At 36.7% G+C, this 72089-nt stretch overlaps 2 protein-coding genes across 2 annotated transcripts; one reads left to right on the plus strand and one right to left on the minus strand.

Annotated features, from left to right (window-relative positions):
- Positions 1 to 2521: 2521 nt before the first annotated feature.
- On the minus strand, positions 2522 to 17303 carry LOC134824524 (neurogenic locus notch homolog protein 1-like). The gene is made up of 27 exons (XM_063836432.1): positions 17247 to 17303; positions 16764 to 16912; positions 16469 to 16595; positions 16082 to 16186; positions 14788 to 14880; positions 13994 to 14059; positions 13599 to 13721; positions 13275 to 13438; positions 12965 to 13084; positions 10873 to 11022; positions 10651 to 10766; positions 10337 to 10418; positions 10023 to 10134; positions 9797 to 9873; positions 9406 to 9490; positions 7040 to 7188; positions 6529 to 6671; positions 6411 to 6433; positions 6161 to 6312; positions 5809 to 5915; positions 5368 to 5513; positions 4674 to 4832; positions 4390 to 4508; positions 4012 to 4115; positions 3559 to 3659; positions 3080 to 3191; positions 2522 to 2825 (listed from the first exon to the last, which is right to left on the minus strand). Exons 1-27 carry the CDS (start codon positions 17301 to 17303, stop codon positions 2710 to 2712), a joined length of 3057 nt encoding a protein of 1018 aa, XP_063692502.1. The 3' UTR covers positions 2522 to 2709.
- Positions 17304 to 31796: 14493 nt separating this feature from the next.
- On the plus strand, positions 31797 to 45448 carry LOC134824525 (uncharacterized). Its single transcript, XM_063836433.1, has 2 exons — positions 31797 to 33429; positions 45375 to 45448. The coding sequence occupies exons 1-2, from the start codon at positions 31797 to 31799 to the stop codon at positions 45446 to 45448; spliced, it is 1707 nt and encodes a 568-aa protein (XP_063692503.1).
- Positions 45449 to 72089: the final 26641 nt, after the last annotated feature.

The raw sequence follows: 72089 nt of genomic DNA on the forward strand, positions 1-72089 counted from the left end.
GCAACATCTTCGCCACAACTTTGTTTCCCAAAATCTTGTACCGCTTCAGATAGCCAATAGAGCGTTCCACGTGGATGCGGGCGATGCTGACTTTCCTGCTGGCTGCTACTTCTTCCGGCGTGAACTGAGTCTGGCCCCACATCCCCGCTGGGATGTTTAGTGTAACTCCTGAAATTTAATTCGCTTTTTATTCCGCTTATTCTTAACTAACCGGACGATGATTAATCACTCTACACACAAATAGACTGTTACGTGACGTTTCAACACGTTTTCTAGCTGGCTCTGAAACCTTAACCACCCAGAATGACCCTAACCCTAACACAAACCCGATTTCTAACTATTATTCTGTTCCTGACTGGAAGATAAGCACAGCAGTCAGTTGGAGGAGAGACCTTGATACACTATCAAGATTGTTTGACTATCGTAAACAACCCCCAACCCACCCCCCCCCCCCCCCCCCCCAACAGTTAGCATTGTACATGGGCACTGGGCACGGTTACATTGTAATGATCACGGTTCACACAATTTCTAGTTCTGTATGACGTAATCATGGCGTGTGTACCGAGGTGCAGTCTGCAGATAAGAGCACCTTGAAATTGCCAACCTGTGGCAGAGATAACAATGTGAACAAAGGGTCAAATACAGATAAGAAATGTAAACATACGATATAATGTCCCTCTGCTCACTCTTCCTGTTGTGATTGGACGGATCAGCGTCACGTGACAGAACACCTTTAATACAATTGGTCGAAATCACGGACGCGGAGCACATCAGGGCTGCCCGTTGTCCGAATAAATATAATTCAGTTGTTATTATGATTGTTATATACCTTTATTGTGTTTCTTTTGACTTTTGCTATATCGTGCTCTGCTCTGAAAATTGTGATAGAACCTGTTTGAGTTGTTAATGAGACGATCTCCTTGTTCTTTCGTTGCAGAATCAACATGTTCTTTGTTTGAGTAACACAACAATTTTGAGGAAAAAGGAAGCGTTATTGGGCTGTAAAACCAACTTTAATCGATTTCTCGTGCAACGTTGTACAGGTGAGGAACAGTCACAAAAATGAGATGCTTACCTGCTGTGTTTTGTCGTACTCTGCTCTTCGCTCAAGTTCGATCAGTTAAGGTTAGGATTGCCTCGATCTTTCGGTTTCAGCCCTAGGTCAAGAGCTGTAGAACCGAAGGATCAAAATATATGTTGCTTGTTGCTTGCATTCTAAACTATAAAACATCGATTTTGAGGGATAAGGAAGTGTTTATAGGTTTTGAAACCTAGCTAAATCGATTTTTCGTGCAATTTTAGGTTAGAAACGGTCATCAAAATGAGTTAATAAGAAGGTCGATTTCTCGGTTATTTTTGAGCTTTCGTTCAGAAAATAATTCGGGGTCCTCAAAGGGGGGTAACAAGAAGGCGTTACATGTGTTACAAGCCTTCTATATATGTAACACCTCCTCAGCCTCCTGAACATGTGTTCCACCTAAAATGTAAACAAACAATGATCACCTCCTCAGCCTCCTGAACATGTGTTCCCTATTAATGTAAACAAACAATGATCACCTCCCCGCCAGTATCCACATCTAGTATCTAGAACATTAATAAAAGCACGTCTTTTAAGTGTTGTTTAAAATAATTATGTGACGTATTGACAAACGCGGCAGATTGGTTAAACAATAAAAATTACAATTGTGCAGTGGTGACTGGTGAGAACAGTTCCGATTATCATTGAGTAATTGGGCTCCAATATTAGCATGGATAAGTGCTAACCCCACACTTTTTAATGCTTTGTCGTATAACATTTTATTTCTGCAAATGAGCTTTGTGTCTAATTTATGGTTGAAACTGGATCAGGAAGAGCCATTTTAAAGTGAATTCAAATATTTTCAACGGGATTCTGTCAAGCAGAAGATCCTACAGCCCCTGGAGATCCTCAATTATCTGTAATTTCAAAAACGGTTAGCTGGAGGTCAACTATAGGATCCTATCAAGCAAAAGATTCTACAACCATGTACAGGTATAATAACGCTATTAGCCTGGGGTCCCCTGGTAACACGGCGACTGGAGAGGTAAGTCTAGCTCGGAGTCTTAACGATTTGGTAGTTCTGATAGTTGGATAATATCCGGTTGGAAGAGACAAGGACAAATGAAACAGGAAGTTAGGAATGTAGGCTGCTTCATTTGTCCTTGTCTCTTCCAACCGGATATTATCCAACTATCAGTATTCCAATCATGAGACTAATAAACAGCGAACTATTCCATCATTTGATTTGGTAGTAGTAATGGTATTTTTGTGGACAAATACAACACACAACATCTTGATAATATACTATTATTATAGTAAATAGTGTTCCTTCCTGCTTTTCTGGTAGTGTTCCTTCCCGGGCTTACACTTTGAAGTATAAACAGTGTCCCTCTTTCTTGGGGCGGCCAAATATTTCTGCTTTCCAGATGAATTGGATGAATCTCTAATTTAAGTTATTTCTTGTTTTTATTTTTTATACATAACAAAAATTAAAACAATATGTTTTGAATGCATGTGTGATAAAAATTGTACAACAAAAATATCACTTCAGATCGTAGTCAAGTCGCAAATCAAATATCAACTTACTAAAAATTTAAAAATCAGTTCAGTCCATTTCCATAAAAATGTATTTCCATAATAAAAAACCTGTACATGTCCTTATACATGTGCCCTGCAATCTTGCGAGTAATCTACTTGAACTCAATAGTGACGTCTGTAGATGTGTCCACTCCTTGTTGATCAAACTCACATCTGTAGGTGCCGCTGTCTTCGGGGCTCGGGTTCTTGAGGATCATTTGGTAGGTTCCTGAAATAAACACAGGTTAAGATTTATACACTAATAATTACATTAATTGTACTAATTATTTAGGTAAAGATTGATATTCCTGTTACTTATTGCATTGAATTATGAGTGGTATGTCAGAATAAACCCAGATTAAAAACAGTATATATAAAAAATTAACTTTTGGCAATCGATTTTTAGACTAACATTACAATATTTTACAAAATATTATTATTCAAGATAATATGATTAAAGGATAAAGTATCCAAAAAAATAACCTTTTCCTCGTTCGATACTGATAGTATCACTATCATCAAGAAGTTCATCACCGTCATCAGTTACTCTGTACCAGTTAATGTTATCTGGACTCTTAGGGTCTTTCAGTTTCAGCTGAGAATATATAAAATGTTAGCTTTCGTGGTATAATGATCAATACCTGAGTTTCAAATACGCGATTCAACTAAACGCTGGTCTGCACTCTGCTTGAAGCCTCTCGACGTGTATTCCTTGTCCTCGACCAATGACGAAAATACGAGGATCCTGGGAGTCTCACCCTAATCACACTTACTGTTGCATTACTATCGGCGAAGCACCGCCGGCTCACAATTGACCTACTTTACTTACTCGTGCTCTCCAAAAACTAGGCCTCCAAAATTAGTTTTGTCATTGAGTCATTGGGTCTTGTCGATATCAAAATCTACCATAACCAAGTAGTCGAGACATTTGACAATTTTACATCGTTAAACAGTAAACTTACGTTGTCAATATCAACGTCACACTTGATAGTGAGAGGTTGTCCAGACTTCTGCTTTTTAGACAGTTGTTTAGCATTGGCAATGTTCAGTTTCACAGATCCCTCTGAAAAAGAAAAAGTATGTTAAAAAGTAAGTTTTTTAATCTTTTCCGTCCTGGATTACAGAGTGGAAACGTATTTTTGGTAATGAATGTTGCTTTATAGAATCAGGAACAAGTTGTTTTGTATGAGAATCAGAAAAAGCAAGTTTAGTGGATTATATAGTGTTGAACCACCAATAGCAAATATTAGCGAGAACTATTAAGCTATTGATAGTGTTGAACGACATCAATCGAAAGTAATGATCATTAAAGAAAAGCAAAAAATCTGAAAATAGTCGAGAAGCCTCGGTATTCAAATATCCGCAAATCTGCGACAAGAAATAAATCCTTGTGTTTGAAAACAGCCTGATCTTACCTAGAAGGACAAGTTTGACCTCGACCTCACATTTGAAGCTTTCTCCATCCTTCTCAATGAAGATGGAAGCTACATAAATACCCGCATCTTCGGCATCAAACTTCCTGCGTGATGAGAGTTTAAATGGTGATGATGAAAATCTTGTAGGGTCATTCATGATTATTCAAGATAATTAAAAAATCATAATAGATTAGTTAAGGTAATCTTTGCAGTCCTACTTTTAATGTTTCACACGAACGATTTAAAAAAGTAGAATGGAGAAATTTGATTTAGATAATAGTTAAATTCCGTTTGTAAATACAAACGATTTGTTCTATCTTTGATTTGAATAAAGTTATAAGATAATAATAAATAAGGAGTACCGAAACAAGATGTTACCTGATGGTGAATCCGTTGAATTTAGATTTGCCGTCGGATTTAGGATCCCAGGGTTCGTTGTTCTTTTCCCACTTGATTGTGGCGTATTTCTTGAAGGTCTTCTTAACTTCACCGGCCAACTGAAGTTGTGTTTGTTAGTTAAATCTGTCATATACATCAATATAAGTAATGTTTTGGCTTCAAAGTTAACCAAATATCAAGTGTTTCTACAGGTATCAAACCTATTCTAAGTATGCTTCATTCCACTATTAAGGCATGATTCTATAAAAATTGCCAGTTCTTACCTTGACATTGACATTGGTTCCCTTGATTCCCTTAACAATTGGCTTCTTTGCCTTAACATCACATTCCAGCGGAAGGAACTCCTTGCACACTCCATCAGATCCCTTCTCTGTCCCCTCCTTGCATTCACATTGGTAGTTTCCGACTGAGTTTGTGCAGACCTGCAGAAGTAATGTAAATTTAACTTTTTGTTAACAAAATCAAATTAAGAAACACAATGTAATATAATTTTGGTAAACTATTACATATTTATTATGTATTATAACAAAATCAAATTAAGAAACACAGTGTAATATAAGTTTGGTAAACTATTGCATATTTATTATCTTCAGTAAGACAATTAAATGGTTGATTGCAAATTATTCATTAACGATTGATAACCCATTTTCATGTATCCAGCATGTATTTATGAAATTGGTACAATTCTTCATGTTACCATTTTTAACGTATGTATTAATCACTCGAAATATCTCCTATAATAACTGAGCTCGTCTACATTGAATAGCAAAAATGAACGCCACCAAAGACAAACAGTAACCCCGTCCTTTTCATTTATTTGGTTGGGCACACAGTAAGTAAACACACAAGGTTCCGGTTGAAATTTTCATAGAAAAACTACATCATGAGACCTGAATATACGTAAGTCAAAAAAACTTTTATGAACTAAAACAGACCAATGTCTGAAAAACCCCGTACCTGATTTTCTCCACAGCTATCAGGTAAAGCACACTCGTCAATATCAGCACAGGACCCATCCTGGTTCTCGAACCCGTCAGCGCAGAGACATTCCTTAGATTTCTTTACTCTGATGAAAGTATCCAGACAATCGCAGATGAAGCTTCCTGAATGTTTTATTTGTTGGAGCAAGTGGGCTTGAAAATATCAAAAATGACTGTTATGTTAATTGGTTTCTAATACTGGTTTCTTAGTGCACAAAAATAGCTGGTCATCTGTCGCTTTTATTAACTTAGTTAGTAGTTTACATTTATTACACTAATTACCCTGTAATTACCCTGTAATTACCCTGTAATAACTCTCTTATTACCCTGTAATTACCCTGTAATTACCCTGTAATAACTCTCTTATTACCCTGTAATTACCCTCTAATCACCCTCTAATTACCCTCTTATTACACACCTTCAATGTTGGAACACCTCTCAGTTTCAGAGCAAGGACTATCAGCACACTCGTCAACATCCTCACATGTTCCCTTTACAGCTTCGTATCCCTTCTTGCAGTCACAACTGTGAATTATTTTATAATTGACAAGCGGATTCAGATTTATATTAGTTATAGTAATCGAAATAGCAGATATTAAGAATAGAAATGTGGGCTATAACAACAAAATGTCATAAAATCAAATGCGAGATCAGTGAACGTTTGTAGCTGAAAATCAGCTGTGTCATTCCTGGTGGTACAATTAGTAAAATTGGTAAATTGGCAGCTCTAAAAATCAGGCAATCAACAGCTCTCAACCGCATTTCCTTACGTGTAAGATCCGGCAGTGTTGGTACAGTCCCCGTTACCACATGGTTCCTCAGCACACTCGTCGATATCGATACACGTGACACTGTCGAACTTGTATCCGGTCTTACAAAGGCATTCGTAGTCGGTTCCGTAATCCGTCTTCCTTACACTCGCCTGAGAGCCGTGGGGTTTGTCAAAACTTTATTCAAGGGGTGCTGAATATTATGGATACTTATTATTTAATGGGTGAGTGTGGATTTGGATTTTGAAACACCATTTCGAGTCGAAATGGGTCCTATGAGAGCAAAACATATATTCCCTAGCTAAGTTGGATTAAATTGTAACCATTTAATGAATATCTAAAACCGGAACCAAAACCAAAAAAAATACCGTTCTCTCCACACTTGTCTGCATCGCAACCTCCAGGTACTCTCGGGAGACAGAGTGGCAGATCTTCTACCATTCCGCATTCCTGACCATCTGGACATCTGACATCGTCACAGGTTGGGCATGCTGCCTTCATGTACTCAGAACTGAAAACAGGTAGATATTAGTTAACTTGATAATATGGTGTCAGGTTGGGCATGCTGCCTTCATGTACTCAGAACTGAAAACAGGTAGATATTAGTTAACTTAATAATATGGAACTGAAAACAAGTAGATATTAGTTAACTTAATAATATGGTGTCTTGATCACCCTGTTTTCTTTCGAGTTGATATGAGAAAAATATAATTATGAAATTACTTCTTCGCCTGCATTCTTCACTAATATTCAGTGACATTTACAATAATCGAGAACTATCCAGCTGAATATAAACTTTGAAGCTTGATAAGTCGTGTTATTTTGTGGTTAGCTTTGTAACTAAATTAAACTTAAGAATTGATAGGAGAGTTTTCTTACCCGGTCAGTTTTTTGCAGACAGCAGTAAGTTTGCACCATTGGTGACCGTGAGGATTCTTCAAACAATCAGTCATGGAGCATGAACCGTCATCGTTGATACCGACAGCGCCGATACTGTTGATCCGAGCTCTGTTTACATCAGTAAGCGCCTGAGAGGTGTTGTAATTAATTAATTAATTAATTATATAATCATCAAGAGTTTAAATTCCCAAATAGTCAGACTGAGCAGGTTGAGCTGTAGTAAAACACAGTACTGAGGCGTTAAAACATTTTCATTACTATCTTCAGTAACATCCTGAATCAGAAACTCGGTTAATATCAGTTCCTACAAAGTGTAACATTGGAAATGAAATGGCACAACTAAAAACGATATGGATATTTTTTAAAAACACAACTCTTGTGCCCCAATGCAATAGAAAACATTTAAGATAAATCCAATAATGGAATCCCAAACGGGTCCATGGCATTGAGCCCCAATGGACGTATAGTTCTAAGTTTCTGAATATAACGGTGTTCATCCACTTCTAGAGTTCTTGGGCTACTATTACTGAGAATTGACACTTTATAAGCCTGGTTAAAATTGTCACGTTGTTTCATGTTATGAACTTCTACAAGGTGTTTACCCAAGCTGAATCCGTCGTCGTTTTCTTCAGGGACAAACGTATTGTCCGAAATGAGTTTGTAGTAATGGGCGCGATGTTCGTTTACTCGTGCCCTGAGGGGCTGCACCGTTCTTCCTACATAACACATGTTACAAAGTTGGCAACTGAAGAGGTATACAACATTGTAGCTGACACATGTACCAGTCACTGCTTTGGCTCGCTGTCCATTGACTGTTATTGATGGATGTGGAGATATGATGTTACAGGTACCGCAGTGCCTGCCCCCACATGGTCTTGTGTGAGGTTGGGTTAAGTCATCCGCAAACTGTTTTGCTTTGACTAACTTCCTTCTAAATGATGTTCCAGTACGTCTGACGAATTTGAAGATAGGGCGTGATGTACCGGCTCTAGATGATATTGGGGAGCCTGGGGTGTTTCCACTTGTATGGGAACCAGATAATCCTGAGAAGCTCCTGGTTCTACTGAGTTCTGGTTCCAATCTTTGCACCGATTCTACTAACTCTTGATCACTGCCAAATGTTGAAATAACGCGGACTGCTGGTTCTGGAGACTTTGGTACCAGGACATTGCTGTTTGAGTTGTCCAGTGGTTTGAGACATCTTTCGAAGCCTTTGACCTTTTCACTGATGTTATCTACCATAGTTTTAGGGTAGTTGGATTGGAAGAAAAAGGTTTTTAATTCATCAATTTGTTTTCGGAGTCTGTCGTTATCATTGATGATTCGCCGGAGTCTCAGACATGCACTATAGACTATGCTGCTGAATGTATGGTTCGGGTGGTGGGAACCGAAGTACAGGTAGGAGCGGGCATCAGTCTCTTTAACATGGAGGTCTGTCTGAAGATCACCTGCGGTGTCGAAACAAAATTTGATGTCTAAGAACGACACATAAACATTGTTATCTTCTATGATGTTCTCATCAATGTGGAGGCCAAGTTCTGCTAGCCTTGAGTTGACAGTCGCGATGAATTTTGAAAACTGTCTTTTCGTACCATGGAATACTCCACAGCCGTCGTCTATGTATCTCTTGACCGATTTTACAGGTTCCATTAGTTCCGTGTCTGTATAGACTTGCTCACGCATGACATGGTATACTGCTATGTTTGCAAGTTGTACACAGATACTGCCTCCTGTCGGTACTCCTCGTTTCTGTCTGTACCACTCTCCGTTAAATTTGCCTATAGACGACTCAAAGCTGAGTTCAACACTTCTTATCAACCACTCCTTGAATTTGGCGGACCATTCTGGTCTCTTTTCTTCCATGGCCACCTTCAAAGCTTGGATTGTAAGGTGGGGGCTCAATGAATCATATAAAGCTTTGTAATCAAATGTGAATGCTTTAATGTTGCTTTTGAGTTCTGTGTCCAGGGTATTGTTGATGTTGTCGAGCCAAACTAAGGCGTCTCTATTATCAATAAGAAGGTCTTCGCAAAAATCCCTTTCTAGTTGACGTAGGTATTTATCAGCTAGGAAGACAATTATATAATCATATTAATATATCTATAGCCTGAGAGGTGTTACCATTAGTTACCATTTATAGTTACCATTAGTTACCATTAGTTACCATGAGTTACAGATATATAGACTTATAGAGGTGTTGTAATTAATTATTTAATTAATATCAGTAAGTTTATGTAAGGTTTATCTTTAGATTGTATTTGTTCGAAACGTGGTCAACACATGGTCAACACATGGTGAACACGTGGTCACGTTATATATTACGTCTTTATGAGTCAATTTATTACCTGTGTCCAGGGGCTGTGGAAGATACAGCTTTCCATCAAGTATCCATCAGGACAGCTGATTGAGGGAGAAAGGCCAGCATCAATCCTGTTGAGGAGTTACCATTAGTTACCATTAGTTACCATTAGTTACCATTAGTTACCATGAGTTACCATGAGTTATCATTAATTACCATGAGTTAATATTAGAGTATTAGCTATCATTAGTTACTATTTTTATTATAAGTGACCTTCAGTTATTATCAGTATATTAATTATAATTCCCTACTCTAAATAATGACGCGCTTATACCTCATATCAACACTAAAATTAAGTTTTAAAAGATACGCTAATATTCAGAGATTTGTGTTCAGTTCAACATAGCTGTTAAAGTAAAGTAAAGTAAAGTAAGTACCTGTATTCGATCTGGTGAATGTCTTCCTGGGTACATGGGTCAGTGAAAATGTTATCTTCACCACAGTATCCAACAGCCTGGCGATAAAAGAGTTTCAATAAGTACAACTAACTTAATTAATAATAATAAATAAATAAATAAAAGTAACTTAATTAAGTAAAAACTAATAAATAAATAAAAGTAACATAATTAATAAAAACTAATAAATAAATCAACACTAACTTACCCTGACAGGGAACTTCTTGCTATGGGAAGCTCTAGCTTCACATCGTACCAGTCCGTTAGTGTTGGCAATGGTGACTCCATCAGCTGCACTTGGGGCTCCAAAGGTGTGACACCTGGTAATTTATAATAACTATTAATTAGTGATTTAAGACTATTGTTATTAATAATATTAATTTATCAGCATCATAATCAGCAATTTAAGAAAACAACAAATCAAGAAAATTGTGCTGCTAATAATATATGACGTCACATCTATGAAAACCAAAAAATAATTTTGTTATTAATTACTTAAATAAAGAATATTCGAATAATAACCTGTAAACTCGTTCTCCTTCTGAGCAGGTAGCGAAACTGTGAGCATCATCACCGATAGCTTCATCTCCGTAAACTGTTCGGTCTGAAAGTTGGCAGAGATCAGCAACACGTGATAAAGGTAACACGTGACAAAAGTAACACGTGATAAAGGTACTCGATTTAGGTCACTACAAATCGGTCACATTGAAAACATAACTGATGCTAAAATTGTAACTGTCTCTGAACCGCCAATATACAATAAATTAATTAACTAATTAATTGAATGATTAATTAATAAACTAATTAATTAACTAATTAATTAATTAATTGCTTACATTTAGTGTGTACTGGCATGCAAGTTCCGGCAATCTCATCAAATTCGTATCCGTCACTGCAGATACAGATGTAATCATCTGCTCCTTTAGGTTCGCAAGCACCGTTATCTCCGCATCTGCAGGGACATTATTAATTAATTAATTAATTAATTAATTAATAAATGGGAATTTATTTGGGATTTATAGTCGGTATTTAGTTAGTTTAGTGTATATAACACAGACCTATCGACATCACAACCGGTCTGCTTCTCAACACAAGTGGGGAACTTCTTGTCACTGTCATCTCCATCATCATCTATCATTTGGCACTCGAAACCTTCCTCGCAGCTGTATCCGTCACAGGTTGGGCACACTGCTTCTGCGTAGGCATCCCTGCGGGTTATACGTTAGACTATTTACACATGAAACTTATTAAGGTATTTAATAAAGTTATTTAATGAAATTTGAGCTACTCATGAGACTAAAGTGCAAATGAGTGTAACATTTAATAAGTTATTATATTCCGTGAGAAAAACGTCTCAATTTCTTAATTAAACCAAGACACAGTTAACAGGTTTTATACAGCTCATTAGGTTTGGTCACATATAATGTGGGGTGCTCACACCGCATAGAGCACGAGAAACGAGTGACTATGTGGATTGTATGCGGAGGGAAAAGTATTCAGAGTGAAAAGAACTGTGGAAATATTGAATTTATGAATTTAGCAACATATTTCATTAGTCATATTTGTACGCATAAATGTAATATATAGTATTTTATATATTTTAATGCAACATTTTGCTGATATAAGGATCTTGAAAATGCCTCTTCTAAATGAGGGTTCACACCGCATAGAGCACGAGAAACGAGTGACTATGTGGATTCAGGATTGTATGCGGAGGGAAAAGTATGCGGAGTGAAAAGAACTGTGGAAATGTTAAATTTATGAATTTAGCAACATATTTCATTAACAAATTGAATTATTCAACGAGAGTCGAGACGAGATGTGGGAGAGTAAGTTTTATTAGCTTTAATAAAAGTTGAATACCGTAGATCAACGACTCTGAACAAAAGAGAATGTGAGCGGCTTCAAGCCAAACGAGGCAACCGACGGTAATAGTGGTGGTAATAGTGGCAATAGTGGCAATAGTGGGGTATAATTTAATTTTTTACGGATCGATCTAACAATATCAATGATAAATAAATCAGTGGAGGCTTGAGGAGGTTTCAAGCGTTAAAGGATACTACTTATCGTAATTTTGAGAGCGACCTGTGCTTGAAAATGAAAGCAGCTGGTGAATACATAAAGACGGGCATTATAGAACTTCCCCTACAAACGTTTAGCAGTTAGTTTGAGGCCTAATCACGTTACACGTACCAAGTTGTGTAGCGTTATTTGATTTGATTAAATAGTGCAATCGACACTAATTATGTCTTTCAAACAAGGTGAAAAATCTCCAAACATTAGTAGTTCTACATAAGCAACAACATAATATGCAGAAGAACTCACATATCCTCCATGAGTTTGCAAACATTAAAGCTGTAGTTCTACATAAACAACAACATAATATGCAAAAGAACTCACATATCCTCCATGAGTTTGCAAACATTAAAGCTGTAGTTCTGCATAAACAACAACATAATATGCAGAATAACTCACATATCCTCCATGAGTTTGCAAACATTAAAGCTGTAGTTCTACATAAACAACATCGTAATATGCAGAATAACTCACATATCCTCCATGAGTTTGCAAACATTAAAGCTGTAGTTCTACATAAACAACAACATAATATGCAGAAGAACTCACATATCCTCCATGAGTTTGCAAACATTAAAGCTGTAGTTCTACACAAACAACAACATAATATGCAGAATAACTCACATATCCTCCATGAGTTTGCAAACATTAAAGCTGTAGTTCTGCATAAACAACAACATAATATGCAGAATAACTCACATATCCTCCACGAGTTTGCAAACATTAAAGCTGTAGTTCTGCATAAACAACAACATAATATGCAGAATAACTCACATATCCTCCACGAGTTTGCAAACATTAAAGCTGTAGTTCTGCATAAACAACAACATAATATGCAGAATAACTCACATATCCTCCATGAGTTTGCAAACATTAAAGCTGTAGTTCTGCATAAACAACAACATAATATGCAAAATAACTCACATATCGTCCATGAGTTTGCAAACATTAAAGCTGTAGTTCTACATAAACAACAACATAATATGCTGAATAACTCACATATCCTCCATGAGTTTGCAAACATTAAAGCTGTAGTTCTACACAAACAACATCGTAATATGCAGAATAACTCACATATCCTCCATGAGTTTGCACACGAGGGTAATATCACACCAGTTGTTGGCGTTGCAGCTTGGTACAACACAGTCCTTGTCGTTAGAGATGATACCCTTAGCATCAACTTTGTTTACCAGCCTGGTTAGGGTGGAATTTAGGTTATTATATACTTATATAGGAGTGGAAGTTTGTTTTAAGGAACAAGATCACACTACTCAATTAACTACACAATTACTCAAACTAGGTTATTTACTAACAAAATCGCTCAATTGCTATCAGCTATAAACTTTCAAAAATATCACTTAAAACCATTCACAAAACCACTCACATGTTCCACCAAAAGGAGTGAGCATTACAAATGATAGCTTCATAACCAGCAGGACACTTCAAGCTAGGGTCGGTACCTCTAGCGTACAGTTTCTTGTACAGGTTCAGTTTGGGGCCGTTGCAAGGGCTTGCTATTTGTACTTGTTCTGAGCAGATGGCTCGGGCCTGTTTTTAGATTTGTTAGTGAATTATAATGCTGCAAATCAGGGTCAATGCATATACTTGGTCGGAAAAGCGAATCAATACTTATTGTGTGATAATTAAATTATGTAATTATGCAAATATGTAATTATGCAATTATGAATTTAACAGTGTAAATACTTACAATAACTCCCTGACCACCCCATCCGTTGTGAGCTACAGAGATCTCACCACCATCACCCTTTACAAGAGCACCGTCAGCGTTAACAGCAGTATTTCCAGTAGCAACCTCACAGAAGGACACAACCTGGTGAAAATAATGAGTTGTTAAAAAGTTAAAACAAGGACTCGATAGAAACCAAGCGTTAAAATGTCAAAGAATTGGAAAAAACCAAGGTTAGTAAAAGTATAACCTTATGACAAAGGTTTGATATTATTCTGATTTTGATAAATTAATTGGAGAGTATGTAGGTTGGAAAATATCAGGGATGGATTTATTAATTTGGAGAGTATCTATATCTCAATTCATTAATTATTTAAATAATTACTTGATTAAATAATTAAGAAGTAGATTCCCACCTTTCCACTTGGGCACTTGGCCTGTGAAACGGCATCATCTACAGCTGCACTCTTGTCTCCAACAACCTGTTGTAAAATTGGGTTCATATCAAGAAGTCGTTGGGTTAATATCAAGAAGTTACAATTATCAAAAAGCTTCAAGTAATTTGCTTTAAGATTGGAACTACACTTAGATCAGGGTTAAATTAGAAACAGAATGTTAGAATGTATTCAGCGTTTATATATGCTTATATATATTGTTTTCTTAAAATTTGTGTTTTCTTAAGTTCTTATAATCATGCAATACTGAACATAAAACTATATACTTTTAAATACTTACAGGCTGTTCCAAGACCCGTGTCTAAATTTGAAATTACAATCTTTTATTTCATGAAAATGTAATAACTTATCTACAATTTAAAACAAAAATCGAACTGTTCGTCTCATTTGTTAGGTTTTGAGAGCCATTCAAAATTTGGACACGAGTCTTGTAAAATTTGGACACGAGTCTTGTAAAATTTGGACACGAGTCTTGTAAAATTTGGACACGAGTCTTGTAAAATTTGGACACAAGTCTTGTAAAATTTGGACACGAGTCTTGTAAAATTTGGACACAAGTCTTGTAAAATTTGGACACAAGTCTTGTAAAATTTGGACACGAGTCTTGTAAAATTTGGACACAAGTCTTGTAAAATTTGGACACAAGTCTTGTAAAATTTGGACACGAGTCTTGTAAAATTTGGACACAAGTCTTGTAAAATTTGGATACGAGTCTTGTAGCACCCTGTAAAGTGAGGCACTGTAAAACTACATACCTCTTCATCAGTAGTCTCTTCGATAACAATAGGTTCAGCAGGTCCCCAGACCTTGACCTCACACAGGGTGAGATAAGTAGTTGGGTTTACAACCTGATAAAATATATGGTTAATAAAAAGAGGCTTGATAAAAACCAAGGGTTAGATATTATTCTGACACAGGGTTAGATATTATTCTGGCACAGGGTTAGATATTATTCTGACACAGGGTTAGATAAGTGGTTGGGTTTATACTTTATAAGTTTTATAAGTTTTATAAGTTTTATAAGTTTTATAAGTTTTATAAGTTTTATAAGTTTTATAAGTTTTATAAGTTTTATAAGTTTTATAAGTTTTATAAGTTTTATAAGTTTTATAAGTTTTATAAGTTTTATAAGTTTTATAAGTTTTATAAGTTTTATAAGTTTTATAAGTTTTATAAGTTTTATAAGTTTTATAAGTTTTATAAGTTTTATAAGTTTTATAAGTTTTATAAGTTTTATAAGTTTTATAAGTTTTATAAGTTTTATAAGTTTTATAAGTTTTATAAGTTTTATAAGTTTTATAAGTTTTATAAGTTTTATAAGTTTTATAAGTTTTATAAGTTTTATAAGTTTTATAAGTTTTATAAGTTTTATAAGTTTTATAAGTTTTATAAGTTTTATAAGTTTTATAAGTTTTATAAGTTTTATAAGTTTTATAAGTTTTATAAGTTTTATAAGTTTTATAAGTTTTATAAGTTTTATAAGTTTTATAAGTTTTATAAGTTTTATAAGTTTTATAAGTTTTATAAGTTTTATAAGTTTTATAAGTTTTATAAGTTTTATAAGTTTTATAAGTTTTATAAGTTTTATAAGTTTTATAAGTTTTATAAGTTTTATAAGTTTTATAAGTTTTATAAGTTTTATAAGTTTTATAAGTTTTATAAGTTTTATAAGTTTTATAAGTTTTATAAGTTTTATAAGTTTTATAAGTTTTATAAGTTTTATAAGTTTTATAAGTTTTATAAGTTTTATAAGTTTTATAAGTTTTATAAGTTTTATAAGTTTTATAAGTTTTATAAGTTTTATAAGTTTTATAAGTTTTATAAGTTTTATAAGTTTTATAAGTTTTATAAGTTTTATAAGTTTTATAAGTTTTATAAGTTTTATAAGTTTTATAAGTTTTATAAGTTTTATAAGTTTTATAAGTTTTATAAGTTTTATAAGTTTTATAAGTTTTATAAGTTTTATAAGTTTTATAAGTTTTATAAGTTTTATAAGTTTTATAAGTTTTATAAGTTTTATAAGTTTTATAAGTTTTATAAGTTTATAACCTTTACTGAAGATCCGACAATTCCGTTCTCTCCACAGTTAACTGAGTAGCTGTACTTTATTGGGTTGTACTCGATAGTACCGCACAGAGCGTCTCCTACGAATACCTGAGGGTTGTGTTAAATTTAAATAATTTTATTTCATAAAAAAATACATGAAAAAACATTTTAATAATTAACTAGGGGAAGTTATTGATTGGTAGAGAATCTCTTCAAAGAAAAGCTCTCGTGTGCCAAAACTGGAAGGTTGGTGCCTGATCGTATACAGTTTGAATGAATCGATGACTTGTTTGAAATTTTTTCACTTTTATTGTAGAAAAAAGCCTCATTTCATTAAATAACAGCCACTGCACTGATAATGATATGTGTAATCACGGTTCAAATCCATACCTGAACCCCATTAATACGGTTACTGCAGCAATCTACTCGGTTCTTGATCCACACACTCTTGATCACGTAGTTGTCCTGAAGATTAACTTGCCACGAGCCTGCACCGTTAGTGTGAGTGCAACTTCCACTGGGAAGGAAATATTTATATTACTTTATATATATACAAATTATATATAATATGTTCTTTGACCTTTCAATCCTAAACGAAGAGACTAAAATCGATGTGATCGATCATTTGCATTACTTTTTTTACATACACCTAAGCAACTCAATATTTAAATTGATCTCTACTAACGCAGTCCATTGACCAGCCTCTTTGCCATCAACAGCACGGCTAGAGACACCTCCCCATCCAGTTGAAGTCTGTGAAGTTGGTTTACCGAAGGCAAGGTTAGCGAGATGTTCATCTCCGGACTCTACTCGGGGATCTGCCAGTACTTTCACCTATAATTTAATGGTTAACATTACAGTTAAAATACTTACATTTATAAAAGTATAAAGATTTATGAACAAACATTTATATACTGTCTGAAAAAATTAATCAAGACATTACTTTTTAGTTAAAAAGATATAACTATTCTAAATGGTGATAAGGTATACGCATAGTTATAGTTATAAAAGCATACATTTTTACCTCACAAAGAGTCAAGCAAGACGTATTGGTTAGGTACATGCTGCCTTGATGGTAACACTAATTATGACTAATTATGACTAATTATGACTAATTATGTCTTGCTAATTATGACTTGCTAATTATGACTTGATAATTATGACTTACCTCGCAGAGAGTCAAGTATTGGTTAGGTGCTGCCTTGATGGTAACACTTTCAAACATTTTCACTGTATCACTATTACAACCAACTTTGTAAGCTTTCTGTCCCTCCACATAGATAATCGTACCACAAAGTGTGTCTCCAGCGAATACCTTGGAGAAAAGACAATTTTATTATTTATCACCAATTCAATACACAATCAATCAATAAATATATATCTGAATTTACTTGATATCAAAGTAAATGATACAAGTATGCTAGCAGCTAGCGCGCTTGTATTTAATAATAATACACGCTGTTAAAGTGGGTCTGACCACACATTGGGAATGTTGTGTTGAATTAAATAACTTTGTGATGGAGCTGAAAGAGCTTGCAAAGGAGACCTGACTTGTAGTCAGAAAATTTATTTGAATAGCAAGCTTAGAATGGTCGAAGATAAACCCTGGTATTGATCAGTGTATGGCAAAACCTGCCGTCATTCCTTTCAAACTATGTTGGTCAAATTAATCAATATTATACAATTATTTATCAAATAATATACAATTATTTAACAAATAATTAACATACGGTGACTCCGTTCAAGGTTGTTAAATACGTATTAGGAGGGAATACGTATTGGAATACGAATACGTATTAATCCTCGAAAATTGACGTATTACGAAAAGGTGCGGCTTGAAGTTGAAATTGATCGCGGACGGTCTTTAAATTCTGAACATCAAAATCATTAAATATGTATTAATATGTAATAGATAATTTCGCAAAAAATGTTTGCTTATCGGATTATCCATGAAATTTGATTACAAATTTAAGTTATCATGTATAACTGCACTCCTTTAATGCATGATCAATGATGAGGGTGCGGCGCGCAGCTGTAATGTTTAATTTTGACAAATCAGCGTATTACGGCGTATTATGACGTATTCGTGGACGTATTTAACAATCCATAGAAATTACCGTATTACGGCGTATTACGACGTATATTCTTTATTAGAACCGAATACGTCGTATTATTTCACGAAAATTTGACGTATTTAACAACCTTGACTCCGTTGATTCGGTCAGCACAACAATCCTCTCTGTTGTAGATGACAACTTGTTTCACAGCAACAGCATCATCAAAGTCAAGTTTCCAGTATCCGTCAACTGTGTTTCCAGTGTGAGAGCAACTAGCACCACTGGAGATAAGTTACATGGTAATTAAAAATAAGTTATTAATGAAAAATAAGTGCATTTATTGAGCAAATTTGTAAAAATATTGCATATACCTGCTTTTAATCAGTCTAAATTCTATTTACATATCATATTAAGTTTTCCCATTGAACATAAATCTTTTTCAAAATGATAGCTCCCAGTGTGGTTTGATCACATTAACTTACTCGAAATAGTCTCCAGCAATGTTGCCATCGATAGCTCGGTCAGCAACTCCGTTCCATCCAGTGTTGGACTGGCTTGCTACTCCGTCGGCAGCTACGTTAAGGAATGTTCCTAGATCGTCACTTGGCGTGGCTGAGATGGAGGGGTTGATACAAATAATGTTAGGAATTAAGAGCCGAGACAAATTCTAATTTTGCTAAAAAAGATACCGTAAACTGAATTTTACAGACTGACAACCATATGCTTACTCAGAATAACTTTAAATTATACTTCTATCCAAGATAATTTCCATCGAAACCTTTTCAAAGACTTACCAAGAACTTGGACTTCGTACTTAATTGCTACACGTACTTAATTGCTACTCGTACTTAATTGCTACCGTACTTAATTGCTACGCGTACTTAATTGCTACGCGTACTTAATTGCTACACGTACTTAATTGCTACACTGAGTGGACGTACTTAATTGCTACACTGAGTGGAAGATTAGTTCGGCTAATGCAGCCTTGGGTTCTATTGATCACTGTGTGTGGTCCAACCCAGCAATAACCGACATCGGGGCCAAACTTTGGAACAACCATCTTATTGATAAGGGAATATTTTACATCTCAGATTTCCTTTCTATAGATCAAAGTACACTCCTTAACTACGATATGTTCATGAACAAGTGGGAGCTGTCTCCGAATACGATTTCCAAAATTGACTACTGTAACATTATCATGGGGATACGGAGATATAACTGTCCCACGATTAACTCAAGGAATATCGAATTTGTTGACCCGAATATAAAACTTCAATTTTTACATTCTGCAACTGGGCAGGTGAAGGGAAGCAAAATTCGGGATAAAATGTACGATTCTATTTGTCCAAACGAGCTGACTCCTTTACGTCAATGGGTTATCGACTTGAACAGTCATTCCATCGATTGGGCAGTCGTTCTAAGCAACCTGTTTTTCTTAGTATCTAAAAACTTTAAGTTGATTCAATTTCAGTACAAACTTTTAATGAGGATCACAACGTGTAGATACATGAGACATAAGATGAAAATTGTTACAGATACTCCCATGTGTAGCCTGTGTAAAACATATTTAGAAACTATTCCTCATATTTACCTCCATTGTATTCACACAAATAGCTTCATCACAATACTTGAAGACTTTATTAAAAGGAAAATCGATAGAAATTACGAAGATCCCACTAAAATTAATTTTATAGTCTGTAATCACACTTCACAAATTATAAATTATTTTAATATCGTTGCGAAATGGTACATTAGCAAAAAATTCCAGGCAGGAGACTTGCCGATCTGGCAGGGGTATATCAAACTTCTTAAACTTTCGCTTACAGGAGATAAAATAGGTCACAAAAGTTCTATTGTATCGATCTTGGCCGATTAGGGTCTAGGGTAATTTGTCCACTCCATTTTTATTGCTGTCTATGTTATTTAATTTTTACCGGTTATTGTTACAATCTTACAGTACTACTAGTAGCTGTCTTTTGTAGCACATGCCCTGCTTCCTTCCTTTCCTAAATTTCTTACAAGCTCCTACAGCCTCCTCTCTTACACCCTTTTCACTCAATTCATTTCACTCATTCACTTCATATTTTTTACCACAGTATCTGCCAAAGCCAACATGGCCTAAGTAGAAAGGGGCCTTGACGTTGTTTCCCGCTTGGCCCTGCATCCCATGCTGACGGTTGGCCTCCACTCTAAAAAACTTACCTTCAGTGAAGGCCGATGGTCAACAATTAGCGATGTAAGAGCTTGGCGGTAACAAATCCTGACCTCCTTTTACACCTTTGGGACGACTTTCGCAAATGCGAGAGGAATGACCCCGAGGAGGGCTCCATTGGTTTTAGTAGGTTGCATTTTATTTAAAAAATTAAAAAAAAAAAAAAAAAAAAAAAAAAAAGAACTTGGACTTCACAGAGTGTCAGGTACTGTCGATCCTGGGTGATCTGAATCGGTGACAACCGACAACTAGGAACCTCTCATTCCGGCCTCCTACAGGTATCACATCACATGGCCCAATCAGTGACGTATCATTTGTGATGTGATCCATATTATAACCATCCTAACAGCAGGACAACCAAGAACCTGGGTAGGGTTCACATGACAGTTTAGTAAGTGCCATGGGAGCGATACGAGGGGTGGCAGACAACTGAACCCAATTGAACCTAGTTCCCACGCAGTTAACAGGCACCCAATCAGCTTAATTGGTTGACCAATCAGCTTAAATCCCAAAACGACAACTGAACCCAGGTCATATCACAACTGCACCCAAATTGAAAATACGACAACTGAACCCAAGGAAATACGACAACTGAACCCAACGATCGGATTTTCAGTGATATGACTGTGGTCATTATCACTATAGGATAGATCATGACTGCACTGTAATTTAGAGCATTGGAGCCCTGTGCTTACCCCGGTAAAATATTAATACATACATGCTACATGAAGATTGAAGAGGTCTCCTCCTAGTCGTTGGAGTGGCCTGCATCACACACATCTCTTCTACGGTGTTCCACTAGTTTTAGAGCTAACTGTTTTACTGCGTCTCTGCTGATGTTATCGACACCTGTCAGCCGCATCCTCAGAACACAGGCCATCCAGCCCTTACGGAGTCGTCCTCTCAGTCTCTTCCCATAGTTTGGTTTCTAATCCAGTAAAAAATTGGGAAACTGTGTCTCTGGCATTCTGACAACGTGTCCGTCTAGCTTTGAAAGTTAGCCTTGTAGATACGGATCTTGATGGGCGTTCTTATAGTTCCACTGTTTCATGTCTTCCAAAGCTGATGGAACGCACCATTAGCACGCTGGATACTTGGCTCAGGTTACTTGACTCAGATCTCGTGACTCCTGATGCTTTGGGAGGGCCTGCCATGGTTCAGATCTCGAGCCCTGGGTCGGATCTCGATGCTTGAGGAGCAGTGGATCGTATCCTTTTCGGCACGCTTCGTGAACACGTAAGCTTGTTAGATCAGATCTCACGATCGAAAGGCACCTGAGACCTTGTCATCTATTATAATAGTACGCTTGTTATACAGATCGGATCAATACATAAGGAAGAGAGATGGTGGTCACAGTATCGGATCATGGTTGTCTTCATCAAGTACATCAGCGGACAAATAAAAGAGGAGCTCAACTACTTCTGGACACAGACGGTTTCCTCTACACCCGGAGAAAGGATCGAGATACCCTACTACCTCTACTTGGAGATGCCAGAATTACAGAATCAAGAAATGTCCTGCTCATGTATTCCTTGACCATGGAGATCAGTCCTTGGCCAGCGGTGCCAAACCTCATTCCCACGACCCTGACAACTTAATAGCTGAGAAAGCAGAGTTCAGAGCAGAATTGAAACGGAAAGCTGCCGACCAACACCTCCCAGCAACACAAAACCTCCTCACCGAAACCTTATCTACATGCCCATCCGAAATCAACGTGGTACTACCTAATCCCTCGCCAGAATTGTCCAACGATCACGAGCAGATAAGTTCGGATCTGCCAACCACTCCGAAGCACCAACCTCAACAGACCGAAATTATAGCACTAGAAACCAGGCAGCAGCTAAACTAGAACGGTATTTGGAAACCTGTTAAACTGTTAGTGATTTCTAGTGACGATTGGGTTCAGTTGTCGTTTCAAAGTTAATTAGGTAGTCTGATTGAGTTTATCATTATTTTCCCAAGCTACCCTGTCTAGGAAAACTCCAAATTGGGTTCAGTTGTCCGGTAGCCAAAGAACCGAAGTTTGGTTTTCTTAACAGGGTCATAAACGAAAAAATGAAGAATTTTTTAGGATTAAGAAGAGGAAAAAAAGGAAACGAGGAGCAGATCTTGTTACTTCTGAGACTGAACACGAAAACAGTTTCTGGAGGTACGTTTTTGAGGTAAACTGACACAAGAAAAATTTAATATATTCTAAGCTATATCAGCAGCATCAAAATCCTTCGATTGTGTCCACAAAGAAACCTAATACGTTCATCGAGTCGACCCGTCAATAGTTAAAACAAATAGTACCTTTACTTGGCTGTTTCGTGCCGCGCGTTCACTCCAGCAGCAAGCTGTCGGGAATTATCGCGCGTAGCACTCAAAAGCCAAGGTATTATTAGCAGGAACCCGTTTAACCCTAAAGTGGTGTCAAGACTCAAGAGACTAAAATAATTATTACCTATTTAATTTGCGTTTTTGACACCACTTGGGCGCGCCTGGGGGTCCAAATTTTGGGCACTAAAATTCTTATTCCCTGGCCAATTTTTTATTTTTTCAACAGGTCAAAAAAGTTTAAGTTGTATATCTTTTACGGTTTTTGCGGAAACTCGTGTTAAAGTTGATGCCGTGGTACTGTCAGTAAAATGGTATAGTAGGGATATATACACATATAACTGAATCGCGACTTTACCTTACAGGAGATCAAAGATGCGACTAAAAAACTCCAAAACAATAAGAGTGTGTCCGATGACCTGATATCGAACGAGATGTTGAAAAACTCCAATGAGACACTTCAACTCGTCGTGGTAAAACTCTTTAATGCCTGCCTCCAGCATGGAACTTACCCCTGGAACAACTCGATCACAACTCCCCTCCATAAAAAGGGTGACCGGCAAAACCCTGATAACTATCGGGCTATTACTATTGGGAGCTGTCTCGGCAAACTCTTCTCGAACCTTCTCCTTAAACGGCTGATCGAATTTAGAGAAACAGCCTGTCCGGACCGACCGTATCAACTTGGATTCAGGAGGGGAGCCCAATGTAACGACCACTTACTCACCTTGAATACCGTTATTGAGAAATACACCAAGAAAGAGAAGACGCGACTTTTCGCCTGCTTTGTCGACTACCGCAAGGCTTTCGATAGCGTATGCAGGGAAGCACTCCTGTTCAAGCTGGGAAACATGGGCATAACAGGCAAATTCTTCGACTGCATCAGCCACATGTACAAGAACTCTTCAACCCGAGTCAAGCTGATTCAAAAGCTATCCGCAGCCATTGACGTCACCATCGGCACAGAACAAGGACACCCAATGTCTCCCGAGCTCTTCAAACTCTATATCCACGAGCTCTCGATCAGACTTGAACAAATCGAGGAATTGGATGTACCTTTATTAAACGGTGTAAAAGTAAGTCACCTCCTATGGGCAGATGACCTGGTACTCTTAGCGCTGGATGCGGGCAGCTTACAGAAACTGCTCAATTGCTTGCATGACTATGCTGAAAAGTGGGAGCTGTCTGTGAATATCAACAAAACCAGCGTGATGGTCTTTAACACAAGCTCACGAATACTGAAATGTGCTTACGGCTTCAAACTAGGCAACTTGGACATCGCACCCGTCAGAAAATACTGCTATCTAGGAATCCAGTTCTCCCTGAACGGTTCCTTCAAGCAAGCAATCGATGAACTTAGGAAGAAAGCTCTTCGCTCATTCTTCTCTCTGAGACGAACTATTGACACGAGAGCCCTTACCACTAGCACGATGCTAAAACTCATTGATAGCTTAGTCAAGCCAGTGGCCACATATGGATGCCCTATTTGGCTGCCATCAACCAACATCGTGAAAGCCATCCTCTCAAAAAATCAAGAAGCGAGTCTTCCCAAAGCAGCAGCAAAAGATGCTCTTGAAACTACTCACTTGAAAATTCTTAAATGGATATTGGGTGTCCACAAAAAGGCAAATAACAACTTCTGCTACGGAGATACAGGTAGAACCCCCTGGACAGTAACCGTCCTCCCTCAATGTATTGCCTACTTCTGTAGAGCATCACAAGCGGTTGTAGGTAACGTGAACACCCTCTTGCACCATACATTTCAGGAACAGAAACAACTGAACCTTACCTGGTATGATGCATGGTCTACTATCATCAAGACGAGCACTGTCGCTAAGCCACACCTACCCCACACCCTTGCGGCTCGTGAACACATACACGAAACATTTGTCAACCACTGGAAGAAGGATCTTCACAACCAGCCTAAAATGTCATTCTACACTGCGGTCAAAGCTGGGTTTGGTGAAGAACTGTACTTACAGCTCCCATGCAGGGTCAAAAGAGCTAACATTGCAAAACTTCGATCTAGCAGTCACGATCTGAGGATTGAGAAAGGTCGCTACACTGGAGATCGCTACAACACAGCACTGAAAACATGTCGCTTTTGCTGCTCCTCAGACACCGACGTCATGCGGTTCTTCGAAGAACTACCATTCTTTGAAACACCTATCCTTGAAACCGAGGACCACGTTATAAATGAATGCCCCAGCTACAACTCCCTCCGGTCCAACCTCTCAGACAACCTTAAAAGCCTCATAATGCTCAAAGAATATGGGGCCATCATGAACTCATTCCATGCTACTGAATTTGGAAAGTACCTCACAGAATCCTTTCACCTTCGACATCCTCCTGAAAAGAAGTCCTAGTTATCACCTCCTATGAAGTCCTAGCAATCACCACCTAACAGACTCTTCAAACCTTCGAAATCCTATGATTAAGTCCTAATCCTCGCTTCACGTCCCCTACTCATCTCCTTCAACGTCCCATCACCTTATGTAGTCTAACATATCTCCTTGGACTTGCTTTTATGCACACATCCAGAATTTCTATTAGCATTTAAATTATTATATTTGATTTTATTTCCACTTCGTGATATTGTAACGCGGTTAAATTTTAAGATTTTTATTTTCATACTTTTATTCGGCTTTTGTTTTATATATGAACTTATTTATGAATTGATGTATAGCCAAAACGAGTCCGTTAGTGTTCTCCTTGGTAATTTCAAGTTTAATTCCAGTTTAATTCCATATATCGTCTCGCTTTATATATAGTAAGATAATAAGCTGACGTTGAGTTAAAAATTGACAAGCCAGTATAAACATTGGGGTTAACGCGCGCTCCAAGATAATCTGGGGTAGTAATTTTTTTTTATTTGTGGAGAGTTTGGTAAAGCAAGCATATGGATTCCTTGCCTACCTCTGGGGTATAGCAGTCCTATGGGAGAACAGCCGACCGGAGGATGCCGGAAGTATCAGAATGTATAATGGAGGATGATGGTAAGTGTTATGACTTTGTGAGGGGAGATATGTCATAAATGGACGCTTAAGACTTACCCCAGATTATTTTGGTGCGTTTACCCCAGTATTTACTGGCTGTCAACGTCAGCTTAATTGTAACATATAAACGATCGTAATCGTGGGGAAACTCGTTCCAGATCGACCTAGGCAGGCAGGCAGGTACACATTTCATGTAATTTTCATGATTTCGCAAGAATTGATTATTATAAATTCTGGTATATTAGTCGCAGCATGAGCGACAGTTATATTTGAAAAAAACCACTCTGATTGGTCCTCTTACAACATGAAGGCAAATTGATTGAGTAATGTATTCTGTATGTGATTATTATGTTGAGTTTTAACCATCATTATCTTTAAAAAAATCTTTGTCTTAATTAATTAGTGTAGAAATATATACAGCACAGCTGTGAAATCAGTGGACACCTGAATGTTTAAAGTATCTCCAGAGGTTCCTAGTTGTCGGGATATGTAATGATTGGTTCCTAGTTGTCGGAGCTGATTGGATTTCCCAAGCTTGCATGTTAATTAGTTAACTAGGTAAAATTGACAGTTAAAGAGTATCCAGATGATTTCTGCTATTAATTGTGGGAAGTGAGATTCCTTTTACAACATAAAGACATAACAAATTTGTTGCTGGTAGCTAATCTAATCAGTATGATTGGCTACTGATCGGTGCTCAAGTTACAGTTGCTTAAGAGTTTCTGATGAGCTCCAGAATAATAAAGTAATAATAGCAATTAGCATGCGTCCAATATTTAAGCTTACAATGGCCGGCAGTGATGCAATGGCGTAACGTTGCATTTTGCGCCCCCGAAAAAGTGCCCCCTGCTATAGGCGCCCGGCCTCCCCCTCTTAAAATAGAAACGTAAAATTGGACCAATTAGGTGAATTTAGAGGATACGCTGGAAAAATCTCTAAAAAAGTGTGTTTCTAGGTAGTAATCTCGGGTACTTAATAACTCATCTGACAAGAGGAAGCAGGTTTTGTGATTTGGATTCTGGTAAGGGTTTCAGCCGAGTAGCATCATCAGATGTTTAAATCGATCATTATAAGAAGTCACGCGTGGAAGGTTTTTGCTCGATCTCAGCTATTTCATGTTATAAAACTCATGTGATAAACTACAGTTGACGGTGGTCATGTCGAGCAGAGGTACTGATACTGTCTGAGTGTCTGATATGAAGAATTAAAGATAGTATCTGGTGAGTGAGAGACCGCGAACTTGATAATTTAGTGAAACTTAGGATACGAGAACTGTGATTGGGTGAGCGGGAGCCGGGGATATAATATAACATTGTAAACCGAGACGGTGCCTGGTGGTTCTAATGACCCATTCTAATCTTAACAAATATAAACAATTAAAAATAGTAATAATCCCTCACAATGGCACTGCACTCTTAATAGGAAAATGCCACACTGTGTAGATCAGCACTTAACGATGGAATTTAAACCTCATCTGACTAATAATAAGCCTGCTGGATATTAGATTTAAAACAGGCAAACCGATTTTTCAAACTGTTCGACTCACTGAATTTATAAGTGGTACACTATAGGAGGCGAGACATTTATGGCATTTACCGTTTAAGAGAGTTGTTTTTTGGCCGCTGATTCCGAGTTTCCTACATACTTACATAGGGATCATGTCTGTGAGTTGTAATTAGTTTACGCAATAAGCACCATCAGGACTGCCTTACCCCAGAGGTAGGCAAAGCATCCATATGCTATCCTCTCGTGGGCCCAGCCTCTATTTTTAAAAAATTTAAAAAATAAAAAACCATCAGTAATTGGCAGGATGATGATTAATCACTCTACACTCGACTGTCACGTGACTTTTTCAACCCGTTCTCTAGCTGGTCCTGAACGACTATTCTAGACCCTAACCCTCTAATCTGATCCCAAGCCTGACCCTAACCCAAACCTTAGCAAAAGCATATACTGAAACCCTAACCCTAACGATAAATTAGACTAACTTCCTTATACGGTCATATCGCGTGATCAAGACAGTTTTTCGCCGATATCTCGTCAGGGGAGCATTTTACCCCTATGTCATAGGGGGTGATTCTGAATCAGCGTCCGAAAATACATCGATAGAAGTTGGTTTCAACTGTCGGGGGCCCTTTTAGAACAATCTCGAAGATCGACTGTAGAGTGATTTAGCACGCTCGTAATTGGCATAAAACGTTTTGTCTCCAAACAACTTTTGGTACCAAAATTATAATATTTGAAGGACCAAAGAGTTGTTTTTTGGCCGCTGATTCCTACATAGGGTAAACGATTCCCTGAACTCTGAATTCAATGCATGAGGAGAGTTGTTATAAACAGGTTATGATATTTAAAATTCAAATGCCTTGTTATGAGGGGAAATGAAAATTGATGATATGAAGGTATTAGACCAGGATAATCTTAAGATATTATAGTTAAATATCAAAATCAATCTAGGTAAACTATAGGTAAAAATATAATATTAATCATAAGCTAAAATGTACTAATCTTTGTATTCTAAATGGGGAAAAAGAAGAAACATTGTCAGTCAGTCGAGAAAATTGTCAGTCAGGCTATATGGCAGCTTTGTCGATGTTGTGACTATGCTAGTAGTGGTCCCAGGCTTGCGACTGGAATTGCGGTGTTAAATCGATTTAATGGTATACCAACGATCCACCTCCCACTTGTTGTTTGGTACTTAGCATTAATAGTGTTACTGTTAGCTGTAGCCATTTATAGCAAGAATCTTAAAACTAAAGGGGATGACAAGGAAAAGTGGAAGGAAAAAGAATAACGGAACAAACAATTAATTAAAGTATTTATAGGAGCAAGACAGTTTATGATATTTAATGGATTTGTTATTTTGAACCCTACTACATAGGGTTGATTGAAGACAACGTGGGTAAACGTGGCGGTATATTATTATTATATTATCATACTATAGCATTATAAGCACATGTCTACAGCTATAACAACTGTAGCTGCACATGTTAATAGGGTCGGTCAGGACAGGCTCTTTCTCTAAATTCGATCAGCCATTTAAGGAGTAGATTTTCCGAGACAGCTCCCAATAGTAATAGCTCGATAGTTATCAGAGTTTTTCCGGTTACCCTTCTTATGGAGGGGAGTTGTGATTGAGTTGTTCCAGGGGTAAGTTCCATGCTGGAGGCAGGCATTGAAGAGTTTTACCGCGACGAGTTGAAGTGTCTCATTTGAGTTTTTCAACATCTCGTTGGATATTAGATCATCGGACACACTTTTATTGTTTTGGAGTTTTTTAGTCGCATCTTTGATCTCCTGTAAGGTAAAGTGGCGATTCAGTTCGTCGACCAATTTCTTGATAGGCTGCTAATCGTTGGACATAGGAGTAGAAGTGACATCATCCTTTGAGTGATTGTTCACGCCACACTTTCGGTTGTAGAGATCATTGGAAAATTTGTGAAAGAGGAGGAGATCGTAGATGTTAAATGATTCCTTATCTTTGTACTGATCCACATTGTACCTCTCCACATTCGTATATCTTCTGGTTCATCTCGTACAGAAATTTCCCCTTTTTCGTTACTCCTTTTTTCTGAGAAAGTGCTGGTCACGAAGGAAGTTGCTGTGTGGGCTACTGTTGGCATTTCTGTCAGCTCTGTCAGTTTCCCTTTCAGCATGTCTGAAGCTTTGGTCAAACCACTTTTGACGTAAGATTGTGGTATGTTGCGACTAAGTCTTCATTATAAAGCTGTGCAGCTCCGTTTGCCGTGTTCACTGGTTGATTAAGTAGGCAGTCCATTAATTTGTCTTTGAATAACTGATCACTCTGTGCCAGCCGGAACTTAGTTGCTGTATCGGCAGAGAGGTTCTCTGATCTGTTCCATTTAAAATATATAGGTGCATCTTGGATATCTAGTGATTCAAGACTGGTAGAAATCCTTCTTGAGGGATTAGTGGATATTGACATTGATAGTAATGTGATCGGAGTATTGAGAGATGCTCTCGATTTTGAAGGATCCATTAGTGGGTGAGTCATAGACATTGATTAGATAGGTGTTTCGGTCTAGGTCGAAGTAGTTAGCTTTCAGCTTAACTACAATGATATCTTCCGTGGAGTTCATACGATCACATTGGTTACACCGGCTTTTAAGCTTTTGTGTACTCTCACTACTCCTATGCATACCCCTTCCTGTTAGAATTAAAGCAACAGTAGTAATTTATGTTAATCTCCCCTCTTGTTTCTTGCAGAGCAAAAATATCGTGGTTGTCGAAGAGCTTACGAATTTCGGGAATGTCAACCTTGGCTCCTTCAACTTTGTCCCGAGTGTGGTTGATATTCCAGCACAGGAACTTAAGGGAGTGGCGGGACCTCGTTGGTGTTTTATTTTACCCCAAATATTTAATCTTGATTTATAAAACTAGACAAACTTGTCGCGCAATGCAGCTAACTTAAATCCTTGCCCAACCGATGATTTATGATATTTAACGGATTTGTTATTTTGAACCCTACTACTGCATAGGGTTGATTGAAGTCAACGTGGGTAAACGTGGGTGGTATATTATTATTATACTTATACTAACATACTGTAGCAGTATAGCACATGTCTACAGCTGTCAGCTATGGCAAATGTCTGTGAGTTGTAATGAAGCTGTCTGATAACAGGTTGGTTATGTAAGTGATTCGATATCTGGTTAAATCTATAATTAGAAACAGCTCCGGATTTATCCATATACCATTACCAACACGTAATAATAAAACAATCATTTGTTGACAAACCCAGGAAACCTTACTGGCTGTGGCTGGGTCTATCTCCAAAAGTAAAAGAGATATAAGCAAAATATATGGCAAAATTTTCGTCTCGTAAAAGTAACGTTTCCTTCCCAGCTAAGATGAAAGTTGGGGATACTGTAGATTTTAAGTCATTCCAAAAAGTCTTATTTCGAGCCAAATTAAATTTTCAGAAAATATACTTTGCTGCAGAATTATTGTCATCCAATCAGAAACATTTAAAAATAAAATAAATAAAATGATAAATACATAAATCAGTGGAGGGTTGAGCTTTGCCCTGTGGTATCGTTGCTTCGTTAAATTTGAGAGCAACCTGTGTCATGCTTGAAACCAGCTCAACTCTATATACGTTAACATGAAAATACAGGGTGGGCCAAAAGTAAGTACCCATTATACGTTGGGTCTTATACCTCTGCCGTCTTTTATACTTGAGAGTTGTTGCTTTGCAGATGGCATACTGTACCTACTTGTTCGAGGATTCCGTCGCCAAAATTTGAAAATTCAAATATTTTAGACCACGCTCATTCAATATTAAAACACCTATATTGTTCTCTCTGAACAGTGAACATGTTGGACGCCTAATTTTGTCTGAGACGGTAGATTTGAGATTTTTACATTTTGCATCTGATCTGAAAAAAATTATGTGAAACGGATTAGAAATGACGAATTTATCAAGCGATTTGTGTATCTCGTTAGCAAAATTGATAGGGTGATTATGTGACACCGTGACACGACACTTTAATTGGACAGCTTTAACACTTCCCATAATGTTTAATGGGGTAGTTAACGGGGTCACCTTATCACGTGATTAGGTAAGCCAATCACCTGATCACATGTAATTAATAAACTCGTTATGCTTCGTATCTCGGTCATCTGAGAAGCTATAACTCTAATTTTTTTCAGGACAAACGTAATTCGAATGGCCAAACACAATTCAATAAAATTTAGCTCGATCCGACTATCCAAATTATCAAATAAATGCGAAAATGAATCTTCATTTGAAAAAAAAATGAACACGAATATTTTTCGAGTTGACAAATTCCTCGAACCAGTGGTGGTACTAAGTTATACCAGAAAGAATTATTTCAATTGGGCACTTAGTGACTGAGCTATAAAGGTCAACGTATGGGTACTGACTGTTAGCCCACCCTATAAAACACATAATATAAAAGACAAGATATAAGAATCTAAAATATGAAAATATTTAGTTGACTCTGTCAAAGATGATTAAAAGTAGCTCAAGCTGCGAAGCTGGATTTATTGAACGCACGATGCACATCGATTAAAAGACATGGACATAACTCATTAGTAGTAACTTCTGGACAAATTTTGGAGAGGTCAAGATAAAACATTATTATATATATAAGATATGCAACACAAATATCACTTGGCCCTTGAAGGCAAGTTCTCAAATTTTGTGACCAGCAACGATCCAAATGCCGACCTTCAAAATCTTATGTCTCATATTCGTGATGCTGCCAATGTTTCCATCGGCCCAAAACCTAAAGCTCGCTTGAAACATCACAGCAGTGATGACACTCTCAAAGAGCTTGTTGAAAAGCGTCACGATCTCCGACAGCTACTTAACAATAATCAATCTCTTGATCGAACTACATTGAGGTCATCCATCAACCACCTCACTAATAGTATCCAGAAAAGATTAGTTGAAGTGAGGTCTGCTCAAGCTGATCAGACTAATAGTGATATTACTAACACAAACGATTCAAGGAAAATGTTTGAAGCAGTAAGACATCTTCAGAAAAGTAAACCACCTAATAACTCGATTGGTGTTCATGATGAAAATGGCTGTTTGATTGCATCTGACGACATGAAAGCTTCTGTTGTTAGAGACTATCTCGAAAAACAGCTGACTCGCAATGAGCAACCTCTCGAGCCTTTTGAGGGTCTACCACGTGCTCTCAATGTCCCTTTTACTGGAGTTGAAATACATGCAGCCACCTCTAGCTTGAAAAATGGGAGGGCAAATGGTCCCGATGGAATACCCAACGAGCTAATTAAGTACTCTAATAGTACAGTCCATGAACATTATGCTGGAATCATAAACAGTTGTTTCGAGACACATACTTTCCCTATTTCCATTGGAGAGGCTACTATAACACCCTTACAGAAGCCAAAAAAACCTATTGGTCCTCTGAAGAATTTACGTCCACTCACCTTGTCCAATGCAGCCAGAAAAATTCTGTCTATGGCTACTCTTAAAAGGATAGAAGAAAAAGTGAACGCCTTCACTGGTCCATGGCAGTGTGCATATAAACGCGCTCGTTCTTGTGCTGATATTGTTTGGTGTCAGCGAGTTCTACTGTCAGTTGTCCAAAGGAAGAAATGGGAGTATCATCGCATGGGCATTGATATGTCTAGTGCGTTTGACACGATCAAACGCACTACGATTCTTGAACTCCTGAAACTGTGTGGCTGTACTGAGGATGAGCTGAGGATTGTCCGGTTGTTGTTGTCCAACACAAAGCTACGGGTGAAGGTAAATGGAGTTCTTTCAGCTGAGTTTTTAAGTCTCCTTGGAGCTTTCCAAGGTGACTGTCTATCCGGCTGTCTGTTCACCCTTGTCTTGGCTGGTGCTTTGAATGAACTTAGATGGACTATAACAATCAGTTTAGATAGGCCGATCCCCCCGATTACTATTGCTGGCCTTCCACTTGACACTGAATATGCTGATGATGTTGACTTCAATGATGAAGAGGAAGACAACTTGAGAGCTATTTTGCCCCAGGCAACAGCTATACTCGAGAAATGGAACCTCTTTGTCAATGAAGACAAAACGGACTTCACTCATGTTTATTTAGCTAGTACGGGTGAAGTCGACAGTGATGGAAAATTAGTGTCGGGGAATGAAGCATGGAGGAAAAGTATTACTCTAGGGTCCGTCTTGTGTAGCAAAGCTGATATTCAGCGTCGCATAAACCTGGGATATGCTGCCTTTAACAATTACAAGAAGGCCTGGAGTGATAAACTGCCCCTAAACAAACGTCTAACACTGTATAATGCTTTAGTCGTATCGGTTCTTATGTACAACTCATCCTGTTGGGCCGTCCCCAAAATATTCCTTGAAAAACTAGATGTTGTTCACCGCAGACATCTTCGCACTATTTTGAATATAAAGTACCCAGGAGTCATCTCCAACAAAAACTTGTATAAACGCTGCAATGCTGAACCATTGTCAGATAAAGTGGCCCGTAGTCGGTGGAGAATGTTAGGACATGTTTTGCGGGGTCCTATTGACGGACCAGCGTTTTCTTCCCTCATTTTTGCCATCAATACACTGGACTTACCAGGGAGAAGAGGAAGACCCCAAAGCAATCTATTCTCGCTGATTGTGCATGATTTATGTAAAAGAAATCTTTATTTGAATAATATCTTTGACCTGCATTATCTCCGTAATTTGAGTTATGACAAGAGATATTGGCGGAATTTGCAATGAAGTTTTTAATTTTTAGTTTTTGTTTAAGGGAAAGATTAGACTTGGGCGTTGTTTTTTAAAACTATCCCTTGTTTAGAACTTTGATTTAATAATATATATATATAATAATATTTTCGAATATTTATTATAAATAAATATATATATTTATTTATAATAAATATTCGAAAATATAGCAACTCGACAAATTTTCAAAAATAAGGGGTTCAATATGAGTAAGATCACTAAAGTCAGTCGTGAATACTCCCTGAGGGCTGAGGCAAGGATGAAAGAGATTGAGTATAAATGGCTGAGTTTCCTTCTGCTCTACAGGGTGCATAAAATTAAATATACTGTACACTTGATTCTTAAAATTCTGGAAGAAAATATATAAGGAGTTGGTACAAATTCTTTTGAATAGTATCAGTTATATATGCCTTGGGCTTGAGATAGCTGATACAAAATATCAAGTAGATTGAAGATTTAGTCATGTATTGGTTTTCATGTAAGGGTTCAAAATTTAAATTCTTTTTAAAATGGTACAATTCTTGCATGTTTCCTTGTGCGGTTCTGGGACTGTAGCTCAGCCAAAATCAATATTTTTCTCCATGCTTCCATACATGTAAAAGTTATTATTGTAACGGTATATTATAACCAGACAGAAACAAAGTGTGAAGGGCCTGGACGGAACCCCTTGGTTTCAGTTCCTTGTTTAACACTGCCGTACAGCAAGGACATTCGCCGAGTTCGCCAAGGATGGGCACATAGTGTGTCCCCTGATAACACAATACGTGTTATCTCCACCTTCGGAGGTGACGCGGCACTGATAGACGTAATTGAAAAGTTTGAGTCCACCATAGAGACTTCTCCGAGTTTGTCGTCTACCTCTAACACCGACACGACAAGTACAACGGAGACCTCCAACAAGGATAGAAACACTGGCAAAAGACTATTCAGTTACGTTAAACGATCAGGCGCATTTTTGCGGAGAAGACTCCTCAACCCACAATTGCACGCAGAGAATAACACTGTAACAAAAACAGAACCTTGCCATCAAAGAAATTGTAAGTGTTGTGCAATGATAGGAAGTGAAAAGTGTTATAGTATTAATGGAGTCAAGATAAGACAAGCTCCAGGGACCTGTTCTAGCTACAACATAGACTATATATTCATTTGTAAATTATGTCCATCTCCTTTCTGCTATGTTGGACGTACCATTAGGACTTTGCATGAAAGAGTAACCGAACATAGAGCTAACTATTATAAATTATTGAAAGACCCTTCCTTAAAACTTAGTGATGATTTTATATCTGATGATAGTGACACCTATAGTTTAGCAGCTCACCTTATAGACTCACATAACCTTTCCAATAGACCTGATTTTGATGCTTCTTATAATGTTTTTATCCTAAAGAATTCTAGTCCTAGTAATTTAGAAGTTAACGAACATCTACTTATACAAAAACTCAGAACTTTGAAACCATATGGTATTAATTCATGTGATCCTTTTGGTATGCCACTTTTATTTGAAAATAAAACTTTTGACAATGGTCCTTAAATTATTTCACCCTTAATGCAGGGACTAGTATATTTTTTTCCGACTAGTTGGGGCCTCACAACCCCCCATACCCGAGTGCTTCCCATTCCATTTTTGAGAGTTTGGCTTCTTTTTACAGCTAACATCCTTTAGTTCAATTTATAGTTTTCTGATATAATTGGAGTATTAACCCTTATCTTTATTAGGTACTGACAGAGTTGAAAATTACGTGAGATAATTTTTAAAATACGCCGTATGTAACGTTTTTTTGCTTAGAAATAAAATACGTCAAAAATACGTTAAAATACGTTTGCCTATTTTTTTCGTAATTGCATTCAAAAACTTAATAAGTTATGTCTTTCGTCCGCAAGTTTTTCAGACACATCGTCATTACGGTTCGTAATGATTCCTATTTGCACGCTTTGGTACGCTTTAGCACGTGCACAGTTCCCTTAAATCATTCGCGAGGTGATAAACTACAGAGCTACTAGGTAGTGCGCCATCGACAGTGAGCCGCGCGTGCCGACTGTAGGATGGTTTTTTAGCGCTAATTTCGGCCAGCACAATTTTCTTCAAACAAATAGATGTTGAGTATCCTTCCCGACCTCCAATTGCAACAAAAATTGGTAAGCTTACTCATAGACTTACAAGGAAAGTGTCCGAAAAATTTAAAGCATATCCAACCATCAGACATTATGTTACAGCTAAAAGCAGCGTATTTTGCCCCATTTTGATCACTATATCAACTCCGACATCCACCAAATTTTTCGGACAGTTGTGAAAGCCCTATTGGAAGGTCGTCGCCAATTTCCAGAATGATCTCATATAAGGAACTGAAGATATATCCGAATAATACGACAAATCCGAATAATACGACAAATGGTCAAATTTGGACGAATTTGGTCAAATTACGCGACTTTTACAGCTACTTTTGCTCCAAAAGCCGCGCACCATCAAATATGGCACCTAGGCGAAACTCACTGATCTTTCCAAAAAGGTATGACAAATTTGGTATTGTGCAAATTCTCACAGTCTCTAGAAAACAGTGGTACAAAAATTTTTTAAATCCGAGCAAGTTTATTTTTATCGTGCACCCCCTAGAGCTACGCGAGTTTTAATCAAACTTTTATCTTGTATAAATAGAAATAGTACTTATTATTTCATTGGAGCTCTTAATGCTACAAAATCACTTGTAACGTATTTTAACGAATTTTATTCAGCGAAAATAAAATACGCCGTATTTAACGTTTTTTTGATATTATATAAAATACGTTAAATACGTATTTTTCAACTCTGGGTACTGAAGATGTCCGAAAATGTTTTACCAATGATGTTATAAAGATTTTGTTGGAATTTTTAAACTCATTCGTTGTCTGACTGTGGGAACTATTGATTCTTGATGGGCACATAGCTCACTCCACAAGATGTTCTGTCAAATGTTGCTTATATACCGAGGATTTACAGGAAATATTTCCTTGTAGGTTTTAGAGGGTGATCTGTGAAAGTGTGAACAGACAACTATACCTTATTCCCAACTTATAGGAATTAGAATTTCATTACTATCCCAACGAGCTACACCAAGCATATGTAGCTCTGCAACACCCCATGTAAAAAAACTAATTGGTTATTGAGATAATTGATTTTATGTGAGGCGCTCCGCAATCCAATGCCCAAAAATGAGCGTTATCTGGCTCGAGAACAATATCTGTCTTAAAACCATAGAAAGCACCGAGATTAATCTTAATGTTGATGGTTTTAGATGTAAAATACATCAAGGAACACAGTAATGAATTCCATTTGCTGCTAACTTTCATAATTAGACCGCCACGGCCCACGCCTATTTTATTATTAGAAAACGCCCATTTTGCCTGATTTTTGCCCTCAAATGAGTCTGGTGACCCTAAAAACTCCCACACTCCTATAAAATACTTTTGATGACCAACCCCATATGACCTGATTATGATATTCAGAACAGCATATTCGATCTGATCACTTTGAGTGAATACTGATAGTGAAGTTCCTTAGAACCGAAGAAATTCGCGTTATAGCGCTTCGGTTGCTGTCCTATAAGCAGTCTCCAACCAATCAGGACATTGATTGACTGACGATATCACTGATTAAGTGCTGGATCACGTAATCTTAAAGTTAAAAGGGTCATAACTCGGTTAAATTGTGAACAACCAACTTGAAATTTTGGGAAAGCACTTCAATTATCTAACCAAATGTGTCTAGAAACTTTGAAGTTCCTAGCTAAAAACTTTATGGTGACAATACTAATAGTTAAAAAGAGGGAGTGGCGTGCCACAGCCACTGTAATTAATTAAATTTAACGGAACTTTCAGGAAATCTAAGTTTGACCCATAATGTCCAAAGATTCCCTGAAAGGAACTGTTTTGGATTATGTTTGTTGGAAGAAAAAAACAATATGTGCTATTTTCCAAGCTATAACAATACCATGATTATAAACGATATATTCGGGCCATAGCAGCAACTAACACCAAAAAATCTTGAAGAAATATTGGCAAAACTTACCTTTAAGCTTTTATTTACCCCTTGTGCAGCTTCGAGATAAACGCGCCACAATTTTAAAGTTTGTTTTAAATTGCATTACGCGTTTATAGACATGCATTTTATTATAAACTGATCGCAAATTTATGTTTGTCGAGACGAATTCGTCACTGAATTTTATCATTCATGGATACTTTAAATCATTTAGACTTAGTTCAGCGGAACTAGTTAAATAACTGTAACACTATATACCGTTTATAATTATATAACCATATAAAATTATGAGTTATTCTGGAGGGGTCTTCGTGAAACATATTAAACATCGTGTTTATCGTCTTCGGATGAGTTATACTATTAAATTCGTTGGGTGAGCACGTGTTCCGCCACCAAAAATCGTTATTGAATACGATATTAAAAAGACATTTTAGCAAAAGAAAAACCAGCTTTATTTGCTTACTGGTAAGATATTAAAGTCATTATTGTAACTGTATATTATAACCAGACAGACACAAATTGTGAAGAGCCTGACATCTGTAAAATCTTATATAGATTTGTCGGAGATTTAATTTGTCGGAGATTTAGATAAAGCAATAAATACTGTTTATGTTAAATTCCCAGAATTTGAAATATAAGACAAATACGTAATGTCTAATATAATAACCACAAAATAGCAAAGGGTAGCATGCCGTCATTTGTTAGGTTGAACATACAAAAATTCTGTTGGATGAACTTGTTGTGAATTGAATTATTAATCAATTATAAATCAATTGCAGTGCTGGCATGAATAATTTAAACACCAAATTCCTTAAAATACACTGAAGCTTAAGTCAACAGTTAAAATCTGAATTGTTCATTTTATTTTATTTATATTGACGTTGATGCAACAAAAACCCAAAAACAACAGCTGCTGAAAATTAAATCATCGGCATTGTTATGTGTTAATTTATCGTCGATATAGCGATAAAAATAAAATTTGTGTACGCTGTACGTAAACGCCAAAGAAATATAAAAATGAACGTATGTGTAAAAACAACATTTTTGTTTCCGTTCACGAGATTTTGAATTATTTTTTTAATTTTCAATTTATTACAATCACGATTACACAAAACCAAAATATCTGCAATGAGACAACAACAATCAACATGATATATGAAGGTTAGGAAAATATAAATGAAACTCAACACTACCATACTGCAGCTGGAGTGAAATGAATTTATGCCAAACGTTTTTAACATTAGATTTGGATATTGCTTATAATGTGTTCGACAACATTTATACTTTTATAAAACGTTTATGGGCATTAATTTGTGGCGATTATACAAATTATTGGTGCATTTATGTTTTTGAATATCGATTATAAAAGACTTCTTAAGAATCACTCATGAGCGATTTTTAGGGTTTATATATTTATAAACGGTAATTTTTTTTAAAAGCGCCTTTAGCCTTAGGAGGCAGCAATTTCCCGAATTTTAGGTTTTTTAATAATGCAAAACGTCTGATTTGTGTATTATCTTGTCCATAATGAATGTTGGGCTGCAAAAAGCTGTAGGGAGGATAAAAAGGTTTGACCTTTTTTCTTTAAGGGGGCGGGGAAAAATGCAATGAGGCGGCAACTGCAAGTTTTACCGCTGTGCTCCAGCCTCAACAATTATAGTAATGTATTAAGTTTGATGCACGAGTTTTTCATGTCATGTAGTGTTCCATGTTCATTTTATACTGCACCTGCCAAAGACTGGGTTCATGGGTGCTATATATGCATACCACACTCAAAATCAAAGGGCCTTTGTCTTGAAGGAAAGTATCTTAGCACAAATAGATCATATAAGTGAACGCTGGACCATCATTTCGTACTTTAAAAAAGGGAATGTGGCAGGTATATGTTTTTAAAAAACATATTATTGCTGAGAATTGCTTAAACTTTTTTAAGCATGATTAGCTCTACAATTCCGTTGTTCCTCCTTCTTCATATTCCCGCCCTTTTTGTTTCTCATCAGTGATATAATGAAGATAAGAGGGTTTATTGATGCGTTCATCAAGATTGTTGTATAGCTGGCGGTGATCAGTAGGGAGAAATCTGCAAAACATTAGATGATGAGTCTTTATCAAACAGTTTGAATTCTAAATAGCTTTCAATTAATGATCGCTATATTTATAAAGGGTTTTACAAGCAGTTTTATTAAATATTTTGATGATAGTTGGTGACGAAGTGAAAATCTCCACTCAGTGTTTCAAAACAAATTAGTTGTCGAAATCATCAAAATATATGATCGACCCACTCATAAGAGCGGAAAAAGACCAAAGTTTTATTAAATGTATCATTTAAGGGGACATACATCAAAACCTTTTTTGCCAGGACCCGGGATTTGACTTCACATTATGAAAGTATAGATTACAACTGTAAGATTTGAGGCATTGAAAATATTTTTTGAGAGTACGCACATTCGAAAAAAAATTATTTTCTTTTTCGAAAGTTTTGGAAAATTTGAGAAGTCTGTCAATACCGATATTTCAGTCATTTTAAACATTTTTTTTGGCTGATTTGTTTACTGAACATTATTTACAATCCTTAAAAGAAGCCCTTCAAAGGATTTTATAATCAAACAATAGATGACGAATTTATAGACAAAACAAGGTCGTTTTTTTTCCTTTGGTTTTCCGCAAATAAGTCACGTTCTGAATATCCTAAAAGATTCTAGTTTAAACTTTAAAGCAGTGTGTTTAGAAAACAAAGAAGGATCGGCTATTCAGAACGATCGCATTTCTCGATGAAAGTGTAATAGATGCTTTTTATTCGGAAAATTCTACACTAGCTACCTTAAAGCTAAATGGAAGATGAACAATGGGGCGCATGTACCAGTGACCACTCTTATGAGTACAGCTCCGAAAAAGCTACTCATTCAAAACATCAGTTGCAACTGTTTAAAGTCAGGTTGTGGCAATACTTGTTCATGCAGAAAAGCAGGAATACATAGTGGATCAACCTGCCTCAAATGTCAGAACAATTGCACCAATGTGCCAGCTGAGGACTCATAAGACTCTTATCTAGCATATATGGTTACATGATAAAGTACTGCTTCGATTTCCCGATTAATTTAATAAAAAGTTGTTAATTATTCGTGTCATGTAATTCTAAAATATTTTGATCTAAAATAATTTTTATAATTTTTGAATATTTGTCAAATAATTGATTAACTAATTAATTAATTATCTAATCCAATGGTTGTCGAATAAAAAGTTATTCTCTTTCATGTTTTGAACACATTGGTTCAATCTAGATTTTTCTACGACATTCAGAAGTCGTTTTATTAGCGGAGATTCAATGTGGTAAAAAGTGGTAAATAGTGGTTATTCTTTACAAATTTCGAAAAGTCCAAAATATTGCAAGTGAAAATTTTCAAAAGCTTTATAAAAATTAGTTCATTATACGTGTAATGTAATTGTGAACATTTTTTATCAAAATATATTTTTGAAACATTTGAAAATATATTAATTATTTGATTAATTAATTAAATAATTTATTTTTGAAAAAGTTGATACATAAAAAGTTTTTCTTTTTTGTTTTCTGAACACACTGCTTTAAACTAGAATCTTCTAGGATATTCAAAACGTGACTTATTTGCGGAAAACCAAAGTGGTGAAAAGGTGGTAATTGTGGATTTTGCTCTAGTCAGAAATTTTGGGAATTCTCTGGAATGATTCCTGGGACCTGTCCTGACCATTTCCCGTTAAAATCGCTTAGTTGCGAATTTTGTCCGACAAAGGCTTAAACTAGGACGTATTTGACTGTACGCGTACTCTCAAAAAAATTTTGTACCGTCAAGGAAGATGAAATGTGAGTGGAAAGAGCGATGGGTAAACACCATTAGCGCGGAGTCCAATGCAGTTAGTGTTACATACAATTCTTGAGAAAAGCACGCCCCCGTTATTTGGTCCCTAATAATTGAGGGTTCTAAAGGGAATTGAGTTTGAGACAATCACCGTGGTCAACATCCACTGCGAAGCCTTAATTTACCATTATGTTTAATAGTATTTGACTCCCAAATTAAAGTTATAAAAATAAATCTAGAACCCTTATAATGCTGTTATAGTTATTTGAGGTATTAAACCCAATATTTAAACTTTGATCTGTCTATGAAAAATATAAACAAGTGGAAGAACCGTTATGCGTTCTAACTCTAAATTGTAACATTCTTTGAGTCTGGCGAGTGGCGAATATCAATTAATACTTTGAGTCCGGTAAATAAATACTTAAAGTCTGGCTATAAAAGCACAAAGTCTGGTAAATTAATACTTCAATGGTGTTTGGCCGTATTTCCAACCGGTCCTTGTAAAATGAGCAAACAATTCCAAAGGTGAATGACCGGAAAATATGCGTAATTGCGAAAAAAATTTAAATTCTTTTCAACCGTATTCTCTTTGAGCATGAATGCATTAATTTATTAATAATCATTATCAAACCAAAATTAATAAAAATCTCGTTTTGCCAAAATATATAAAATTGCGAGGAGAAAAATAAAACGTAAACATTGGTAAAACTAAAAGTTTAGTCTTGACACTCAAAACTTACGAATTTCAAAACAAAATTTGTGAGATTCTTTACCTTTCATTTCAATTTCTTTAAAGAAGAGAATGTCGAATGTAACCGTCATCTGAGGTTGAAATTATGCTTAGAATTGAGCAGAAATCCTGTACATACCTTAATTTAAATTCAGAATTGAACAAATTTCATCTCACAACAGAGAAGACCACGAGCCTGAAAATAAAGTTAAATATAATAACCTCCTGATCAAGGTAGTAATACCGCACATATTTGCACAAAATCTCAATCATGATAAGCCAGTAAGGTAGATAACAAAGCAAAAAGGCGGTCATCACTGTTAGGGTTGCATAGGTTGCTTGGGTTAACCATTTTGACCTTCTCATGACGTCAGTTTTTTTCCTGACGACTCTGATGGATGAACCGTCCCCAGTTATAGTGGTCTCCCTGTTTTAAAATTTTTTTTAATTTGAAAATTCAATTAATAATTTAATTAGTTATTATCAAAAATGACGGTATAGAATTAGATGTAATAATATTATAGTTATAGTATAACTTATACTATAAGATTATTATATCGAGGCTTAAAATCATTCAATGTTACTTTAGTCATATTTGTTGAATCATTGCAAGAGTTCCACGCACAGTCCCTTTTACATGATATTGATACATAGAATTACTTACCCTTGCACGCTTGCAGAGGTTAAAGTCAACACTTCGCATGACTTAGTGTTAATTTTATCTTTGTTTCCCAACGGTTGGGCAGACTTTAAATGTTTCTTTAAAACCCTGTTCCAGCCCTGGATGATACAGTTTTCCTCGTAATACGACAGAATTTTTATTGTTTGGTCTTTCAGCTATATTATAACAGTTAGCGAAACTTACTTTTAGTACTTTGATACTATTTAATCTGCAAATAATTTTCATTTCTACTGAAAAATCAATTGGTACCTTCTTAGAATGATCTCGTTTATGTCTAAGTTTAATCATCTCCACTACTATAGCAAAGTATAGCGCCAGAATCAGAGCACCGGGTATCATCAGAGGTATAATTACCATAAACACGTGGCCCCAGACAATTAACTTTCCGTCCGGTAGTAGCTGAGATGATAGGAAAGTATAGTGATTAAAAACAAAAAGTAAAAAAAGTAAAAACTTTTTTGTTTGGAGGTTTCCAAAAGATTTAGAACATTACATTTTGTCAAGACTTTCTCATTTATTTCAATCAAATTATAGAAGCTGTATTGCACAAAATTATGACATAATGTTAAAATTGCTAAATTCGTAAACAGTTCATTTTAACAGTTTTAAATTATAAAACCTTTTAAATTAAAATGAACTTTTAGTCCTGTAATACTTTTTACTCTATTTTATGAACGATAGCGAACCTCGGTAAACGGTATTTAGTTTAATAATTGTACAAGGACTGGATTCAATTTCAACGTACGCGTAATGCAAATGTAGTGAATGCCACCTGCTCTAAGCTTCTAAGTCTATATAGTAGTTAAAACAGATCTCGTAATTTATAGTAGTTAAAACAGATCTCGTAATTTATCTCAAAATGTGTGCCTTTTTCAGCGTAAGATTACATTTCTTAATTCTTAACCAAAATAAAATGTTTAAGTCATTGGATTCACTCATTTTTATCCTATATCCCAGTAATGAAATTATAGCAATGGTATCTCTAAATTCTAATAATGAACGATCCTAATTTTATACAAAATCCTTGATTCATTGAAATGTTCATTAAAGCAGATATTGGTGTGATTGAACGGTGAACCTTCAAAAAAATAACCGATCAGTTTTGAATTGCATATATTTTTTATATCCAACCATTTTGTCAAGAAATTATGTAAATCAGATGTTTTTTAATGTGTCAAATCCTCTATTTCTTATAAAAACTTATATATATATATATGAATATCTCAGAAAATTGAATTTAAGAATATATGCGGAATCCGAAAAATATGCAAATTAGGAATGTTTTTCACTGCACTGAAAATCACAAATTAATAAACGAATATTTAATAATTAATAAACTTATATTTAATAAACTAAAATATATTTGACGCCGCGCTTCATACCTCGTGGATGGACCAGGTACAAAGTCCAATGTACTGACTGTAAACATATCTGGCTCCTTTAAAGAATGGCACAATGGAAACAAGTATCGGTAGGATCCACATGACTATCATGTATCGGGATACTAATGTTCCTTGGACCAGTCTCTTGAAGTGCATTGGTCGGGTTATTGCCAGCAGCCGGATCAAACTCAGCCCTGAGACAAAATGGTTGATATATAAGAACTTTCATGAATAAGAATTTACAGAATTCACAACAGTTAGTTTTTCAGGACAAACGTAATTCGAATTGCCAAACACAATTCAATAAAATTTGGCTCGATCCGACTATCCAAACTATCAAATAAATGCGAAAATGAACCTTAATTTTTTTTTAAATGGCAACGAATATTTTTCGAGTTGACAAATTCCTCGAACCAGTGGTGGTAGTAAGTCTTACCAGAAAGAATTATTTCAATTGGGCACTCAGTGACTGAGCTATTAAGGCCAACATATGGGTACTGACTTTTGGCCCACCCTGTATATAATGAGCATACTCATAGTGCCAATGGTGAATGGTGACAACTGTTGGGTTATTTATAGGTATTTTAAAATGAAGAACTGTTTTGAAATTAGCGATTAAACTTTTTTTCGGAATCATCAGCAGAGCAAAATATTAATTATTTTAGCCCCTTGACAAGCTTATTAACATATTATGCTTTGTTAATAAAATTTCTACGTTATATAACTCGCAAGGTAAATGCTATTTTTAATTAACATTAATATGTATATTAAATAGATACCTGCGATAGAGAGAACAACATGTCTGAGAGTGACGTTAAACACGAATCCAGTGACATTGCATGCAATTTCAGATAACCATCCTGACCCCATGTCTCTTTTGTTAGCTACGCTCACCAACGAGGCAATCATTGGGAATATTGTGTAGAGAAAATCGCTGACAGAGGTGCTGAAAGTGTAATATTAGTCTGACGAATAAATGTGGTTTTTTTTCCCAATCTTATTAAAAAATCATCGGATATTGTGTTTTGCATGTTTTAAAGTTTAAAATGTTTGAATAATTAGAAAGCTAGGACATGGGCAATGTGCTAAGCAACGAAAGCTGTTGGGGATCCAGCTTACGATTGGCTGTCTAAGTAGCTTTCTAATTTCTAAGAGGAATTTGTTAGATTCCCCTTGAGAAGGAGTTTCAGGAGATTACACGGCTGGTTGTATACTTCATACAGTGTGTAGCACGTTATTTTGTGTGTCCCAAATCCCAATTACCGTAAAAGAGGGCGTACTAGCTACCCTCAAATTAGTTGAAAACGCAATGAAAATAAAGTTGTCTGATATACTTGTCTGATATAAAAGTAAATATTCTGCATGTCTTAACTAATGGACAGACTTACTTGAATACGATTCTGAGAGACGGGTTCATGAAATGAGTCGGCTTCCACTCGCTCCAAATGTTTCTCAAAGTGTAAATATTTAAACACATTGATAGGATAATCAAAACAGCCAGTACCGCACTCATACACACGTCACCTCGCCTCGTGAAAATGTCCGCCACGTTCATTTTTCTTTTGATAGGTATTACATTTAAGTATTTATATCTGCGAGTGAGAGAAGAAACAATTCTCGTCTACAGAGCTGATTAATGGCTTTAAAAGAACCGGAAAGACCGTATATTAGACTTACCAAATCAATTTTTAAACGATGGCGGGTCTGAGCCATTTAATAATAATAATAATAACAAAGTATTTATATCCCGCTCATATTAGCAACTAGTAACCAAGAATGGTACTAGCTACTAATGTCAGAGCGGCTCTCATAACAAAGAGAAAACTATAATAATTTAGAATTCTCCAACAAAAAATTCTCATTTTCCTTTAAGCTGCTTTATTGGTAACACTAACGTTTAAAAACTATATACGACAGACATGGTGGTACAATCAGACATCAGATGGAATAAACTATAAGAGAAAAATAATAATCTCGACACATATTGGTTACCTTTATTTATTCAAAAGAATTTAATTAATTAAACTTCATTATACACTCTTCTTTATTTGTAGATCAAAACAACAAACACAAACTGTGGCCTGCATCCCCGTCAATACCACACAATCATTTAAAGAGTTGCTCGAAGGTAGTAGACCAGGCCGACGGATCCCCAGTCCGATTTCCCTGAGTATTGTCGCACCCAATTAAGGGAACTCGCACACTACATCACCCTGTACCCAACAGCTTGCAAGCAAGCTGCCGTTCACCCACCGGTTCACTGAGGTACAGGTAGATTGCCGAAGCATGTGCTACCAACTCTGCAATCATGTGGTACCGGCCAAGGATACAGGTTATAAAAATAAAAACAAGCCAGGGCATGGCAAATGGCAGTCTAGTCTCTCCGTGTAAGTGTAACTATACACAACTCATGGCAGTTAAAAAAAACCCATGGAATAATCTACAAACTAAGGCCAGGTTCTAGGAACTTTCTAAAAAAGAAAAAAGAACACGAATATAAATACGACTAGGTATGTTCTAAATGATTGAAAAAATGGGTTTTTAAAGCCCGTTTAAAAGTATCAATGTTGTTAGCTTTTCTTACCGTATACGGTAGCAAGTTCCAGAGTTTTGGGGCTGCGTTGCTAAACCTCCTATCACCTAGCCTGATTTTACTGAGTCTATTAACCTTAAACCTTAAGTCATCACCAGACAGTTGCCGTGTTTTAGAATATGCTGCCTGGGAGTCAATCTGAAGAAGATCAGACAGATATGGTGGTGCTTGGCTGTACATAACCTTATACGCCAGAAGACAAATCTTGAAACTTATTCGTTCTTCAATGGGGAGAATGTGCGCTTTTTTGTAGTATTCGAGAAGATCTACATCACGGTCATCGATGTTATAGATGAATCGTATTCCAGCATTCAGTACAGATTTGAGCTTTTTCAGTGACTTCATCGGTAGGCAAACATACAGTGCATTACAGTAGTCAAGTTTTGATATAACCAGTTGCTTCACTAGCATAACTTTTAAACTTTCATCAAGATAACATCGTATTCTCTTCAGATTAGTTAATGCCCACATTGACTTCTGTTTAACACTGTTTAGCTGTCTTTCCATGGTAAGAGCTGGGTCTAGTTTGACTCCTAAACTCTTCCAATTGTCACCGACACATTCTGTTGGGATCACTTCCGTACTCCCAAAATTAACAGAAATTTGATTCTGTCCAAATTCTCTAAGAACCAAAGGCTTCCCAATGACTAGTAGCTCTGTTTTTGACTCATTAAGTTTCATATAATTTTCAAGCATCCAGGCCCTTATTTCGTCAAGGCAGGCATTGATCTTAATTTTCATTTCACTTAGTTCTCCAGGTATTAGGGGTTCAAAAGAAATGTAGAGCTGCGAGTCATCTGCATATAGCTGAATACGAATCCCATATTTAGCAGCTATCTTCTGAAGTTGTTTAATGTACAGGATGAACAAAATCGGTCCAAGCAAAGATCCCTGAGGCACTCCAAAAAGAAGACACATTACATCAGATAGCTCCTGACCAACTTTGACATTGAAAGATCTTGCATGAAGATAATCCTCAAACCAGCTGTTAGCTTTACCTGTGATTCCAAAGTCAGCTAAGAGTTTTCTGATAAGTATATTATGATCTATTGTGTCGAAAGCTGCTGAAAGGTCTAGCAGGACCAGTGTCACAATTCTACCCTGCTCGATTTCCCCAAGAATGTCATCAGTCATTTTCACTAATAAAGTCTCACAGCTATGTTTTGGTCTATAACCAGACTGAACTGGACAATGAAGATCTTCTGCATCCAAGTATTCATTGAGTTGACTGAGTATGTACTTTTCAAGGATCTTGGACATAACCGGGAGATTTGAAACTGGTCTATAGTTTTTTAGACAGTCAGGATCTGCTCCATCCTTTTTGAGGGTGGGTCTGACCACTGCTCTCTTAAGATCCGATGGAAACTTAGCAGTTTCAATGGAAAGGTTGACGATGTAGCAGAGAAATGGTGCTAGTTCTTTAATGCAGTGTTTCAGGAGAAACATGGGTATTGGATCTAAGTCACAGAACTTATTTGACATGCTTTTCACCAGGGTTTCCATCTCGGACACTTCTACTGCTTTAAAAGTCTCTAACTTTGACTCCCTTTTATCACCTCTTGGGTTTTCCTGGGGTTCGGCCGGTGAATCACGAAGGTTTTCAATAGAGGACCAGATGTTTTCCACTTTTCCAGAAAAGAAAGCTTTTAGATCATCTGCAACTTCCTTAGGATTTCCAGATGGCATACTTGTCTGAGAATTACCCAACAAGCGATTGACTTTCTTGTAAAGGGATTTAATATCACCTGATGAAGCTGTGATAGAATTTCTATAGTATCCCTTTCTTTTTTCAAACTCCATACCCTGAAATTTATCCCGAAGTCCTACGTACGCTGATTTAAGTCCTTTTCCAGACCTCCAAGCTCTCTCTGCTCTTCTTCTCATTCTTCTCACTTCTCTCAGCTCTTCATCAATCCAGGGCGTTTCATTAGCTTTCACTTTCCTGTCCACTTCTGGGCAATGGGTGTCCATAAGGCATAAAGAACCTCATTGTACTGTGTAACGGCCTCGTCTAGTGACCAGTCAAAATTTCCTTGGCACAGAGATGAGTTCTTCAAACTTTCTCTAAAATTGTCTTTGTCAAGATTTTTAAAATTTCGGTAGTTAACCTTTTTCCAAGTCATCTTGGGTTTCTTACAGCAGTGATACCCTAAATCAAAATTAACCAGAAAGTGGTCGGAGGATGTTCCTGATTTGGTCACAGAAACTGGGCCCATTCTAGACCTAAGGTTTTCTGTAGAGAGTATAAGGTCAATTGTACCACCTTGTTCATGCGTTGGTACAATAGGCATGATTTGATAAAGGTCATAGTCTTGTAGAAGTCTTACCAACATTCACATGGACGCTCCATGTGAATGTTGAAATCTCCCATCAGAAGAAGGATACCAGTCTTGGTACTTAAGTCATCTAGGCAGCTCTCGAACTCCTCTAGAAACATACATTCCGTGTATCTAGCTTTCTTTGTATAAGGAGGCCTGTATATATTCACAAGACGAATCGAATCTGTCTCAGTCTCAGATTGGAGCAATGCTTCCATAACCTGGAACGTTTTGTACTTAGTTACCTTTTCGTTAACTTTTAAGGTTATTTCTGGTCTGTAAAGGAAAGCAATACCTCCTCCACCTCTGTGTTTTCTAGGATTTGATAGTATCTCCCAGCCATAACTCTTGATCTCTTGAATTTTTACACTATCTGCCTCCTTAAGAAACGTTTCCTGGACAAAGCAAACATCACATTTATGATCATTGAGGTGCTCCATCACTCCCACTGTCTTATTTACAAGCGATCTGACATTAAAGGTCCCAACCCTTAGGCTCTTGTTCTCTTTGTCATGAGCTCCTTTACCCTGATTTGGTAGGAGTTTTTTGCATCACTTGATGAGTGAGTCCTGGACATGACCCACAGTTTTTCTCTCACATAAAACGGACAAAGAGTGTCTGACGCCAATTGTGTCTTGGATCTGACTTTTCTGATCGATTCTTGCTATGTGAACAGTTCGTGCATCGTATGTCCCCTGTCTTTTTCTCTTTCTTCTTAATACAGTCCTTCGATTTGTGGCTTCATGCAGAGTAGAAACATGTTGGGTCTGAGTCTTTGGACTTGCATATATGGATCCACTTGTATGACCAAAACCTTGACAGTGATAACACTGTATAACGTGATACCTGTCTCTGACAGGGTACATTTCCAATCCCAGACAGATCCTGTTTCCAGCCTTTTTGATAACTTCCCTTATAGCCGGTGAAACCTGCAAAACGGCAAACCTATCTTTGTCATCCATAAAGACAGCCTTGAACTCATCACCACTTTCCATCAGGGTCTTGATAGTGTCATTCTTCTTCAGGACACCCTCCACTAGCTCTTCCTTCGTCTTTATGTCTGCATCAAGGCCCGAGATAGTTATCTTTGGATTAAGCTTCCTCAGTTCTTCCGACTTAGATGTGACATTATAATTGGATTTAAGCGCTTCTTCTGCATGACCTAGATCCTCTTTGGATTTGAACACCAGTCTGGCAACGCCTTCAGTTTTTATTCAAATTTAATGCTAAAATCGAAAACTTCGGTGAGTTTCAGCCACCATATATAACATCTGCATGATATCCTTCCTGTTACAATTATCGAGTATGGAAATAAACTGTAGACAACTATTTGTCTACTATTGTCAACTATCTTTTTATAGTTCTAGTTTGGCGATATTAGCTTTATACTGATGGTAGTGATGGTACGCATAAAATCGTCAAGAAACCTAAAATAGGGATTTAAGATATGACCATCTAAGCAGGGATCTGATTTATGAAACGTCGCTTGCTCGCAAAACTCAAGAGTCAAGTTTGTTGCTGTCATTATACTCATTGGACCACGTGACCCATACACAGGGCTCAGAACGCTCCGTTTGATGGACTTAACCAATAAAACACAGCAATAAATCAACAGCTGTTCGTGGTTGTCAGTGAATTTAAGTAACCTGCATGTCTCGCTTTATCTACAAGCTGACATAATTAACATGAGTTTTACGAGAAAGACTCAATACTGGAGGTGTATATAGCATGCACGGTATGTAATTCCCACGACTGTCTGCTAGTGCTGAATGTGAAAACTTTCAAATGATGGAATCGTTTACATGAGTTCAAATAAACTCGTACACATTCATAACACATGTTTTATTTTAATTCACGATGTAAATTCTTTACAAACTTAATTAATCGTTAAACAGAAATATGAACACACAAAACTATTCATTTTTTAAATTATTCAGAAAGTCGCAGACTTACTTAAAAATTTTTTAAATTATCATAGACTAAAAAGAAAGATTCAAAAACGGAATAAATAAAAAGCGTTTCCATTTCACACGTACGGAGGACGCGACATGCAGGGTCTGTCATTATTCACTTTTCCTTCAGTAAGTGTTCCCTCACTTTATTCCGTGATCGGTTCATTCTGTCACGTGATGTTCTTTACGGGGAAAGGTGAGATTAATTAAAAGTAATTTGGTCGTGGAACTTCCAGTACTTAAACTTTTATGCGTTGCTGGTAGTGCAGTACCTCCAAATAAAGTCAATATTTAGCAAGCTGCCGCCACGCCTACTACCATTACCACTATACAGTTCTTGAAATATCGTTCCACAAATTTTTGTAAGACTAGCTGTGAAAGTCTTGGACAATTATTTGCAGCCGGATTTTGGGGAATTTTAAGTTTTAAGGTGAAGTGTGAAATCCGGCCTCAGAGTTTTTATTTACATACATGCTGGAAAAAATTACTAAAACTTCAAAAGTATCGGTTTTTTTTTTAAATAATTTTTTCATAAGGACAATTTAATAATATATATTTGACCAAAACCCATAATCATGGGTAGAGTGGACCGCTGCCAGTGTCTCATGCAAATTGATACCGAGAATGAAATCGGTCGCTCGCTTTTCCTATTCAATAAGCTTTATTACAATTCGTAAGCCGTGAGTGATAGGAAAAGCGAGCGACCGATTTCATTCTCGGTATCAATTTGCATTTGAGAACGGTCAGTCAAATTAATATCATTTCCTTTTGTTTGGGAAAGAGAGACACTAGGAGCGGTCCACTCTACCCATGATTATGGGTTTTGGTTAAATATCATCTCTTTTTGATTGTAATGTCAGAGTATTTTATAAAGTCGAAATATAAACTAATATTCTTATAGATAAGGAGGAAGTTTCAACGATTTCGAAATTTTTCCTTTGAATATGCAACTATATAATCAGTCAAGTTGACATTAAACTCAAATATAATGTCATTTAACTGTCATGTTTCTGTTAAAGCAGGAACTAAATCTAATCGAAATAAAGAGAGTGAAGTTCTCACTTTTTCTAAACTTTGAGCAGACGTTGCGTGCCCATCCAATATCAAATCACCGTAAAATTTTGAATTTTCGTATTTTCTATGTAGTTTAATAAGTGTGCAAAGTTTCAGAATATTTCAGGAAGAACTCGCATCACAACGGGACTCCAAAGCTGATAAAAATCGTGAAAATAACAATTTTCAGTGATTTTAGCAATTTTCTATCAATTTGGGCGTGTCCCCACGTGTGCAACTTTTCGATTTTCAACTTTAAAACTAGCCTATAACACAATTTAGACCTTTAGGAAGCAAAATTGAGCTCCAACACCCAAGAGATGGCCCAACACCAGAGAATACTAATTCACAACTTTTGTGTTTTTATAAAATTATTCTTCAAAAAAGCACTAATTTCAATAGTAAATATCTTTATAAAGGAGCAAGGTAGGATAATTTTCCAGTAGATTTTTAGAATGCTTGAACAATTATCTAAGGTAAAAATGTCCTCAGATTTTGAATAAAATTACTTCTTAATGGTGTTAAATTGATTTGAAAAGTTGTTATTTTGTCAAAAATCAAGATTTAAAAACGCTTAATTTGATGACGTCATCAAGTGGTGATGATGACGTTAAATTATTTTTTGATATAATCTTACTATATATAAAGCGAGACGATATATATATATATATATATATCCGTACCATTTTACTGACACCACGACATCAACTTTAACACGACTTTCCGCAAAAACCGTAAAAGATATACAACTTAAACTTTTTGACTGGTTCAAATGCTCTAATGGTCTTCAAATCAGCATGAAAAAATAAAAAATTGACCAAGGAATAATAATTTTAGTGCCCAAAATGTGGACCCCCAAGTGGTGTCAAAAACGCGAATTAAATAGGTAATAATTATTTTAGTCTCTTGAGTCTTGACACCACTTTAGACGGGTTCCTGCTAGTGTAAATTAAAGTGTAAACGATTATCTTCAAGACCTTTGGTTCGAGATGACTGTATTGTTTATACTTTTGAATCTACAGATACTTGAATGTAGGCTCCAATTGACTGCCAAAGCGTCTATCAACTTAATAACACCAGAATGTGTGTGTGTGACCTAAATCTGAACTTTCTGACTGCGTTGGAGAATGGAGAACAATCGAGAAATGATAACCAGTCCCAGGATATAATCAAAGTTCAATTTGGAATCTTTTTGTATTTCTTTATGCTGTGTGTAAGTTTGGTGTGAAGCATTATTTTCTTTTCTAAAGCTAACAGTGTTAAACTAAATTGATATCAGTTAAAGATGATATATTTTAACAGGTAAAATTAATATAATTGACGATTAAGTGATATAAGAATGTGTTCAGGACTCTGAAAGTGTCACACTCCTATAGTAATGGTATGAAAAGGTTGACTTTAGTCAAGGTCTCATGTCTCTACGACCTTCACTTTTGGCGCAGTGAATCCCGCGCTTCAGCGCAATGCGCAAACTCCTGCAGGAACTTCCCGACATTGTAGAGACCTGAGACTTCGACTAAAGTTAACCATTTTCTACTGTTCATATTAGAGGAGCACACATTCAGAACTCCTTCCATACTCCTTCATGACTAAATTGACGATTTAGACAATTTTACCTTTATAAGAAACGCTATAAAAATGGGCGTGGCATATGCGGACCATATCCGGAACACTACAGTCAAAAAAAAATTTTTGGTCGTTCCTGACCCTATAGAGCAACTAATAAGATATGATTTCTAATTATTTGAACAACTTTTGGTAAAATGAACCACTCTAGTGTGTGTCTATATTATAAATATATACATCTATAATATACTTCACGACAATCTGTTGTAAAACAGGGGTTCCAGAAAACCCACTTCCCGATACTCCTGAAACTTGAAACTTTTTTTACAGTCGATTTGGTCAACATCTAGACGCCCTGCAAAGTTTCAAATCTCTAACTCAATTTTAACACGGTTTTTAAGGCACCTGAATATGGCGATTTTGGGTTTTTAACCTAATTTCGTATAACATGCTGGCGCGTATTTTGCGCAAATTTCTTAAAAACCTCCACATAACTATTTCTTATTCCTGTCATCTTTAACATTGAATTAGAATGGGGGTAAGCACTAAGCAGTAAGGGGGGTAAATAGTAAAGGGGGTAAATAGTAAAGGTGGGTAAATAGTAAAGGTGGGTAAATAGTATAAAAGGGGGTAAATAGTAAAGGGGGTAAATAGTATTGTGAATATAAGGGCGACGGTCATGCTGGATGATGATTAATCACTCTAGACTCGACTGTCACGTGACTTTTTTAACCCATTCTCTAGCTGGTTCTGAACGACTTTTCGAAACCCTAACCCTTTTTAGAACAATCGGGGGCCCTTTTAGAACAATCTCGAAGATCGACTGTAGAGTGATTTAGCATGCTCGGGTCATGCTTGCCAGCATTGTGATGAAGCACTTAGTAAGTGTGTAGCAGTTAAGTAATACTAAGTTTTTGAGGTCAGTCAACGGACATGTTTGCAAGCTGGAATAATAATTCTAGCGTAAGTTATTCGGACAATCGTTAGCTTGGAGGAAATTATGAATCGAGAATTTAACTCAGTATGCACTTTACAGAGAACATTTTCGAATCAGATATCAAACGTTCCGAATCTAGACTTCATCATATAATGGGATTATTAGTCTAGATTGGACCAACTTAATATAAATTGGATCACTAAACTGTGACTGTGAGTTAGTCGTTTTTTAAACCTTAATAATTCTTTGCAGACCAATCATGCCAACCGGAGTAGTATACTAAAAACTGAGATTTATATAATGTCTGAAATTAAGTGGGAGGTGCTTGATGGTGGTCCCTGATCCGCTTATCTGTCGTATTTTAATAACCTATCAAGACGCGCGCCGAGTAATTGGACTCGTCCACGGTCCTAATATTTGAAACAAATATTTTACGAGTATCACCCGTTAATATATATTTGGACCAAATATTTTAAGAGTATCACCTGATGACTTATCTGGAGCGATAAAATAAAGGTAAGTTCACATAAAACATGTGACATAGAAGGAAGAGCAATTTTTAATTTGCGTTTAATGACTCTTGGACTTAATCATTATCAAGCGCAAAAAAATATTGTCGGTTTTTCTCAACTACAATTCTAAAGTTCTAGAGTAAGCCAATTTAACTATATCAAATTAAATAGTTTAATAGTATAATCGTCGGTTTTTATGTTTCTTCGCACTAACATGTTTAAGTTAAATAATATTCAGACAAATTAGCACTACCAGAGGTAGTGACTAGTGGTATAGTGGTAGTAACTGAACGGTTTATCCGAATATTATATCACAGATAGAGATGGAACTGGTATAGAGCTTGTATATAAGTGGTATGGACAGAACTTGAGCAGAACTGCCGTACGGAAATATCTAGTACGGATAGTATTACTAATAATAAATTTAAACAATGAACTTTATTAAAAAGCTCATTCTCTATGACTGGAGAGAGTGCGTTGGATAGACGTCACGTGACACTACCGACAAAGTAACAATTCGTGCTGAGGCTTAATGGGCCCAGCTTGTCATTCCGCCGAATCTCTACTTTTATGAACATTGAACAGTCTAGAATCCCCTAATCTGATGCTAGAAATGTTCAATATATGTAACGGCTGAGCGACTCTGTTTCTTGGAAAATGGAAACATGTCCTATACAGTATACATGTTTTAGGCCAATCCATTTAAATATGTCAGACAACTACCCACTCCATATATCATTATCCTTGTCCTGCATCAGGGACAGGGTTCACAGTTACTCTTGAATAATTTACTTAAGGAATCAAAATTTTAAACCAAATTAATATCAGAACTGAAATCGGGGAATATTTGTTCAGCAGTGAGCAATGAATATAAGCTGCTTAAAATATGCTGCTTTTTAATATTAAACAGCAAATAAAGGTGGATTCTGACGGGGGGGGGGGGGGGGGGGGGGTTAGGTGAGTAATATTTTTTGACTTTGATTGGTCAATAGTGGATTCTGATTGGTTTATTATTATCACGTGTCAAAACATATACCTCACTTTCCCAACCGAATCCGGACATCTACAGATATATAGATCTTATAATAGATCTATAGATATATTATAAGCAGTAACCATATTTGGTTACATATTTCCTTTGTGAAGGAACTATAAAATGTTTTGGGCTTATAAAGCCACTTTTATTCACTTTAAGCACAAGGAATAATTTCTGTACCCCAATATATACCGATAGTGCGATCAATAAGGTTCATGAAATATTATTATCCAACTGTGTCGATCATATGAATTATTAATGGGTCTGGATCCACGTCCAGTATCTTCTCCTGTAAAATTCCTTCTCATTTAATATGCTGTGTCTTTGATCAATGATCAATAGCCAGTATCCTAAGATGACAAGTACGTACCGTACCCGCATTAAAGTACGTACGGTACGAGGTTTTTTATTAGTACGTACCGTACAACCACTTAAAGAACGACATTTTTCTGAAAAAATGGTGTCCGTTTTTACCTTATTTTTCTATTGTTGTAAAATTGGCAGGTATATATGCAATTTTCAAACCACGATTTTGGTGCCAATGAATACTAAAGTCGAATTAAACAATTTTTAAGACAATAAATTAATTTGATTAACTGCAATAATTATACTCAATAGGAGTACGTAGTCATACTATTCTAATGATGGAAATAAGAATGCGGCGACATAATTTTAGGTGCCCGTAGCGCCATTTCAAGTGTTCCTGTTATTATTTTGTCACGAAAGTCGGACTTCCATCGAAAACCCATCTATCGTAGGTACTTTATAACCAATTTTATTAGTACGCACGGTACAACTATTTTTTAAAGTACGTACCGTACGAACTTCTCAAATCTCATCATAGCCAGTACCAAGGATATAGTTCACGCGAACTTCATCGCATACTATGACTACTAACTCAAATACAGTTTAACCTAGCGTACATTTAACTTTATACTAAGGATTCAAGTTATAATATTCCAAAGATATAGCGAGTGAGATAATCATATTGCATCGACAGACTTGACTTACTATTGTCTTCGATATTTGATCACAAGCAATAACGTGAATCTTGGGATCGTGATCTCTCAACAGATTGAAATTAACTAAGTCACTTGAGCCACGTTATAGGTTACCTTATCGGACCTTATCTGAACGGACATTAATTGAGCGCTGGAGGCCCTAGCGTTCATCTTAATGTCCGTTCAAATAATGTCCTTCCGTTTAAGGTCCGTCCAAATTAAAGTCCGTTAAAAATTTTAATTTCTATATATATTCTAAATATCATATTATGGAACTTCTGCACTTTCTTAATTTAAGAGAGCTGAAGAAGCTAGTACGGTATAGTGGGAAAGAAGCAGCTCACTGTTCCAGATGGATCTACTTATTATCAATGAAGAAGGAGTGGGAGTTCAGAAAGGTTGGAGCTTGAGAGTTCACTTAACATCTATACTAGGTACCATAAACGTTATCTCGTCACCAATTGAGAGCTCTAACGGGTCTCCTCAGGACTCAGGTGACTCTCGGATCAGATCTGCCGTTTTCTGACAAAAGTGCTTAAGTAACACAGGGTTCATTTTGTGCAAATTGAGGTTAAAGATTTCAATTCTGTAATTGCTCTGGGCTAGCTACTGTCCAACTTAAACTGCACCCACTATGTTTCTAAGGTACTTTGTCGACTTTTGAAACTTCTGACAAGGTTTCATCATCCTAACTTCTCGGGAAGTGCCTCAAAATCACAAATTACAGTTTGAATTTCTTAGAAAAGTGCTTAAGTACAGTCACATCGGCAAATACTACATGTTTTAATGAAAATGACCCGTTCAAACCATTGGTCATCGAAAGTAAAACAAAAATTAGCCTTTAACTGTTGTGATGAAACATTGGTTGTAAATAGGGGACACGCTGAAATAGAAAATTTGAAATTTCGTTTTCTGACAAAAGTGCTTAAGTACAGCCGCATCGGCAAAAGCTCCATGTTCCAATGAAAATGACCCGTTCAAACCATTGGTCATCGAAAGTAAAACGATAAATTAGCCTTAAACAGTTGTGATGAAACATTGGTTGTAAAAAGGGGACACGCTGAAATAGAAAATTTGAAAATTTCGTTTTCTGAGAAAAGTGCTTAAGTACAGCCACATTAGTGGAAATTTTATCTGCGATCATTCTGACCTAAAATTTTACGACAAATTGATTGGTGGTGGTTTAAGAACACGAAAACACTCCCTTCTCCCCAGCGGATTAAAAAATAGTCGGAATTCTACCAGCATTTCAACGAAGAGTTGATTGGTGCAAGTACGGGATAATAATAAATAAGTTTCTTTCTTTAGAAATTAAATTAAGAACTCAGATGAGGCTTTCTTCATAAAGACGCGAGGCAAAGAAAAACAAGCGTATAAAATGTAACATAATTGTAAGTAATACTGTACATAAATAAATAGTAAATAATACAAGAAATAGATGATTTTTAGTCAAACACTCGATTAAGATCTGTTATATCTGTACTATCAGGCAAGTTCATCCAGAATACCCTACTACTCGGGGCCATAAGCCTGCACAGTTTACGTATAATGTCTTGTTTTTTGGGAGTAGCTATCCCCCGGGGCTCTTCCTGGGCGAAAGCTATTTTGCAACCTATGGAAATGAGTCTCTCGTCTTTTTGTCTGAGAAATGGAGTGAAAGGAAAGGAAACCTCGTCATGATTTGTTTTCCATTCCATTTCTACAGACCCACGCTGGAAACTTACAACTTAAACATCTTTTATTTATTTAAGAGAGGTCTCTCAGTTTTACAACGGTTGCTTGTTCCGTAGGACCTTGGCCACGATTCAAAGTCTGTGCAGTTCATGCTTATCGCAGTACCCACCTGTTCAACTGCCTGAACAAAGTACTTATAATCAATAATCATGAAGTTGACCTGATTTTTTAATGGACAACTCCACTTTATGGTGGAATGAGTCTGCACTCATAAAGGTGTGCCCTGGCTCTAGAAACTTGACCGTTATCTTGTCCAGGTCAACATCTGGGCTGTTGATAATTGAACATAGGGCAGTAAATAAAGTCCAACACTTGTTTTGAGCAGAACAATTGTCTGCCCAAAAATGATCTCCCTGCTACCACCAATCTTGCCTGCGGCAAAATGTTTTATTGCCTTTATCCAAGTCGAGGACACATTCTCATCTTTCCTTCCTGCGATTGACTCATTCCAAAGAATCGCTAAAGGAGCTCCGTCTGACCCCAGCCTCGCGAAGGTCTCGTTAAATGTAACAAGGCGTCTTGTAAAAATCGCCTCCTTGTACTGCGGCAATCGGCATGTGTGGTAGTAAAAGAACTTTCTCCATATCAACAGAAAAGGAGCAGTGAGGCAAATCGCTTCTATCTCTTTGGAAATGTTCCCTTGCCTGTCGATAATCCCGCCAGTCTCAATCTTATAAGAGAATAAAAAATTTTAAAGCAAATTATGACGTATATTTTGAAACGTTCTGCATTGACAAATCGGCAATTTTGACGGCAAAGCTAGCGTTTCTGAAGTTTATGACCATCACCAATCGATCCGCCGTGAAAATTAGACCAAAAAACCCGAAATTTCCAAAATGTTACTTAAGCACTTTTGTCAGAAAACGGCAGAGATGGTGGTTCAAGTAGTGGACTGCTGGGGCGCCTGACAGGAAACTGTATTGCGATTAAAGCCCCGAAACGGTTTCAAGGTTTGTAACTGATGATTCTGATCCATGCTCCTGTGAGTTTGCTGCTGTATGTCAACTCGCTAAACTGAGACATCTACGCATCTTGGTGAATATGCATACTAAACCCAGGTGTGGCATGTGTCAGTGAATACGGGCAAGCGGATGCAATAGCGAAGGTGGTGTGGTAATGCCTAAAAGATACAGTCCTAGGTTGTTCTCAGCTCGCTGACTGCAGTTAGGGAGAAGGTATATCCGTGTTTCGCTGCTACTGATGTAGTCCTTGATCTGGCAATCAAGGCATCTCTGTTTTTCGTTTAACTATGTACCGATGGGCTTGTGGAACCCGTAGGGGGACATACATAAGTTGGAATGGTTTTGTGCACCACGAGGAGTGAGGGAAGGAGGGTTCAAGAGAGAGATAGAGATTAGAGAGTTGTTAGGGTGGTTAGGATCAGTAGGTGGAGTGTTTGGTTGGAGCCTTCTGTTCTGCTGTATAGCATTTTTGTCACTCCGCAGTTTATTTACTGCGTCTCAACTCTATCTACTGATCGCAACATCAAGACTCCAACTAAAATCAGGATATACAAAGCGGCTGTCCTCACTATAAGTATACTGCTTTATGGAAGTGAGGTATGGAATACCACACAGACGCTTATCTTCTTATGTTATCTTATCTTATGAGGATTCGTTGCGACGCAACAAGGCCATCGAATGAGTCGACCACCTTTGTTATTTTACTTCGGCATTACCTGCATTACAATGTAAACCAGCACTTTCAAGGAAGAGCTTTACAAGAAGCCGAAGGATCGTTCCTAAGGCCAGCAACGGTTAAGGCACTATGCCACACTTTCTTCGCCCGAGGCTTCGCTGTGTTGATCAAGCACAGCTCCTCATTTAACCCTCACACCCGATTTTTCGAGCATTCGGCTGAGTGAACCGTGGGGCTACATAGACCACTCGGGATCCTTAGCAGAGCGTCAACGACGCTCACCCCACGACTAGGCAGGCAGTGGGATTCGAACTCGCAATCTTACGATTACAAATCCGATGATTAACCAACTACGCTACCTGGCCGCAGATGAAAAGATTTGAGGTGTTCCATCATAGATGTCTGAGAAGAATCCTGAAAATCAAATGGTTTTATCATGTATCTAATGCTGACGTACTTAAGCGGGCTAACATCGCCCCTATTGATACTTTCGTACGAGCAGCTAGGCTCCGATGGTTTGGCCATGTGGTGAGGATGCCAGAAGAAAGAATACCCAACTATCTTCTGCACTGGATTCCAAAGCATGGTAAAAGGTCAAGAGGTAGACCTCGGAAAAAATGGTTGTCATGTGTCCGGGAGGATGCAGCAATCGTCACAGGTGTCAATAACATCACGATAGAAGATGCAGAACAACAAGCATTAGACAGGGTTCACTGGAGAGGTCTAATACATCGGAGAAAGGAGTTACTATGTGGAGCAGGCCGCTCCAACGACTAGGAGGAGACCTTTTCAAGTACAAGTACAACTCTATCATTGGATCAATGAAAAACAAGTTATTATAAAATTTCTATATTCTAAATATCATATTATGGCACTTCTGCACTTTCTTAATTTACGGTTCCTCTTTCATTTCTTCGGAGTTACTATTGATATTTACCTCCACATCGTCTAGATCTCTTACAACTGGTTATTTATCCAACTCGTAGTTGTACCGGTTAATGACCAATATCAACTGCTCTACCAGAGATACTAGAATGCCTGAAGTACAACTTGAGCTTTATCTCTAGCCCCCCCCCCCCCCCCCCACTTGGCAAAGGCTACAGCTTCGGTGGTTCATGTCAACGACGATACTTATAGTTATAGTTCTACTTCTACTGCGGACCAAACTTCTTGATGATATAGAATTCGAAAACCCGGATATCTTCCGATCAGGGATATGGCCGACGTACCTTCATACCTCATCTGCACAGCATTTAACATTATTAATGCTTAACGACTGCTTTTCTTACTTGCTGTATGAAAAATTGATTTACAAATTATCTGTTAAATTGAAAAAAAGATGAAGAAATTCGGATTTTTATGGTTTTGAACTCCTTCGAGCGTTCATTTTAATGTCCGTTCATAACTAGATCCATCTCACATTGCACATGATATGAGAACTTGCGGCAATATAACCTGTATACTAACCTGTATACTAATATATAGGTATAGTTCTCATTACCAAGGATCATCGGCTTCATACAAGCGACAAAACGATTTACCAAATGTGGAGAGGACAAGGCTTAACCTTGCTTTCTTCGCAGATTAACTTTACCGGGGTAAGCACAGGGCTTCAATGCTCTATCTTATAGTGGTTTTGATCTATTCCTTAGTAGTAAAGACCACTGCCCCCTACGAAGAAGAAGAATATAGGTATTTTTTCCCAAATTGTTCGGCCTGTAACCGTTTTACAGCTGTAAGATTTTTACAGGCGGAAAAATTTGGGGGAAAAAAACGTTTTTGATCTTTTGAAGTAAAAAACGATTTTAACGTCCATTACAACTATATTGTGAACTATAAGGATTAAATCAAATTTACCTATTAATGAGTTCATGAACGGATTTAATATATATATATATATGGTATAATGCTGCGTTGTTTTTGATACAACGCGTTAGATTGAACAATGAACGTGAATTTGAATTTTGAAGTGGAAACTGGAAGTTTATTGAAAAATGTCACGCGGAGCTATTAAATGCCGCTTGAGTTAATAAGTTGATAGAATTTTTGTTGGTAAACGGTTCTTGCATTTTCACTTTATAATACTTATTTATTAATCAACACAAGCTAAGCTTACCAAACAATTTTAGTTTTAAAGTAATCCCACGCGATTTTAGTGACTTTCTATCAGAATTGCTTGCAACATATTCAGAGAATATAAATATGGGTCAAACTTGAAATTTTCGTAAAATTTTCGTAAAATTTCATTGATTACAGAGGGTGTGACACACCACTTCCTATTTTTTCTTTTGTCGCCATAAAGTGAGAACGTTTTGAGTTATATATAGGAACTTCAAAATTTCCAGACACATGTGGTTTGATAATTGAAGTGCTGTCCCAAAATTTCAAGTTGGTTGTTTACAACTAAACCGAGTTATGATTATTTTAAGATTTGGCGGATACATGATCTCGGCACTTAATTTGTGATTTCTTCACTTGCAATCAATGGTCTGATTGGTTAATACCTGCTCATAGGACAGCAACAGAAGCGCTATAACGTGAATTTCTTTGATTCCAAGGAAAGTCACAATCAGTATTCTCTTAAAGTTATCAGATCGTCATCACCCAACATGCTCGGTATACCGCCTAATGAGGCTCATTATTGCCTGCTACTGAATAGCTCCCGATGAGATCACTGATCGGGTGACGAAATCACTGATTAAGTGCCGAGATCACGTATCCGAAAGACCTTAAAAGAGTCATAGCTCGGCTTCGTTGTAAACAACCAACTTTAAATTATGGGAAAGCACTTCAATTATCAAAACACATGTGTCTGGAAATTTTTGAGTTCCTGACTCAAAACGTGACAAAAGAGAAAAAAGGGAATGGTTTGCCGCACCCTCTGTAATTGATGGAATTTTTAAGCAATTCTGATGCCAATTACATGAGTTATTTAAGGGTTGCGTGTGGGTAGTTACTTTTGGGCCACCCTGTATAAAGCATGACTGTATATATATGCGAATCGAACAAAACTAGCTAAATAATCGAAAAATCAAATAAATGGAATGGAAGGCATCATCACTGGTCATGACGCTTGTAGTTGTAAGAACTAAATCGGATTTCAATGTCGAATAAAATCTGTTCGCAGATCTGATCATGTAATTCTGTTTGACTATATGTATATTATACGTATATGTATATTGTTGGCCTCTCGGACCAACAAGACTCTTTAATTATAGGTGGTTCTTTGCTAAAGTTCCGTTCATTTGGCTGAATTTGTCGAATCCATTTCTCTTGAGAACTCAAAGTTTTAGTATACCTCCAAGTCAAATTTATTTTACGGATTGAAACAGTTAATTGAATTAACCCGTAAAACTCTTAGAAGGCACAGCTACAGTGACTTTGGTCATTAGTCCAGTGAAACTTTCAAAATATAAAACACCGATAACGGGTCTACTCAAATGATCCAGGGTGTTGGTCATTAGTCCGGAAAAACTTTCAAAATATACGGACCTTCAAATGATATAGGGTACATAGTTCCGTGTTGATTAGTTTCAATTGAGCATTAACGAGGCCACGCATCGGCGATCTAGAAGCCGTGTTTCGATGCGTCCTAACGGTAACAACACTGCCCGACTATATCTGAATTTTAGTTGCGATAGCAACAAGTTACAATTCGACGTAGCTCTCAAATAAGCTACAAGTTCAATTCAAATCGGAAATATAAAAAGACTCTCAATATATGAACCTTATCTCCGAAGGTATCTATTTAATGAATTAATGGAAGTATTATTATATTTGAAGGCTTATTATACGACTCTATCAATTGTGTTCAGAGGCACATATTAGGTGCGGTAAAAAAATCGAAATTATGCGGTACCGCACCCGACTATAAAGGTAAAATGTGCGGTAAGTTGCGGTAAATTTTTACCAATTATGCGGCAAATGTGCGGCGATTTTTTCGAAATTTGTGCGGGAATTGTGCGGTTTTCTTTTGCATTTTCTCAAGGACTTTGGAAATTCTAAACGTATAACCGCCGCTCTTATCAAAAATAGGTCTGTTTATGTGTTACTGAGGGTGTAGTTCTTTACTAAGACCATGATTAAACCTATATTGAGATTCAGTTATCTGAGAACAGTGACTTAGAGTAATCAGATGATGTGGTGAAGTAACGAATGATAACTGATAAACTATAATCAAAGTATGGTAACGACGAGGGTTTCATAACGGCCTGGGTCACGGTCCCGAAAGGGCCTGGGTCACGGTCCGAAAGGGCCTGGATCACGGTCCCGAAAGGGCCTGGGTAACGGTCCCGAAAGGGCCTGGGTCACGGTCCCAAAAGGGCCTGGGTAACGGTCCCGAAAGGGCCTGGGTCACGGTCCCGAAAGGGCCTGGGTCAGGGTCCCGAAAGGGCCTGTGTCACGTGGTAACTGGGTCACGTGGCCTAGGCATGAGTTCCAAAAGGGCCTGGGTCAGGGTCCCGAAAGGGCCTGTGTCACGTGGTAACTGGGTCACGTGGCCTAGGTATGAGTTCCAAAAGGGCCTGGGTCACGGTCCCGAAAGGGCCTGAATCACGGTCCTAAAAGGGCCTGGGTCAGGGTCTTGAAAGGGCCTGAGTCACGGTCCTAAAAGGGCCTGGGTCAGGGTCCCGAAAGGGCCTGAGTCACGGTCCTAAAAGGGCCCGACTATAACATATTTTGGTTTTTACACTCGAAAATCTTAACGCGAAAATTTCAAAATTATGCGAAATTACGCGGAAAATGCTAGATTATGCGGAAATATGCAGAAAATTACAAAATGTGCGGACATGTGCGGAAAACAATAAATTATGCGGACATGTGCGGAAAACGGTAAATTGTGCGATCCCGCACCCATCGCACCTAATATGTGCCTCTGATTGTGTTCAAGTAACCATAAATTGAGACTGATTAAAAGCTCTAAAATCTAAAATATAAAATATAAATAAACCACAACGGCAGTAGCCAAAACTGGTGCCCTCCTGGTTCGAATTGACGATCTCTTCATATCAAGCTTCAATTACTGAAACATCAAACTTCAATCATTGAAACATCAAGTTCAATAAAATGGCTACGAATCATCAGCCAATGCTCTGGTAATAATGTCTCGAACCTGTGAATCATATATGAATTTTGTGGGAGAAGAAACAATCACGGGTCAAAGTAAAAGAGTAATCACCGTAAACCCAGAAAGGGCTAAATATTTGATTGAAAATCGAAAATGTATTAACGAAAAAGGCGAGTATCAGACGAAATTGGTTAATAATTTTAAATGTGACTTCAAGTGGCTGGAACACAGATCTAAGACTACGACATCTTGTTATTTCTCGGATGGAGTAGTAATAGCGAATCATGAGGATACATTTACGTCCTCTTTGTCAAATATGGAGGGTTGCGACTATAGTTCAGGGTACTGTCTAACGCATAACGGAAAACACGTCACTTGGAACGTGATTGAAAATGTAAAAAGGGCTTATTTGCCTGTGGGGCAGTTCAATGCAACACAAATCGAAAAGAAGCTACTCGTACCCGAGTTGAGCATGTCATTTAATCTGCCGGAGAAAAATCCGGGTAACACTTGGATCGATAGGGATTTCCAAATAAAGGGAAGCCCAGCCCCGTATCATTTTAATCTTGAAAATGTAAATTCGAATAATGAAAATGCGATCGAAGCAATAAGAGAGGAACTCGTCAATAAATTTAATTATCTTTTGGAATTAATTAAAAGTCCGTTGGCGCAAACGGAGTATTTGTGTAACGTGTACAACGACATATATGGGACTGAGAGAATCCTAGCGAAAATCGATCCAACTGATTACGTACAATGGAAGTTAAATAGGACGGATGTAAAGGCTAAATTGGTCGGAAAATTGTTAATGATTTATCCTTGTCTGCAAATTCAACATTATCGATTCATAAACGACACCAACAGGTGTTATAACGGGTTTAAAATAGAATATAATCTGCCGGAAAATGATGAATATATTGAGGGCTATGTAGATCCTAAGTATAACATGATAATGCCTACCGCAATAGAGATAGATTGCCACAACTCTACGACCCAATATATGATGGTGAATAATACGATTCTCGCTCAAAGTGCTCATGGGTTACACGAAATGAGGGTAAACCTTTCAAAGGTAGAAAGTATAGACAGAGTGAAACTTACTGGAATACCCATGTCTCAAGATTTTCAAAATTGGATATATAATACGTCTGAATTGAAGCACCATGATATTAGCGATTTAATCCTGAAGGAAATGGAAAATGAAATTAACCATTTGACGATTGATAAAACGGAAAAACGAAATGTAAAATCCAATTGGCGGGAATTATTTGGAATATTCGGACAAAGTAAGTTTACGATTATATTTGCTATTATTAGCAACGTACAAAGCATCGCCGTATGGTATCTAATCTGGAGGTACATTATAGTAGAATTAATTATAAGTAAATGCGTCGATCGCACCAGAGGACGGATCCCAGTTAATGAGGGCCCAATTGACCGGGATGGTCAGGATGATACGGAAGTTTAATTCCTAGATTGACACTGTCCTTTATATGTACTGTAGTAAATGTGTATATTTAGATATTCTCCTTAGATATTCCATCAACATAAAGAATTAATTAGCTGGAATTTTAATTATGTTAGTAAATAAGGATAAGTAGTAAGACAGTATAACTATATTATGATTGACAATGAAACAATGATAATGAATAACAAGTGCACAATATGATATGTAATAAGAAATAAATATGCGCAATATGACAGTATTTGTATGCAATGATATTAAAGTAAATGCACTATGTATGACAAAGATTATGTTATGAAAGATAATAAAGCGCAATCATATAAAATGAAAGTGCACAAGATAGCTAGATTATGAATGAAGTGTATGCGCAAAGATATGATCAAGATGAGTAACAAGTAATGCACAATATGGCATGATATTTAAATAAGTGATAAGCAAGCGCTATGAAAATATAAATTAAAATAATGTGAGATATGAAACGCCATGAAACAAACCATATTTTAAATGCAGGCCGGCCAAATGGAATGGGAACTAGATTAAATGACGTCACCCGGAAAATTTTATTTATTTATTTATTTATTTAGTTCTTAATTTATTTATTTATTTGCGTGCACGATTTGTGCCAAATCTGAGCTTAAATGTGCCAAAAGACTCTTTAGATCCAAGGCAAATTGAACGTGATTGTTGTCTGGAACCAAAATAATTACTTTAGCATGACCTGTTTTGTATACTTTTCTAATAAAACACAAAAACCAAATTAGGCACGTAGTAATTTAGAATCTTGTATCTTTGTAACTAAAGTTACAGTTATAAAAATATATTATAATATGACCGGTTAATGGTGGTTAATCTAAATACTTAAATAGCAAGGATGCGGAAGAAAGGATATTATCAACAAGTTATCTTCTTTATCAGTTGCTGCATAGCACTTTCAAAAGGAATGATTGAAGAAATCAATTACCACCAGGAAAAGACTGGTCTCATCTTACAAGGAATCGGAATCGTCGCACCGGAGATTACCCCTGTGCTGATATCAACATTTATAAAGATAAGAAATCCAATGAAAAATGTAAATGAATGCGAAAACATATGCAACATTGACGAAAATGTAATTTGGGGACTGCTAACCCACGTAAAATGTAATCATGTGCACAACAAAATCGGAGATCGCCAAAATGTAATAAAGGAAATCGAGAATTCGGTGGATAAAGACCTCGAAAATGATTCTAGACAAATGGCGGAACGATGTTTCAGAGAATGTATCAAAATACCGAAATGTAAAGCTTTCGGTGTGGAATATAGATCTGACGTCGTGATCTGCATTCTGAGAGAAACCATCCCTACGTATCATCAGGATTCTAAAGGTTCAAGCGAATTCGACATGCGATGCATGGTCGAAGATAAGAATAAATTCTGTGGACAATATCAGTCCAGAATCAATATTCTGTTTGAAAAATCAAATGAAAATTTTGTCAATGAAACAATGACAAAAATAGAAAAACTTACTGAATTGACGAAAAACAGGAAACAGAAAAGATTTGTTCAAGCAGCCCTTGGATTTTTTGCCGGTTCTATTCTTACTGGAGTGTTCAGTCTCTATGAACAATCGAAAATTTCAACTCAACTTAACGAGTTCTACGACCAATTTCAGGATTTCCGTAATGAAATGACGGACTATATTGAATCAGCAACGGAATTTCATGAAGGTATGTTGAAAATGTACAAAACGTTGGAATTAAATTCCCAGGAGTCATTGGAAGAATTAAGCTGTGAAATGATGAGTATAATTCGGTATAACCTGAAAAGAAATCAGCTTCAAGACTGGAAAGAGTATATATACACTCTCTCGAAAGATTTGATAGACGGCCAATTAAAAGGTCCCGTGAGTCCCACAATATTTAATGAAACGAATATACTGGATTTGCTGAAACATAAAAGAATGGAGGACGCAATTTATGTTGACAACGTCCCTTTATTCTATCGTCTAGGCAGAATGTGGCTAGCTGATGTAAAGAAAGATGGAAAATTTTTCAATCTTCATGTGATTATATCGATACCTCAAATAAAAAGTGATGAAATGTACATCCTATATCAAGTGAACCAAGTAGGTTTGGTCAATGGTACTCAGTGCATGCGTCTGGATATACCGAATCACGTGTATCAAAAAGATGGCGAATTCTACGAATTGGAAAACGAAAATAATTGCGAGGTCCGAAGTGGGATAAAATTATGTCTGGGGAATAAAGAAAACGAAGAATCTGCAAAGAAAGCAAGGTGTTTAAACGCCGACCCAAGAATATGTAAAACGAATTTGGAAAAATGTCAAATGCGCAATATTCAGACTAGTTCTGGTGTCATGGTCAGAGCAATACATCATTTGAAAGCATCGACGCAAGAAAGTCCTACTGAATACGTGGATATTTCAAATGGAAGTACGGTGAAATTTCTCAACTACGATAAATATTATCAAATAGTTGCCGACAACTACATCATTAGATCAATTAAAGAGCCAATGTTTACGAAAGAACTAGAGTTGACGAACCCCGAAAAATGGGACGAATATTTGATATCTGAAAATGAATTGCTGAAAAGAACGAATCTAAGTCAGCTCAGTGCTCATGTAGTTCAACAAAAAGAAATTGTTAAACATATCAAATCTGAAAGAATCGGACTAAATCTGACGAAGGATCTAACTCTTGTGAATTTTATAGGAATTTTAACAGTAATGATTAGCATTATAGTGGGAATCTTCCTTCTATACAGCTATTGGAAAAAACGGTTCAGGACAAGGAAAGTAGAAAAGGACATAGAATTAGAAGAACAAAATAAAGACGAACTTTTAGAAAGCGGAAAAGATGAAGAATCTGGAGTAGATGAAACTAATTTCAGTGGTGAATATAGCGAAGGACTGCGACAAAGAGCGCCTAGTACAACTAAGGTGTATTCAGTGGACGATGTGAAAAACAGAGTCTTATGACTAGACGAAGTAGAAGAATCAAATTTAAACTTGAACTGGAACCTAAATTGCGAAAATATAAATTGTGGAAAGGTGTCAGAAAAAGAGGTAAAGAAAGCTGTAAATTTACATTACGAAAATGTAAATGATAGTGTTCAAGATGTCAGCGACTGGGAAAGTGAATCAAAGAATACAATAGACTCAAATAGTGCTTCGGATATACACGAGGAACTGGAGGAATTGAACATCGAGCATGACGCTTCTAACGATGATAATGTGGAACAACTACACAAAGAAGAGACGAAACGAGAAACAGAAATACCAATAGAAATATGGGTGATGATATTTAATTACCTCACCATCAAGCAATTACTGAAAGTACGAGAATTAAATAAACGATTCAGTAGTTTGGTGAAGGATTACTTGCGGAACCCTACCAATGTAATAATGGAAAATTTTAAATTTTATAGTTACGAAACGTTCTATTTAACGGAAATACTTATAGAAGATCAAATGTGTTGGACGAATATGAAAACTAAAATTGGAAAGTTTGCCATGAAATACATGATCATGAAAGGGGTGTACTGCAGCGCCATCAATAAAGTGGAAAAACCATACTTGAGGTTTTTAAGAACACGGTGTCTACCATTGTATACTTTCAAGGACCGGCTAAGAAGCTTCACTCCTAAAGCGTCTGACGACGAAGTGATCATAAGATGGAAGGAATATAAGAAGAATTCTTGGGCGGATATTTCCCCATTGGAAAAATCATGCATTAAAATGGAATGCAAGTTCCAAACTTTCTTAACGAAACTATATATGAATAAATATGGTACGTCTCTACCGATAACTACGAATCGGGAAAAGATCCAAAGAATAGGCAAAATGCTGAAAACCGAAGAGAATAAAAACTTCAATCTTCTTCAAGCTATAAAATATAGACCCCCGATTGAAGTTCTAATAGGGTAATCAAACCGTAAAAAGGAAAAATGTAAAATGTAAAATGTAAATCAAACGTAATATGTCAAACGTAATATCACAACTCACCAACGGGTTCAAAATTATAGAAACAGGCTCTTTCGTCATTTCCATTATCACTTTAATTAAAGTTTTCTAACCACATATCGATCAGCAAAGCAAATGGAAAATACATCAGAAGAGATACCTTCAAAAACAGAAGAAATTCAAAGTCTATCCATTAAAGAAGTCAAATCAGTTTCCAACTGTAATCTACCTATTGAACTATGGCATATTATTTTGACAAGGCTGAATCTACGTGATTTACTCAAAGCCAGGTTAATTTGCAAAAGGATGGGGAAAATCGTCTCACAATATTTGCGAGACACAACAAGTGGATATCCAGATCTCTTCAGCTTCTATAATTATGAAACATATTATCTCTTTGACATTCTAATGGAGAACGAGATGTATTGGACCAGGATACAAACGAATATTGGAAAATTCGCGATAAAACTCCTAACCATGAGAGGAGCGTATAATGCAGCAGTATTAGGACAAAAGAAATGTTATGCTCGTTTTGTCAGAACTAGATGTCTAACATTTGAAAAATACAAGTCATTATTCCCAAATGAATCGGACTGGGTTATCCTAGAACGTTGGGGAAAGTATAAACACGAGTCATGGACGAAATTGTCAAGAATCGAAAAATCAATTATTAAGATGGAATGCAAATTCGATTATTATTTAAAGTACCAATACTGTAAAGCTTATGGAACCTGG

Source organism: Bolinopsis microptera, chromosome 12 (genome assembly GCF_026151205.1).
Source record: "Bolinopsis microptera isolate Bmic1 chromosome 12, MBARI_Bmic_1.0, whole genome shotgun sequence".
NCBI classification, from domain to species: domain Eukaryota; kingdom Metazoa; phylum Ctenophora; class Tentaculata; order Lobata; family Bolinopsidae; genus Bolinopsis; species Bolinopsis microptera.

What these genes read in the sequence shown, in the direction of transcription:
- LOC134824524 (XM_063836432.1), bottom strand. Translation starts at nt 17,303, where the DNA reads ATGTTTGAAAGTGTTACCATCAAGGCAGCACCTAACCAATACTTGACT. An exon ending in GCAAGAAGTTCCCTGTCAGG is followed by an intron (nt 9,874 to 10,022) that starts GTAAGTTAGTGT and finishes TTTTATCGCCAG; the next exon opens with GCTGTTGGATACTGTGGTGA. An exon ending in GAGGTGTTCCAACATTGAAG is followed by an intron (nt 5,514 to 5,808) that starts GTGTGTAATAAG and finishes TAAAACATTCAG; the next exon opens with GAAGCTTCATCTGCGATTGT.
- LOC134824525 (XM_063836433.1), top strand. Translation starts at nt 31,797, where the DNA reads ATGCAACACAAATATCACTTGGCCCTTGAAGGCAAGTTCTCAAATTTT. An exon ending in TAAACTGCCCCTAAACAAAC is followed by an intron (nt 33,430 to 45,374) that starts GTCTAACACTGT and finishes ATGCAATTTCAG; the next exon opens with ATAACCATCCTGACCCCATG.